General features: G+C 40.6%; 1 long non-coding RNA gene and 2 pseudogenes across 4 annotated transcripts; all 3 read right to left on the reverse strand.

Moving 5' to 3' along the window:
- Positions 1 to 748: 748 nt before the first annotated feature.
- LOC144456322 (uncharacterized) lies at positions 749 to 11,340 on the reverse strand. 4 transcript variants are annotated; one of them, XR_013485380.1, is made up of 4 exons: positions 11,147 to 11,340; positions 7,882 to 8,226; positions 7,218 to 7,616; positions 749 to 3,354 (listed from the first exon to the last, which is right to left on the reverse strand). It is a non-coding gene; the product is annotated as an uncharacterized LOC144456322 (long non-coding RNA). The 4 variants fall into 4 exon arrangements; XR_013485379.1 differs by lacking the exon at positions 7,882 to 8,226 and adding an exon at positions 6,851 to 7,107 and having other exon boundaries at positions 11,147 to 11,339; XR_013485381.1 differs by having other exon boundaries at positions 7,882 to 8,082; positions 11,147 to 11,338.
- Positions 11,341 to 51,063: 39,723 nt separating this feature from the next.
- On the reverse strand, positions 51,064 to 51,414 carry LOC110206796 (T cell receptor alpha variable 41 pseudogene; annotated as a pseudogene).
- A 17,140-nt stretch (positions 51,415 to 68,554) lies between these two features.
- On the reverse strand, positions 68,555 to 68,905 carry LOC110206783 (T cell receptor alpha variable 20 pseudogene; annotated as a pseudogene).
- Positions 68,906 to 72,089: the final 3,184 nt, after the last annotated feature.

The raw sequence follows: 72,089 nt of genomic DNA on the forward strand, positions 1-72,089 counted from the left end.
GTGAGGATCAATTCTGAGTTACTATTTTCTAAAACTGTGCCTGGCATGCAGTAGGTGTTTAATAAATGCTTGTTTCCTTCCCTCCGCAAGGCTCACCCAGAGCTCAAAGTAGGGATATATACCAAAACCACTGAATTGTTTATTTCAACCTTTTGAGGTTGAATAGACCTTTGTTTGGCTCTCTGCAATAAAGACCCAATTCACTGCTCTTTAATTTGTATGTATGTCATATTTTTCTGTTACACTGTGGGACCAGAATGACATTTCCATCTATCAGATCTCTAGGTAACTTTAGAGACTAAGAGGAGAAATTCAAATGTTTCAACAGCAATTTTTAAACGTCTGATGGCTTAAGGACATCAGTGTTAAGAGGCAGAACTAGCTGACTGACATTTGTATAGATTAAAATATTCAATAAGAGAAACTTTAAGCTTTAAGGTGAATTCTATTTAATTCAATTCAGCAGACACTTATTAAGCACCTACTATGTGCAATGCATTGTGCTAGGCTCTGGAGATTGACCAGGCAAATGAATAATTTTTTTTTGGGAAGTACTCTTTAATTTGCATCATTATATCTGATGCCTAATACATAGCGGCCAATTGATAAATACCACAGCCTATCAAAGTCAGCAGAGACCTCAGAAATTGTTTAGTCCAACGATTCTCAAACTTTCTGGTCTCAAGATGCCTTTATACTCTTAAAAATTAGTGAGTACCCCAAAGAACATTTGTTTATGTAGGTTAAGTCTATTGATATTTACTTTATTAGAAATTAAAGCTTCTTAACATTATTATGAAAATAGTTTGGACCTTATGGATCCATGAAAGACTTTGATAACCCCCAGTGGGGTCCTTGAACCCCACTCTAAGACCACTCATCCAGTCTAAAAGGTACCTGACTGTGAATTCTGACTCTGACACCTACTAATTGTGGGCAAATTATTTAACTTTTCTGAGTTTTAGTTTTTTCATTTGTAAAATGGATATAATACCTGTACTATCAACTTCATAGGACTCCTGTGAGGAAAATGTTTTTTAACCCTTAAAAGTGCTATACAAATGTGAGTTGTTGTTATTATTACTGTTGTTGCTGTCATTGTTGTTAGCAAAACCCTCTGCTATAACTTCTCTGACAAGTGATTATCAGGTCTCTTCCTTAAGATCTCCAGGGATTGGCAGTTTTCTACTTTCTAAGGCAGCCCAGTTGTTAGTAAGTTTTTTCTTAAATTAAACCCAAATCTGCCTCTTTGCAATGTTCAGCTATTGCTCCTGCTTATTACTTATTGGATCAAGCAAAATCAATTGAATGCCATTTCACAAATTGAGCAGTCTCCCCTCCCTAACCACCACCCCAATAGAATGTAAGCTCTATAACGTCAGGGACCATTTCATTTTCAGCGCATAGCACTGGGTCTGGCAGATAGTAAGTGCATTAGAAACATTTATTGAATTGAATTGATTGAATTTTATTCTATAAGGTAGCCCTTTAAATACTTGTCATATTCTTTTTAAGTCTTTTCCAGCCTAACTACCTCTTGTTCCTTCAACTTATTAGTGCATAGAGAAGCATGGTGCAGTCTAGAGGGCACTGGACTTGGAGTCAGGATGAGATGGGTTCAAATCCTGTCTCAAATATTTACTGACTCTGGGCAAGTTATGAAACTTCTCTCTGTCTCAGTTTCCTCATCTGAAAAATGAGGGGATTAGACTCCATGGCCTTGAAGTTCCCTCCACTCTCCAAATCTGTGATAGAGTTTTTTAGTTTCCTTTCCCTCTCCATTGTCCACCTCTACCTGCTTCAGCTTGTCAGCATTGTTCTTAAAAAGCAACTCAACAATGAAAACAAAATGACTCCAAATACAATCTGACAGTGACAGAATACAGGTTGGTTTCAATTTATGACAAAACTCTAGAATGTGTTATTAAAAGGATGGATTATGAGCATTTAGAAATAGAAGCAATAATCATTAGAGTTCAGAAAACAACTCATTGTCAATTTCAATGAAAAGTCCTCTTTATCAGATTCTCCACTCTCCAGGTGAACATATTCTTCTCATGTCTCATTAGATGCATTATAGTCTTTGCCAAGAGTTCTCATTTCTAAGTACTGATATAGAAGTCCAGATCTCGTTTTCTGACACCATCTTCATAACCAGCTGTTCATTTCTTCAAATAGTTGTTGAATGAAAGGGAAAGTTTGAAAGAACACAGGCCCCCTGTGGGTCACATTGGTTTATTCTCTTAGTTACTGGGTTCTCTTTGTTTCGCATCACACTTGAAACATGCAGTTTTTGTTTGGTGTCGTGTGTGGCATGAATCACAGTGTCCTTGTAAAGCACAGTAATATACAGCCACGTCACTTAGATGCACATTCCTGATGATTAATTTACTGCAGCACTTTTTCCTATCCACATTTATCTGATAATGCCCAGCTTCCGTGATGTCTTGAAATCCGTGATGGACATAAGTGAGTTTCTGATTGGTCTTCTGGAGGTACCAGTAGACAGAGTCATAATTTCCAGCAGGAATGTTGTGTTGGCATTGTAATTCCAAGTCTGATCCTTCTTTGGCCACCTTGTCAGAGGACTGTGTGAATTTGGCGCTGCAGAGATGACCTGGGAAAGGAAAGCAGGAAAATACTCTCACAGGGAGAGAACACAACATTGGGGCTGGTGGGAAATCTATGTCGGGTGCTTTCCAGCTGAGCAGCCACCCACTCACTAGGGGGACACTTACAGAGGACAGGCAGGAGGAGGTAGATGAGTGGTTTCATGGTACACTTGCCAAAGGCTTCAGCTCCCCTCTCGTTGGACACTCACCCAACCATATCCTGCTCACTCTCTCTGCTGTTGCTAGTAAAGTCTATTCTGCATGCAGAGTGCACACAAAACTGCCTTATCTGTAACAACCGCTCAGCCGCTTTATCACTGAAGCAATAAAGGAAATAGGTCTATGGGGTGGTTGGCATTTTACGCTATCGCAAGACACACTCCTGATTGTTCAGAAGCAGCAATTGAATGGGGTCCTTTATGTGAGTCTCTTGTGCATCTCAACCCTTTGGGTCCCATGCTTTCAGCAGATGGTGAGGTTTCCTTATCAGCCTCAAGAGTTTTCTTCTCTGAGAGGAAATTGGAGTGGGGGATGGGCAGGAGTGGAGGGTGTGGATACTCTTTGCTGAATGATAGCTGGTGGGTCATGTCCGGTTAGGTTCTTATTGCTGGATCTTGGGAACCTCAGTTTTGCAATAGTGTGAGGAAAAACAGAGAATATTTGCCCTACCTTGTCTTACACTTCTGTTTTTTTTCCTGTTGCCTGCCATTTTGTCCACCAAGGGAGGTAAAATTTAATTTTCCTGTATGTAAAGGAAGGAAGTTGCTAATATGAGGATGAGAGGGAAGGTTCTGTAGCCTTATAGTAGCCAGGTTGGCCATCTTCTTTACTAATACAATAACAACAACAGTAACAGCAATAATAGCATTTGTATATTGGTTTAAGGTTTGCGAAGCACTTTCCAAATATTATCTCATTTGATCTTCACAAAACCCTGGGAGGTAAGTGCTATTATTATCTCCAGTTTACAAATGAGGAGACTGAGGCAGACAGAGGGTAAGTTGACTCCCTCAGAAGCTTGGCTCTGTAACATTCACAGGACCATAGATTTAGTGTTGAAAGGGACCTTAGTGGTCATTGAATCCAACCTCTTCCTTTTATAGACGAGGAAACTGAGGCTCAGGTAAGTGAAGTGAACAATCAGTCCATAGGCACACAGCTAGTAAGTATCTCAGGCAGAATTTGAACCTAGACCTTCCTAATTCAAAGTCCAAAATTCTCTTGGTTGAAAAAGCAACATATACCAGAAAGGGGAGAGGGCTTGGATTCAAGAGATCTGAGTTTGAATCTCTGATTCAATAGTTACTTGCTGTGTGACCCAGACTAAGTCACTTTACCTTCTCAATCCTCAGGTTCCTGTGAAAAGAACATATACAACTTGTATTCTCTATTTCACAGGGTGGTGGTGAGGAGAACATTCTGTGAACCTCTGAGTGCTATTTAACTGCAAGTTTATTAGTAGGAGTCAGTTGGAGCCAGCTTGAACCAGCTCACAAGAGAGAATTATTAAATTTTCATTGTGAGCATTTACATCTTAGAAATTGGTAAACACTGAAAACCAGGCTTGATTTATTGTTTCATTGATTGTCTAGACGTAAGAAAGTGATGGAGGGAATGTTAATAATACAGATTAAACCTTAAAGTGTATCACATAGGCATTTCCCCCCCTGAGATCTGAATGTTAAATATTTACTAATATATTCCTGGTTGTTAGTTTTATGTGAGAGAGTCCTCATGGGTGACCCTTAGCAAAAATCAACAGAAGAAAACACAGTACAAAATAGGCTGTCTATGATGATGTTACTGCTAATGAAGTCATAACTTCAGACATTCTATTTCAACCTTTGGTAGCTGAAACTCCAGATGGTTGGGGTTACTGGGATGAACTGTTGTGTTTAAGGAGTAGTCAGTCAACTGGGTCATGTGGTTTGAGTGATACTGGGAAGATCTTTACCAAGCTCTTCTGATGCCTGAAATTCTATCATTAGGAGTTAATTATTCTTGTTCTAGGAGGTCACCTTATTAAAATGCATATATCTCTGGGAAGGAAAATACCTTGTCTTTACCACCTAATATCTGCCTAGTAATCTACTTCTGAAATCTAGATTGTGGCCTAATGAGACACAGGAGGGATACCTCTGATATGGGGAGTAGAAGGGTCAGGGGATGGCAAGAAATCTAAAGGTAGGATGGTGCCAAAGATATCTATCTGTCTATCTATCTATCTTTCTATCTATCTATCTATCTATCTATCTATCTATCTATCTATCTATCTATCTATGTGTATACACACATATGTATACATATATTATATACATACATGTATATATGTATATATACATGCATATACATTTCACAATTATGCCAAGGGCTATAATTCTGTTTAGTGAAGGAATTTGGTGGGATGACACTTTACTGTTTATTGCCTAAGCTAATAGGGGAGAAGCGTGGCAGAGTAGAAAGCGCATTGAACCTTAAGTCAGAGGACCTGGGTTCAAATCACACCCCTGATGCATACAACCTTGCAAAGTGAGGGAGTTGGACTACATGTCCTTGGAGGTCCCTTTAAGCTTCAGATCTGTGATCCTGTTGTACCTTCTCAACTGTTTTCCCAATAGGCTGCATCTCATGGGAGCTAATGCCACCTCAGGGGGAGGAAAACCAATCAATTGGCTGCCACTGCCATGCAGTTTTTTCTTTAGTTGGCTTTGCTCTCATGTACAACTTCAGAGCTGATACATCAGGCTCTGACCTTGTCCTAAGATGTACCAAACTGATGCAACCATGACCCATCATGTCCCTCTAAATCAAGAACAACAAAGTCTAGCTCTCCATGAAGACAAAGAGGAACCATATGGAGCAATAACCACCAAAGAGAAAGTAGAATTAAAATTCTAATGTGTCACCCGGGAGGTACTGCTGGTCAATCTCCCCTTCAGCAAACATTTATTAAGTCCCTGCTATATGCAGGTTGGAAGGCATGGAAAGTTTAAACAAGCTCTCATGGAACTCATAATCTATTAGATCAGATGAGGGGGTCAGTCATTCTGTAATCAGACTGAAGATTATTCTTTGGTCTTTATGTTAGGCAAGATGCACGAGAGCCTCTCCTCTGTAGCCCCCTTACACAAACTCTGTGCATGTCATTTTATATCAGCATAGCTACAGGATTTAGAATTTTGTAATAGAGATTTAGAGCTTGAAGGGACCTTGGAGGTCACTTTATCCAGCTTTCTCCTCACCCTCCTACTGTTTGCAGATGAGGAAACTGAATCACAGAGTAGTCAAGTGACTCAGGATGACAGAACAGATGTCTATGGTGGGATTTAAACCCAAGTCCTTCTGACTCTAGGCCTAGCTCCCCACTCACTATACCATGCTTCCATGGCTCTATTCTTTGTAGGCCAATGTTCTCATCTATAGGTCTCCAAGCTTTTTTGTCTCTAGATTTATGTTTCTGTATCCATCTGTGTTTTTCAGGAGATATGTATAGACCAAGGGTGGGGAACCTGTGGCCTTGAGGCCACATGTGACCCTCTAGGTCCTTGGGTGCAGCCTTTTAACTGAGTCCACATTTTACAGAACAAATTCTTTTATTAAGGGGATGTATCTGTTCTATGAAGTTTAGATTAATCCAAAGGGCCACACTTGAGGACCTAGAGGGTCACAGGTGTAGATTCTTTGAGAAAAGTAATAGTAAGCCTTTAATAGGTCACTTAATCTCTCAGGGTGCTAATTTCCCCACATGTTCAAGAGAGAGAAGAATCCAGTAGACTATAAGCTCTTTGAAGGCAGAAATTGCTTTTTTGTTTGCTTCTATATTCCTACATAGTATGCCCCTAATAATTGCTTGTTGAATGAATCCTGACTCTTATCTCTCCCGCCACCTGAGGCAGCTAGGTGGTGCAGCGGATAGAACACTGGGCCTGGAGTTCAAATCCAGCCTCAGATCCTTGCTAGCTATGTCATCCAGGGCATGTCTCTTAAACTCTGTTTGCCTCAGTTTCCTCAATTATAAAATGGTGATAATAATAATGCCTACCTCCTAGGGTTGTTGGGAGGATCAAATGAGATACTATTTTCAAATCACTTAATACAGTGCCTAAGACACAGTAGCTACTTAATAAATGCTTATTTTCTTCCTTCATAAGGTATGAGGAAATTTAATTTCTGCTTTGAACTTTTTGCTATGGATGCTTTAAGTGTTTAGGGGTTATTTTTATGAGTATGCCACCTACCCCTTCCATTTCAGACCTTGTTTCGAAGTCATCCTAAAGACAGCCAACAACACCCTTCTGGAAACAAGATCAGTGCTGTCTTCTGGCTCACTTCCATTTCCTGCCTTGCTACCTTTTTAGCCTGTGGGCTAGAGGCAATGCATTGCTGTCTATGAGGATAGCTAGCACACCTGTATCTACATATGTATGATTTGTCACTCCTCTGTGTAAGCTTGTGGTATCTTCGGATCAGCACGTATTTACCTATTTCCAACTCCCTGAAGGTGGGAGGAAGAAAAGAGAATAATTAAGACAATTCCCCTACTTTATAATCCATTAATTCCCCTCTCTCTGTCTCTTTCTGTTTCTTTCAGTTATACACACATACCTTCTGTTGCATCATTGGTCATAAGTAGGGCATCCAGGCAAGAAGCAAAGGCAGGTTTCGATGCAGCTAGTTGGGGTGATGCTATCAGTGTCTTCTCTCCAAGAAACAGTCAGTTGTACACTGCAGTCCTGATCCTGGGGCTCTAATGGATAACCTGGCAGAGGCTGAATGGGCCTTGGAAGAGAACTCTTCCGGGAGAGTGGTGACATGTCACTGATTGTGAGCCCATTAGCTTCTACCTAGAAAATGGAAACTGCCTCCTTTGCAGATGACAACTAGGGAGATAGCCTTCTCGATGTCCCTGGGGTTAATATCATAGCAGCTGAGAGTCACTGTCTCTCTGGGGGTGCCCTAATGGAGATGTTCAGAAAAGCTGGACCCAATCTCCCCACATAGCCTCTGCAACACAAAAGAGCAAGTTTGACAGATAATGAATGACTGGGCCTGACTTAAGCTAGTAGCAGAAGGTGTAGGATGGGATTGTGCTTAAGGTAAGAAAAAATTCCGTTTATGAAGTGCCTTACAATCTCCAGAGTGCTTCCTTTAATCAACCCTACAAGTTAGGTGGTGCTAGTATATGGAGCCTCATGTTTTTATAGATGAAGAAAAAGAGACAAGATGATTTGTGTAGGCCCTAGAGAGTGTTGGAATTAATGTCTCTCACCTGGGCTCCAAGTGAATAGCAGGATGCTGGACTCTCTCTTTTTCTGAGAGGCCTGTATGGTCTAAGGTCTGAAGAGTACATTCAGCATCAAGCCTCGACTGAGGAGCTGCTGGTGGGGAGACCTCCAAGGTGATTCATCTCCCTGAGTCCTAGACCTGGAGATTCCTGGGTGGAAGTTGGGTGTGCAGCTGGTCCTTAGCTCTGTGCAGAAAGAAATTCTCCACATTTCCTGTTTCATTGCATTGGATGTCACTCTTGTCTATTGGCTAAATTTAATGACAATGTTATGAGAATGAAGCCTGGTGATTCTCTTTTAGGACCTTCCTAGTCATATCCTTAAGGCATCTGGAGGGAGAACAAGGTTTAAAATCATTCAGCGGATGCTTAACTCTGTCCTAAAGGACAGTGCCTGAGAAATGAAATCTTTGACAGGATAAAATGTTTTCAGTTTCTCATCAGAAAAAGGGTGATTTATGCACCAATGGAGCATCTAATTTGACTTTGAGGGTTTTACGTGAAAGATGGAGACTGGCTGTGTTCCACGTTTTCTGAAGACAGAACAGGACAGGAAGAAATGGGCTTCAGTTGTAGCAGAAGAGTTGAGTATAGTAGCAATGGATAAACTGCTGGATCTGGGGTCAAATGACCTGAGTTCACATCTCTCCTCTGATGTATGCTATCTCTCTGTCCTTGAGTAAGTTTAAGGTCCAAGTATTATTTAGTCAGAGGCAGCTAAGTGACTCAGTGGGGAGAGGGCTGGGCTTGGAGTCAAGAAGACCCAAGTTCAAATCTGGCCTCATACGCTTAATAGCTGTGTGACCCTGGACAAGCCATTTAACCTCTGTTTGCCTTAATCCCCAGAAAAAGGAAATGGCAAACCACTGCAGTATCATTGCCAAGAATACCCCATGGATGGTATTAACATGCTATGATCCACAGGGTCACTGAGTCAGACACAACTGAACAACAATTATTTTGTCAATGCAGGAACTCATTCCACCAACAGAAGTTGAGATTTTAACCCATTATTTGGCACACCATCTAAAAGAATTCGCCAAGTCTCAAAGGGATTTAAAACCTTGCCTATGATTACACAGCTAGTAACTGTGAGAGGTAGAATTTAAACCTACATCTTCCTGACTCTGAGGCCAACACTCTTTTTATTATGGCACTTTGCCTCTGCAGGTGTTCATACAATAGGAAAAAATTAAATGTGAAAAGAATTAATTTTGTGGCATCTCATTGTGTAGCCATGACAATAGCTTCCTCCTGGTGAATGTCATTGAAGCCTTCTTCAGTGTCCCTCCTCCTCTTCCGCAATGTAAGTGGTTACCTACTGAGGTGAGTGTCTGCTTGTTAATGAAACAGCCTTTATTCTTGCAAAGCTCTTTATCACTAGATATTATTAGTACAGAACTAGTGCTGCTGCTGCTGGCTTAGAGGTGATACTCTCCGGTTTCCTTGGTCCTTGGCCCTGGCTCTGAATGAGAGGGGGTTTCACTGACTATGAAAGGTGAATGGAGGAGGGTGCAGAACCTAGGTAAAGATTGGGACTGAGAATGTATTATTAATGCCAGAAAGGTTTGGCTGGCTGAGCATTGCCCTCAAGTGGCCAAAAGTAGGGATGTGGAAGGAACAATATTTTCTGCAGAGAGATTTCTGGAAGGTGGTATTATCCTATTGATGAAGGGGTTTGTGAGGGGGTTCCCTCAAACCCAGAGCTACTTTTTGAGGTTGAGAAGAGAGGTATTGAGGTGGAAGGATGAGAAATTAAGAGGTATTGATGACAGATGAGAGTATGTTGTATGTATAGGGACTGGAGAAGCAAAGTCTATCTAAGCTTCCCCAAAACTCAGAATCTGTTGTTTGGTAAAAGAAAGAACAACCCAGAGTTCAGAGTCTGTTGTTTGGTAAAAGAAATAGTAACCAAGGACCAAGTGACCAGGCTGCCTGGGTGAGGAGGCAATAGGAGGCTGGTTAATGGAAGAATGAGTGGCTGGTTTACTTAGGACCATCGGGCTTGAATAATGGAGGTAGTCTTTCTCTGGATTCCTGACACTGCTATAGTTAGCCCAATTTCCTATGCACATAGCAGACATTTAATGTCTGTTTCTTGAATCAAAAAGGGCAATCTGATCATGAATTTCCTTTGATACCTTATGGCTTTCCCTATGCCAGCCATGTAAATGTCTTTAACCCTTCCATGAACTTGAGATGAGAGGAGATACTTTCAGCAATAGATCCAAAGAAAACAATGACCTTGGAATCCAAAGACCTAGATTCAAGTCTCAGCTTGGCCATTTACTATCTAGATGACCTTGGACAAATCACTTCACCTCATCAGGCCTTAAGTGGAGAAGGATGGGGATTAGATAGAAGATTTCTGAGGACTCTTCCAGTTCTAACATTCTGTGCTTCCACTCATCGGTGTATCACTGGGTGGGCAAATGACATGGTACTAGTGTCTGAACATGATACTTCTACCCTTCTGCCTTCACCACCCAGACCCAAGTCTGAGATGTCTGGGTCCATGGGTGCTGAACAAGACCTGTTTTTGGCAAAACTAAAAAAACTCAACAAATAAGTAAATGCCATTTTTGGGTCTTCTTCCTCTGGAGAATGTACATTGGCACCCCAGTATGATACTCCCCTGGTTGTCTTTCCTGTGGTCACTCCCAGAATGCAGTTGAATCATAATCATTTTCCAATAAAGTATGCCAGGCTTCTGTGGAAACTTCCCTATTTGTTAGCCACATCAGGAGGGTGATTAGGGTTTTTTGAACCCAGGGTCAGGTTAGTTTTCCACACTGCCCATTTTCTAAGCAATTAGGTTGCATAGCGGATAGAGCACTGGATCTGGAGTCAGGAAGACCAGAATTCAAACCTAAATTTGGACATTTACTAGCTGTGTGACTAGTCACTTAGCCCCTGTCTGCCTCATTTTCTTCAACTGTAAAATGAAGATAATAATAACACCCACCTCCCAGGGCTATCATGAGGGTCAAATGATATAACATTTGTAAAATGTTTAGCATGGCACCCAACACATAGTAGGTGCTCTATTCATGCTAACTCTTACTATTATTATCTCCAACATCCCACTCCCACTGCATGCTTTGGCCTCCAGTCAGAAGGAAATACGAGGGTGTAGATTAAGTCTACTTGAGTCTGAAATTGGAAAAGAAAGAAGGGAAGAAAGCAAAAGAAAGGAAGAATGAGAAAGAAAGAAATCAGATGAGAATGTTCAGAGTTGGTATATACTTACCATTTCCTCCACTTTCTTTTTCATGCTTGACAATCTAGTAGAGCACAATAAAGACAGATTTGTTCCCAACAATTGTGCTTTTCAGTTAGGCAGCCTGCTGTTGTATAAAAGAAAACCAGCCTTTGGTGTATGAACAATTGGCCAACAGTAAGTTAAAGAAAGAGAGGAAAGATCAATGAAGAGGGAAGGAAGGGTGGGGTCTGGCCCCTGGAGGAGCTTTGGACCTTGAATCCGGAGACCAATTTTAAACCATGGCTCTGACATTTAGCAGCTGCACAATTCTTAAAGTCACTTGATTTGCTTCAATTTCCTCATCTATTGATTGGGGATAATAATTTCAGCAATACCTACTTCACAGTATTGTTGTGAGCAAACTGTCTTTATATAATTGTGAATTATGAATACAACTCACCTGGTCTAGTTAGACCATCTCTGTTTCTCCTCTGGGGACACACACTTTAATGAACCATGGTGTTAGAAAGCATACAACACAGATACAAGCTATTGCACATATATATGTTTTTTATTTCAACATCCAAAGTCATAGCATCGTAGACAGAAGTTAGAAGGGCTTCCTACTTCATTACCCTGATTTTATAAAGAGAGAATTGTGATTAGATAAGGTAGGTTAAGGGATTCACCCCAGGGAGTCACACAGGAAATGCTCAGAGATAGAATTTGAACCCAGGTCCTCAGATTCTAGAAAGTCATTTTCACTATTTTAATACCTTTGACTTTTAAAAAGATAGAGCTTTAAAACAAATATACATGTAGAGGAAACATACATATGCACATACATACATACATATGTGTGTATATATATGTATGTATATATATGTGTGTGTGTGTGTATATAAATATGTATACATATTCCCAGCCTTTCCTGTGGAGGAAGGAATTTTGCATAATGCATTAGGGACTAGCAGGTTTTTGAAGAGTCTAAAACAAGAGAAAATTCGACATAAAACGAATAAGCATGTAAACAATCTCTAGCTACTCTCCAGGCCTGTGAGGTAGCTTATGGTGTTTATCATGTGTACCCATCCTGGGCAAAAGCTCGTTTCTAGTCTAATGATTCATGACCCATCAATTCTCAGACTGTCAGAAACCGAAGAGCTCGCCTAGTCCAATGCCATTATTTTATAGATGAGGGAACTGAGACCTGCAGGAGTGCACTGACTTTCCCAGGTGAGGTAGTTATGAACTAGGGCTCAAACCAGGGTCTCTTGACAATTGCTCCAATATATTTTCTACCACATCGTGTGATGATGACGTTAGTTCGTATTGACATGATGATTAAGTTTACAAAGAGCTTTCCTCGCTATCTCCTGGTGAAGGAGAAGTCATGAAAGGTGGTATTGTGGCAAGGGTGCTGGATGTAGAGTCAGAGGTCCTGGATTCAAATCTTGACTTTTGTGCTTGCTACCTGTGTGAGCTTGAACAAGTGACAACCTTTCTGAGCCTCCATTTCCCTAGCTATAAAATGAGGAGGGTAGGCTTAATGACCTTGAAGTTCCCTTCTATCTCTCAGTCAAGGATCCTATCATCCTAAATATTTCTATGCCCATTTTATGGGTGAGGAAACTGAACCTATATGAATGACAAAAATAGTGAACATTTCTATAGAGGTCTAAGGTTTGCAAAGCATTTAAAATATATTATATTGTTTGATCCTCACAATAACCCCCTGGAGTAGGCAATAATATTAGCCTCATTGTATTGAAGACTCATCTTCCTGAGTTCAAATCTGGCTTGAGATTCTTTGTAGCAGAGTGATCTTGGGCAAATCACTCTCCCTTGTTTGCCTCAATTTCCTCATCTGTAAAATGAGTTGGAGAAGGAAATGGCAAACTACTCCAGTATTTTTACCAAGAAAACCCCAAGTGGGGTCACAATGAGTCAGATACGACTGAAAAGTGACTGAACAACCACAAAACATTTATAAGTGACAAAAGCGAGGCTAAGAGAGTTTAAGTCACTTGTCCAGAGCCAAACAGCTATTGAGGCATCTGAGGCAAGGTTTGAAATCAGATCTTCCTGACTCTAGCTCTGGCCATCTGTCTACCATGAGTTGCCATTGGTCACACAGCTTGCTAGTCACAGAGCTGGGACTTGAACCCAGCTCCTCAGCGCTCTTTCCCTGGCACTGTGTCTTTAATGGGAATCATCAATAAAGGAGATGCTAGGAGAAATTTCTGTAGTGACCTCCTAATGGCCATCACAAAGAAAAATCCTTAGTGTTATGTGAATAGATCTGGGCTCACCTATCTGTCTAGATTCCTAAGTGAGGATCTTCCTCATTTCTGTGTTCAGTTGAACCATTGATTTCAGGTGAGCTGTTATCCCTTTGGGGAAGTTGAGGGAAGACAGATGGAAATTTCTGGATAAATTCCATTTCCTGGAAATTGGGCTATTACACACATATATAAACACACATACAAACACACACACACACATACACACAAGACAGACATGGGCACAGAGGCGAGCCTCAATCTTCTGCGAAGGCACTGGGCTGAGTGTGGGCCATAGCATCTGCATCTTCCAGAGGCAGCCCCTTGGGCATTGAGATGGGGCCAGATGTTCTGTGTTCCACTCAGCTCCACTCCACAGATAATGGCCAGGTCCTCCCTTTCCTCTCACTAGAGCTGATCCTCTTGCTTAGAATATAACAAAAGATGTTTGATTTTTGTAACTGCTGCAACTGCAGTGTCTCATTTCAATGCCAGGCAGCAGGAAGCTGCCTGTACCACTCACTGCAAGATGTACTCATTCAGTTCTGTTGTAAAGGCAGTTGAGTTGAGCTGATCCTTTCCATGGAGTATAGCAGCTTCCCCAAGGAGACCTGGATCTCTGATCTGATCCCCAGATACCTGGGCAGAATAAATCATCAAACTTAATGGAGAATGGGTCATTAAAAGACCCTTCAGCCTTTGCTGTGAATCCTCGCTGCTCGCAGGGGCAGCTTCATAGGACCCCACATGGACTATGGGAGGCTCAGATATTGCCACTACTCGCTGTTATTGTCAAGATTATTGTCCACACTTCTGAGGACACAGAACAATATCAGACATACCAGCAAATGCCCTCAGTTGCTTCCCAGCTGAATGAAGAAATACTCTGAATTGTTTCACCAAGGTAGAAACAGGGATGGGAATAATAAAAACACAATTGTATTTTGCTCTAAGATTTAGTAAGACCTTTCCTTCCAGCATCCCTATGAGAATAAATGATTCAGTCGTAGCCCATCCCATGGGAGTGAAAACTGGTGAAGACTTTAGACTTCATCTAGCCTCATTTTATAGATTGGGAAACTAAGACCCAAGATTAGGTCTGAGTAGTGTGCAGAGCTAGGATTCAAACCCATGCCCTCTAATTTCTTCCATACTATCTTGCCTTTAAGGAAGTTTGATTATTATAAGAAATGGTGCGATGTGTACCAATACTTACAGTGGCTGGGAGGATGGGGGAATGGGCTGTAGGATAGCAATAGATTCTCATAAAGTAATGTGTGAAGAAGGAGAAGGAAGGAAGGTTGACTTTGACTACTATTCTCAACAAATGAGAGCAACTTAGAGTAGCTGGTAGAAGGACTGTTTTGGAGTCAAAAATTGCAGGTTCAAATCCTGTGTCTGATATATATACTAAGTGACTATGGACAAAATCACCCAATCTCTCGATGTCCCAGAGAGTCTAAGACTATCGGTTATTCTCCAAGACTAAATTATTGACCTGTTGCTGATCTGCACTGGGGCAGTGGATTTCCACGGTTCTCTACAGTGATGAAATCACAGATACAGTCCCAGTTTCCTTTCTCTGTCCCCCCCCCAACAAACAAACAAATAGTACATCCCCCCTCAGGGGTACTCCTGGGAATCAGACCCATAAGAAAACAACAAGAATAGCTTGGGAGAGTTTTGGATGGAGAGATAGAGAGGTGGGCCCTAGCTACGATTCTATCACCAACCTACAAAAGGACCTTCTGTATCTCAGAGTAAATGGGGATTTATGGGGAGTAAAGTAAAGTAAATGGAAAGTAAAATAAACAGGGACAGTGAAGTCAACTTTTTAATTTCCTCCAGGGCTTGTTGTGGTGGTCTATCATGATAACTTCTCTTCCACATACTCTACGAGCCAGTGGTGCTGGCCTACCTTCCACTTACATTGTATGTAACTTGTGTGTATATCCATGTTATGTGTGCTGTCTTTACCATTAGAATATCATGGGGCAAGGGGCAAGGACCATGTTTTTGCCTTGCTGGAGCTTAGCATAGTGCCTGGCACGTAGTAATTTGCTTAATGATGCCTATTGACTGATGAACTGATCTGAAGATCCTTAGTAGTGAGATCTTGCTATATACTCATAAACCCTCGGCAAGTCGTTTGTAAAATTTCCCACTTGTGTTCCGGAAAATGATAGCTAAGCACAGGGTAGGGAGGATGAGTGCTCACTTCTGTTTCCCAGGCCATTACTAAGGCCACCAGGAAACTCGTGGAATTTAGGAGAGTTTGGAAGAGGTAAGTTGGGTGTGGCTGGATCTAGGTGGGTAGGGTGGGAAGGATGTAGGAATGGTGGGTGGTGGTAAAAAAAAAGTCTTGTAAAGGGAATTAAGTGTATCAGTCTACTTTCAGCACTAGTAACTAGGTTGTCCTAGAATTTCAGTACCTTAGAGAACAAATTTCTCTACCTGTCCCTATGAGCGAGTTCCTTAAATTCCCAGTTGGCTGCATTGAGGGACATGGGTTCAGATCTCACTTCTGACTCTGTTTACCTGTTTGACCTTAAGCAAGTCACTTAAGCCCCCTGACCTTCAGTTTTCTCACCTGTAAAATGGGCAATTGGGACTTAAGGTCCCTTCCAGCTCTAGCTCTCAGGGAGGAGTCAGGGTATTATAGAGTTGTCTGATGCTGCAAAGGGCTCAAAGTGATGAAGCCCAAAAGAGCTGTAAGGGGATAGGGGTGCGAGAGTAATGCGTAGCAAAAACCTGAAGCTGTACTAACCCAATTGTCTTCATCTTTGGATCTCTGCAGCAAAGGCAGCTGATAGTCAGTTGGCGTGGCAACATCTGCTTTGCTGCTTATCATTTAATTATCCACCCGACAGAGCCAGCATCACATTGCCACCTGAGTGAGGAAAGCCATGTCCCAACATTAGTCTTTTCCACCACTTTCACAGGCTTGGAGCATGATTACCTTGTCAACAGCAGAATCTCAAGGCACAAAGGACAGCTCCATGCAAAGGCATAGTGAATGACTGGTTTGGTGCCTCCTGTTTAATAACCATTGAAATATCGCGGCGCAGCATCTCTCCATATGCTGCAGCATCTGGGTCTGATGGGTAAGGGACTCATTTCTTCACATATCTCATTAAAGATGGAAAGCAAGAAGGAAATGCTGCTAGCCCAGCTCCCCTGCGCCCAGGTCCCCAGATCGTTTCGCTACTATCTGCTGCCATCTGGTGGCCATTTGTCTCATTTTCAAAGGTGGTTTCCAAAAAATAAGGTCCGCAGTCTTTAGCCCTCATCTATTCAAATAAGGCTGCACGGCTATGTGGTGCAGTGGATAGAAATGGGGCCTGGAGTCAGGAAGATCTGAGTTTAAACCTGGCCTCAGACACTTACTAGCTGTGTGAGCAAGTCACTTAACCTTGCTTGCCTAGATTTCCTCACCTGTAAAATGAGCGGGGGAAAGAAATGATAAACCACTCCCATATCTTTGCCAAGAAAACCCCCCAAGGGTCACGACTGAACAACAATGAAACACCATGCAATAAAGACTGGAGACATTCACACAAAGTCTATGTCTTAAATAATAGAATCAACTATTAACGTAAATCACGTCTCCCAAGCTTGCTACTTGCTACAGCTGCCTCCTTTGGGGCAACGGAAGACACTGCATTCCTCAGTTGGCCGGGCTGCACAGGAGGGCAAAAAGGCTCCTAGATCTAGAACAGTGAAGGACCTCAGAGGCCATCTAATCCGAACCCCCTTTTTATGTATGAGAAAACTGAGGCCCAGGTCACAGGCTTAATAAGTAGGGTCAAAATCCAGATTCTCTCTTCTCATTGCATGAATCATGAAAAACTGTAACCCATTCCCTGTCTTCCCTGAAAGCATGTGTCATCTGGGCAGACCAGAATAGAAGGCCCAAGGATTCTTATTTAGGATTCCAGACTTAAAGTAGGAGCCTTTGTTTCTATGCTCCTGCTGCAATTTACTTTCATGTCATCCCTGGAGTTTGGGATTAGGAAGAGAGGGTGACAGACTGAGCAACCACAGACACATTATAGAGTCATAGGAAGCAAGAGGAAGACACTTTAGAGCTTATTCAACTCAACACAAATTCGTTAAATGCCTACTGTGTGCAGAGCACTGTGCTGGAGGAGATGCAAAGTTTGGATAAGACATGGTCCCTATCCTCATAGTGTTTACAATCTAGCAGAGTTGTCATCTAATTCAATCCATTCATTTTACTGATGAGGAAAGTGAGTCATAGAATGATTGAAGTTGCATATGTCAACTTAGTAGCAGAATTCTCATTTCCTGATTTTTTGCTATCTATTGCTTTTTTTATGGTACCCTGACATCTCTGGTAATTCCTCTTTAGCACTTTTCCCGTGACATCTTTAAGGCACTGTGAGTTTACAATCTGACATTCAGTTTAACTGTGGCTAACAAAGCATGTGTGTGTGTGTGTGTGTGTGTGTGTGTGTGTGTGTGTGTGTGTATGAGAGAGAGAGAGACAGAGAGAGAGAGAGAGAGAGAGAGAGAGAGAGAGAGAGAGAGAGAGAGAGAGACAGGCAGACAGGCAGACAGACAGACAGAGAGACATTTTCTTGGTTTAAATCCCACCTCAAACACTTACAGCTATCCATGTGATGCTAGGTAAGTCACTTAATATCTTCCAAGTTCAGTTTCATTACCTGAAAAATGAGGAAAATAGTTGAGCCTATCTCACAAGGTTGTTTTAAGGATCAAATGAGATCATGTGAAGTGCTTTATAAACCTTGAAAAACTATAGACATGTCAGCCATCATCATCATCATCATCCTCATCCTTCTCCTTCCTTATACTTCCAACTTCTCCCATTCCCAACTCATCTCTGTTCATCAGTTGAGAGATTCCTCCTTATTACTGAGGGAAAAATCATTCTTTATTCACAAGGAGGCAGAGGACACCATTACCCTTCATGCTGAGAGCAGGAGCAGGAAGGTAAAGAGATGAGAAGCAGGAAGATATAGTCAGTGTGCCTGGAGCCTCAGCTGCAGAGTTTTTGTACAGGGTGCAGGTGACTGAGAAACACTGTGTTTCTCTGGTACTGAAGTAGGTGGTTGAGGTTCTGGGCTGGAGGTTGTTGTATACGTAAGGTGCAGAGCTACCTCTTTATTATCAAACTGGGTAGTTAATTTCTCCTGGATTGTGAAGATCCATGTCCATTCATTCCTTCATATGTAAACAAGAATTTATAAGGGGCCTACTACTTATCATTTACCCTGTTTTATATGACAAGAGGAGGGAGAAAGCAGTTGAAACCCAGGCCATGATCCTTGCCTATTAGATACTTGCAGTCTTCCCTTCATATTTTCCTAGAGGCCAATGGACCACCCATAGTTTATAGTTATTCAAACTCTTCCTTACTCTCTGAGGCTGATTCGGTTTGATGGGGGAATTTCCCTACAGTCACTAAAGGTTAGAATTCCTAGCTCCTGGCTCTGAAGTCAAAAGATCTGAGTTTGAATCTCACCTCTAATGCTTATAGTACCATCTGTGTGACTTGGGCAAGGCTCTTAACTGTCCTCACTTATAAAATGAAAAGGTTGGACTAGATGACCTTTAGCCCTTCCAGCTTTAGGTAGGTGGCTCAGTTAATAGAGCACTGAACCTGGAGTCAAGGAGACCTGAATTCAAATCCAGTCTCAGCCTCTTTCTGTGTGACCACTGGGCAAATCATTAAACCTTCATCTGCCTCAGTTCTCAACTGTAGAATGGGGATAATAGCACCTACCTTCCAGGATTGTTGTATTTATAAAGTGTTTTACAAATCCTAAAATTTTATGTAAATGCTAGTTATTATAATTATTATTGTAATTTGTTGTTGCTGTCAAAGTCATCCTATGATTCTTCTAAGGAGGAGGCAGTAAGGCTGAGAGGGTGGAACGTAGCCAACGTGGATCTGTAGTTCACCTGATTCTTATTCTTCTGACTTCCATATCCTCTTTGGTGGTTAACAGGTCATGTGTCAAAAATGTTCCATCAGGGACCTTGCTTAGGCCAGAAACAAAGCTCTTGAAACATTATTATAAATGGTTTTTTTAGTATCATTTCGAAATGGAGTCCATAGAATCAAAGTGACAGCCAAGAGAGTCAACTCCAAAGCTGGACCTTGGTGGGAGGGTGGGGAGAGGCACCTTGTTCTTGGATCCAGAAAGATGGCAGATGACTTAGGAGGTGAGGCATCAAGAAGAGATGATTTCATCAGCCAGTGTTTAAAAAGCACAGAATAAAATGAAGCCCAACTGAGGCCAATATTATGCAATTAGCTTATGTGCTTCACCTGTGTTTTCCACTTTGGTGCCTTCTTCCTCTTTTTAAGGATGTCTTTGATGCTCATTTTAAGTGAATTTTACCAGTATGAAATGATAGGAGTGAGTGTGCTACAAGAAATACCACATGATTTGCTCTGCTCTGAACTTTTCTGAGGATGGACCTGATTGCAGAAGTATCTCAGAGGGGTATGGGCACTGGCAATTCAACAAGATATCTTCTGCCCAAGTAATCTCAGGAAACCCTTTTCCACCTCAAAACCCTGGCTTCAACATTATGACATGGATTTATTCTATACACACACAAGGATGCTGCTGTGCTGGGACCATGCAGAGCACATAAGAAAGATAAAAACCTTGCTTTCTAGGGAGTTTCAATCAAAGGCAAAAGAAATTCCCAGTAAAGATGAGGATGTCATATTTTAAGGAATATAGACACGCAGACTCATAAAGACATCAGGCAGGACTTCCCATTGAAGAAAGTAATGAAATCGGTGACCTTAAGTGATAGCATCAGAGACATCATTTGAGAAACAGGCAGAGACTTATGAATCACATGGTCAACTTATAGGCAGAGCTGAATGTGACTTATTGACATATCTACTAAAGGTATATCTTTAAGCCCCTCAGTGTATAATTGGAAAAAAAGGAGGAATGGATGATCAAAAAGACAGTCCCAGTGCCTGGACCCCTTGAGCCCATATAGCCAAAGTCCTATGACTGGTACGGGCACACTTGAAAAGATATAAGATGGTTTATGACACAGATTCATCACTGCCATAACCTTTTGGTTATCTTTGTTTCTAAGATCTCTGAGAGTTCATGATATCTCAGATGTCTGAGAGCTCAGAGAGCCAACACAGAAGATTTCCCCATGGGCACACACATTCACACGTGTATATACACACACACATGTGTACACACACACACACGCACACACACATACCCCATAGGAAAAGACAGAGATATACAAAGCTTCCACTTTGACCTCCCCTCTTCTTATTTAGTGTCTACCCTTGACCTCAGGCTATGCTAACTATGTACGTAGCAAAGTGTAATGAAATGAGAAATCGACAAATAAGATCTGAGCTTGAAACTTGGCTCTGTTACTTAATAGTGATGGGACTTAAGGCATATCATGGTCTGCTTCTCTGAATCTTGGGTTCTTCAGTGGTAAAAATAAAGGAGAACAGAACAGGACAGAATAGAATAGAATAGAATAGAATAGAATAGAATAGAATAGAATAGAATAGAATAGAACAGAATAGAACAGAGTAGGATGGGATAGAATAGAATAGGATAGGATAGGATTAGATAATTTGGAATGGAATATAAAATACAACGGAATGGAATGGAAAGGAATGGAGTAGAACATAATAAGAACAGAATAGTTTCTACTGACTTCATAGGATCAAAATTATGTATAGCAAATGAGATAGCGAGAGGTAAAATAGTATAATGGAAAGTGTGCTCAGTTTAGAAACTAAAAACTTGGGTTCAAAGTCTGACATGGCTACTTACTACTTGTGTGACCTTGAACTATTCACTTTTCCTATTTGGACCTCCTTTTCCTCATCTGTAAAGTGTGGCTAATCAAATTAGATGATCTCTAAGGTCTTTTTCAGTGTATATGTGTATGTGTATGTGAAATAGTGTATGTGAAGGAAGGTAAAGTGCCACGTAAACATAAACCATTATCATGCTCTCGACCTTTCTGACTTTGTGCCTCATCAAATCTTACCCATTCCGTGGGGTTAATTGGATAAGTCAGTGAGTTCCAGGGCAAATAAGCAGGTTAATGACTTTACTTGTTTCTCTACCAATTTGACACATTTGTTTTTTAACAGGGATCTTTGATAACTTAACCCAAAGAAGTTAAATAGGTAAATCTGGTACCACAGTGGGCCAATGTGAAATTATTTTAGGTAGGGGCTCCATACCATATAGGTTACTTCTCTACCTGTGAATAAATCAAATCTTATCTTATGGAGAACATGAAGTAAGAGGTCCTGGAAATGAAGGACTATTTATTGTTTTAGTTAATTGGGTAGGAGACAATGTTTACTGGCCTACGGTATCCCTCTATGGTCACATATGGAAACTACTATTTCCTATAATATCTCATAAGATCATTGGATCATATATTTAGAGATGGAAGCAGTCTTAGAGAAAATCTAGTCCAACCCCATTTTATAGATAAAGAAACTGAGGCTCAGAGGTTAAGTGACTTGCCATGTTCACACAGATAGTCAATGGTCGAGCTGGGTCTTGAGCTTGGGTCCTAAGATAGCAAATCCAGCACTATTTCCACTGTATTGCACTGCCTCCTGGGGGGGTATTTTTAGACCTCAAATGGTCCCAAACACTCTATTACTGCAAGCACACAAGCACACAGCCAAATCACTCCTTTGGACAGAGGGCTTTCTTAAGTGGGAGGAGATTTTACTCTTGCTGAATTCAGTTTCAAATCTTTGCTGCTGAAGAGAATCAGGCTATTCTCTGTTAAGTATTCCAGCAGAAGATGGAGCCCTTTATTGAGGGGTACTTTATGTACCAGAGGAGAGGAAGATTCCCAGAACATGAATAGGTGCATTTCAACCCTAGTGGGTCTACTTCAGAGACAGCAGCCCAGTCTCCAGGCTGAGTCACTGATTACACTTTGTAAAAGCTATAAGCCAAGGCACTCGCAGATATGTTGGTGCAGACTCGTCTGGGAAGAGAACACATTTTTATAAAACATATTCCAAATAGAATTATGGGGATAGAATGAAATGTTATTCAATAGGAGTAGTGTCACAAAGATTGAAACGAACCAAGAGATTGTGGCTGATGGGGAAGAAGTTGGCTTTCTTTCCTCTCTTCATAGTATCTGTTGAAAGAATTGAGTATATTTATCCTTAAAAAGAGAAGACTCAGGTTGTACGTAATAGATTTGTTTAGGTGTTAGAGGGCTGTCTCGTGGAGGAAAGATTTGTTTTGTTTGGCCCAGTACCAGCAGCAATGGTTGGAAGCCATAAAGAAGTCAATTTAGACTAGATGTCAGGAAAAGCTTCCTAACAATTAGCACTGTCCGAAAGTGGAGTGGGCTTTGTCCTCGTTGGAAGTCTTCAGGCCAAGGTTGGATGATTACTTTTTGGGTATATTAGGGTGGAGATTCCTGTCATGCATGAGTTGGGGTAGATGAATGCTGAGGTCCCTTGCAACTCTTAAATTCTGTAGTTCAGGGGGTTTTGCCTGGAGTCAGAGGGAAGCTCAGCCCTGTAGTTCCTTGGGTTATCATAATGAAACAGTCATTTGGAAGAGTTCATTCTTATTAAATTGTTCTTGTTTCTGATTGTCCTGAGTACTACTGACTGTATCAAGAGAGCTTTCTGTCTAGGCATCTGAGTGAGCTGTAGGGAGCAGGTCATGTATCCAAAATAGGTACAGGGAATGGCAGTTCTGGACATTAGCTATGGGCTATTGCCCCAACCAGAGGCCAAAACGAGTAGCACCTTTTGCCAGAGTTACTTTTTAGAAACATATTAATCCCACTTACCACTTAAAAAAAGCAATACCCACTTTTACTTAGCAAAATTCCCCCCCATGGACCCATATATCTTCTGCATCTACAAGCTACTGCAAAATAACCTCTGATGGAAATGGTGCTGTTTTGCTGGTTTACCAATGTTATTGCAAACAAAGTTTTAATTCATGTCAGTTACCCAAAATACAGACACCATCAAATTATCAACCAATTAATACTCATTAATTAAATGCCTGCCATGGCACCAAGCCTCGTGCTAGATGCAGAGGATACAGATCCAAAAAGTAAAATAATTCCAACTCTCAAGGAACTTAACCTGTAAGAAAGACCTTGAATGGCCCACAAGTACTCCAAGCATCTTCTCTGAAATGTCATCAAAGGGAAAGACTTTCTTAGGAGGGTCAAAAAGTGAAATTAACTTCCTTGCTGAAATGAGTATGGCAGGCCAAGGAAAGAATAATATGACATCAAATGACATAATGTGTAAAGTACTATTCAAAGGTCAGTAATATTAGGCACACGACCCTGTATTTTTTTAAGGCACTTTACATATATTATCTCATTTAAGCCTTACAATGACCTTTGAGGTAGGTATTATAGATATCATTGTCCCCATTTTATGGACAAAGAAAATGAAGGTCAGTAAGTTTAAATGGTTCAGCCAGCTAAGACTCAAACCCAAGTCTCTCTTGACTCTTAAATCCAGTGCACTTCCTACCACACCACACTCTCACTATAGCTCAGGTCCACAGACATGAAATTGCATAATATAGATAATTTTTAAAAAGAAGCAGTGAGAATGTTTTTCCTCCTAGTTGAAACAGGGAACTATGGATTCAGATATGTTTTATATATAAATAAACATCTACATTATCTATCTGTCTGTCTGTCTGTCTATCTATCTACCATCTATGTATCTATCTATTAGACTTCTTTGCTCAACTGTTTTTCTTTGTTATAGGGGAGGTTTAGTGAAGGGTTTTATGGCAAGAAATAAGGTCCATAAAACAACTCCAAAATATCAATTTACAAAGTAACAAAAGAAGCTGTGAGAGTTGTTGTCCCATCACTTCCCAGCCTGTGCTTGGTAGAGAATGTAGCAACATTTTGTGGATTGAATACTGGTTATATGTGACTAGAGTATACTATTGGTGTGGTGAAGGGAAAAGCCAGAAATTTTGGTCCAAGAGGATCATGAAAGATTATACCTACTGGTAAGATATAAAGAGAAGAAAAATCCCTCTTAAGGCTCCTACAGTATCTGCTCCCATAAGCAAAATGAACTCACTAGTAGAAATGATGATGTTTTATTGATCCACTGATGACAGCTATCACAAGTTATCCAGAGGGAGGAAGGGCTAACTGCAAAATGGATTATAGTAGCCTTAAGGGTTGATGCATGCATGTAGAAAAGGGGCATCCTTGTGTGATGGCAAGTGTCAGGGAGATTTTTTTGGGGATGGGATAGAAAGATGGTGGGGAGAAGGACAAGATGAGATGATGCCTGTATGCATTGTAGAAAAAGAAGGGTTAGAGAAGATTTTATTTTTGGCTGGGCAATGGGGTTAAGTGACTTGCCCAGGGTCACACAGCTAGTAAGTGTTATGTGTCTGAGGCCGGATTTGAACTCAGGTCCTCCTGAATCCAGGGCCGGTGCTCTATCCACTGTGCCACTTAGCCGTTCCGAGATTTTGAAACCTTCTCTCTGCTTTTGCAAGATTTTTTTTTTTTGTGGGAGGGGTATGCTTCTGATGGGGCTTCTGTTTTGACTTCTGCCTCTGCCTCAGCTGCTGCTATTTGTATGGCATAGCTAACATAGTGGGGCCTCCTAGTCGTGATTATAACTGGAATAGGGATGACCAGTAAAGTGTTGGGATCATTACCTGAGTGCAGTAGTCTATCTTTGCCTCAGTAGCTGGGATGGTCTTGGCCATGTTGGTGGTCAGTTTCAGTTCATGTACTTTAAAAAGACTTCCTAAGACTAAGGGCTCCAGGTATCTCAGGGGGCAATTGGAACCTGAGACCCTTATCATCAAGAACCTCAAAGCAAAAACCATTTGCACAATTTTCATTTTGGCCTTATCCTGAGAGAGATAATCTTGCCACATCTTCCAAAGTGTCTTTTCCGGGTCCAAGGAGTGAAGAGAAGACAAGACCTTTGCCAGAAGATATTGGAGTAGTTTGACATTACCTTCTCCAACTCATTTTGCAGATGAGGAAACTGAGGCAAACAGGGTTAAGTGATGTGCCTAGAGTCACACAGCTAATAAATGTCTGAGGCTGGATTTGAACTTGGGAGTCTTCCCGACTCCAGGTCTGGCACTCTATTCATTGTGCCACCTAGCTGCCCAAGGTTACTGGTAAAACACACACACACACACACACACACACACACACACAGAGTCTAAGAAGCCTACATGTACTAGCTGGTTGGGCTGGTCTTGTCTTCTCTTCATTCATTGAACACCAAATGGGGTCATGAAGAGTTGGACGTGCCTGAACAACAGCTGAGGCTGCTTATAGGCTCCTGATTATGAGGATTCCAGGGCTATCATTTCCCTGTTTGTCCCAAACCATTCTTTCAAGCTAATTTTCTCCTCTAAATGATTACTGTTTCACCAGGAAAGACCTAGGGATTCACTGTATACCAACAGTTCCCTAAAGTCTTTAGCCCAACATGTTGGTGTGATCCATAAAGCCTACTTCCCTCCTCCACAAATGTCAGACATAACCAGCAGCAGATGGAAGGAATCAAAAGCCACATAGGCAGGATTATCCCGTCCTTTAAAAAAAAAACAAAACATTGTTCAGCAGACCTAAAGTACACCACAGCATTCAGGTTGTATGCTGCAAAAAAATAAGAAGGGGGTTGAAGAAGATCCAGGAAAGGGCAACAGAGGGCAGAGGAATGGACAACGATCAGTGAGTTGAAGTAATAGGAGGCGAGTGTTGGTTCTATATAACCATAGTGCTCTAGGCTAGAAGAGCAGGCAGGCATATTATTGAGCTTAATAGAGTTTTACTGAGAATTAAAAGATCAGTCGTAGCAATATATTGAGTCCTGGCACTGGCATCAGAGGACTTGGGTTCAAATCTAGCCCATTATTCCTACTATCTCTGTGACCTCTCTAAAATATAAGGGATTGGACTGGATGACCCCCAAGTCCTTTGTAAATATAGAGCTACGCTTCCATCTTACTTATAGGAAATTACACAAACAAGATGGGGTGAGGGAGTGGGTCCCTCTCTTCATTACATTTAATTCTGTTCCTTAAATAGATGCATTGTTTCTCTGTAATAACCTTTTGTGTTTATAGCGGACATGGGGAGAAACAGAACAGAGATTGTCTATAGACCAACAGTCAAACAAATGAGTACTTAAGGCAAATGTGAATTAGAGTCTTGTAAGAGGGAGAGATATTGCGATTTTTTTTTTAACAAAAGTAGGCAGGAACTGAAAGAGAAAGAAATACGTACAGGGTCAGGAGAATTGGAAAAACAGAGAGAAGCAAAAACGGAGACTAGATATATCCTTGCCTTGAAAATGTCAGAGGGCGAACTTGTGATGTATGTTGCAGTTTAGAGAAGGCATTTAAGTTGCTTGTAGCAACTTGGATGTGACCAAAGCTGAGTTAATGCAGAAAGAGAATTAATAATAAAGAAGTCTGCTGCACACTATCCATGACTCAGGACTTAATCTGTGCAATTCTTTAACTGAGAGAGGAAGTTTGCTGTGCAAACTTAAATAGGGTAGGGTGATCAGAGCTTTGACCAAGGGCACAGGACAGAAATAGATAGTACTTGGGTCAAGGATAATTGGCTAAAATTAAAAAAAATACAAGATGACATTTTATCCCCCTTAGTTATGGTCCTTTAGCTCCTCCCCAGCTTGGTCCCACCCTCTCCCTTTTCCTATTCCCATGTTCTAGTCCCCAGAGCATTAGCTTCCCCAGCAGTGGCCTTGTGAAGTCATGGTGTCTCTTCCTGTCCTGTGGTTTCTCCCCCCTCTTCTCCAACTTAATTTGTCTTAAGTTGATTTGAGAGCACCTATATTTCATACTTCTTGCTCTGGGCAAGCAAATATAGCTAGTTATGGCTCTTTTTTTTCTTTTTTCTTTTCTTTTTAAAAATTTATTTATTTTTAGTTTTCAACATTTACTTCCACAAGATTTTGAGTTCCAAATTTTCTCCCCACCTCATCCCTCTCCCCGCCCCAAGACAGCATGCATTCTGAATACTCCTTCCTCTAGTCCGCCCTCCCTTCTATCTCTCCCCACCCCATGGCTCTTTTTTTTTTATCAGTTGAGATGAAGGCGTGTCTCTTTTAAAGCAAATTGAAACAGGCTGAGTTATTAGGAGCAGGAGCCATGTCTATAAAGAGGTAAGGATAAATACTAGATGATAATAACTTATGCAAGGGCTGGCAGAAAGCATCTATCTCTTTCTCTCAGTGAATAGACTCCTCAGGGTTAATCCTAGAGGGAGAATAACTACTAACTCCCGAGCTATGATTTATCAAAAGGACATGTATGTTATTTGTCTGATATAAACTGTGGATCTGTTACTAGACTGTATCTCTGTGATTTTAGCCATACTATCCTTCTTTACCAGAAGAAACTCATAGTGTTTTAGGCCTAGTACCTTCCTTGCTCTGGAGAAAGGGAGATGTGGTTGAAGACACTATGACAGACCCAATGAAGAGGACCTTCTTAGTAATTAGAGCTGTTGACATGTGCCAAAATATTTATAGCAGCTCTTTTTTTTTTGTGATGGCAAAGAATTTGAAATCAAGTGAACTCTCATGAATTGGGGAATGGCTGACCAAGTTGTGGTATATGATTGTGTTGGAATACTATTGTGCTATAAGAAATGATGAGCAAGATGCTTTCAGAAAAACCTGGGAAAATTTACTTGAACTGATGCAAAGTGCAATGAGCAGAACTAGAACATCATACACAGTAACAGAAATATCATACAATGATCAACTGTGAATGACTAAGCAATTCTCATAAATACAATGATCCAAGACAATTCTGAAGGACTTATGATGAAAAATGCTATCTACCTCCAAAGAAAGAATTGATAGATTCTGAATGCAGATTGAAGCATCTTTTTTTGCTTTCTTTATTACTCTTCTTGTTTTTGCTTGCATTTTCTTTTGTAACATGGCTAACATGGAAATATTTATTTATTTATTTTTTATTTTTGGCAAGGTCACACAGCTAGTAAGTGTTAAGTGTATGAGGGCAGATTTGAACTCAGGTCCTCCTGACTGCAGGGCCGGTGCTCTATCCACTGTGCCACCTATCTGCCCCTAACACGGAAATATTTTGCATGACTGCACATGTATAATCTGTATCAAATTGCTTGCCTTCTCAAGAAGGGGTAAGGAGAAAAAGGGAGAGAATTGGAACTTAAAATTTCAAAAAATGTTAAAAATGGTTGTTTACATGTAATGGAGAAAAAAGCAAAATAAAAATTAAATGTAAAAAATAACTAGAGTAATTAAAAGACTGATTTTTGAGTTAGTGACTTCCTCATTCTTTGAGGTCTTCACAAAAAGTCTCAACAACCCTTTTCTAAGGATATTGCAGAAAGGATTTGTACTAGCTCAGGGCCTTGCATATAATAGGCAATAAATGTTTAATAAATGTTTGTTGAACTCAGTTGATTTTGGGTTAGAGTTAGACTAGAAAACAGCTAAGATCTCTTCCAACTCCATGATTCTATAAGATTAGGGCTCTTAAGAGGATTGGGTATGGGGTTGGAGACTGATAAGCTGATAGCAAACTAAAGTATTAGGGCTTTTTTATTAAAATAGAAATTTAAAAGTCAGTCAGACAAAAAGGATTTATTAAATACTTAGTATGTATGCCAGGCACTGTGCTGTAGAATCACAGATTGTTGGGTGGGAAATGGATAAGTAAATACAGATTTGTTCAATAAATCTCCAAATACTAGCACTAGAGGGCATCCTTTGAGATTTGATAGAGTTAAATTTGTAATAAATAAAAAAAAATCTTGCATTATGAGAAAAATAGACTGAAATGCATGTTCAAGTAGGTTTCAGATAAATTTATTGAGGTTAAACTTATGATAGTTTTTACCAATGGAATATGGATCCAGCAGGATCCTAAGATCCTAAGGATTAAAGCTGAAAAGGACATCAATAGACACTAAGTCCAATGCTCTCATTTTTATAGATGAAGAAACTGAGGCCCAGAGAAGTTAAACATATTGTTCCAGGTCATGCGGGGACAGAGTGATGGAGCCAGGATTTGAACCTAGGTCCTCTGTCTTCTAATCCAGTCACTTTCCCATTGAATTTGATGAGAATAGACAGGGTGCTTTAAAATTACTTTTGGTCCTATTGTCAGAAAAAGAAACCTGGTTTGGATATGACTCAGGATGCCAGGAATTATGTTCAAACGTTTGGTCTCTAATTAAAATGGAAGTTGTGTGCATGTTCTAAAACATTACATAAAAAAGCTTCTTTCTGTTTTTGTTCAAATCATCAGCAATTTCTAGTGTCTCGAGCCAAAGGGGGGAAAAAAATTTGGCAGATGTTTAGGACAGGGAAATAAGTCCAAGTGAGTCTCTCCATTCCTGGGGCCCTCGACAGGAAATGTGCCTGGAGCTGTGGGTGCCTAGGGAACACTGCATCCCTGCAGTACAGAGATAGGTGCCCCAGCCTCCAGACTGGGAGGTCCTCATGGGAGGGAAGCTGTATGGTGGCACTATGGATTAGAGCCCTGAAGATTTCTCTCATTATGTCTCTGAATTTAGAAAACACAGAAAAATGGGATTCTTTCCTTTTCACATTCTCAGGAAAGGAGGTCTCTGCTCTACCATATCTTGGACCACTTGCCCATCTTGGTTTATAACCACTTAGAGGTATCATCCCATTTTGAGATAACTCAATCCCCACTGGAAGGCCCTTTTTTCCTAAGTTTAAAAACATTATATATCTTGTATAACTACTTCTGATCTACCTATACTTTAGTGCAAAATTCCTGCGTATGACCTTTCTATATATAGACTTTAGGTAGTAGAAAGGACTTCAGTGGCATTGTACCTTAAAAAGAATCACCTCTAGAATAAACCCCATGTAAGTGGTCATCCAACTTTCACTTGAAGATTTCTAGTAAGGGCAACCAAGTGTCCCATGAAGCAGCCTATACCTCCTATGGCTAGTTCTAATTTTTAAAAAAATTTGTCCTTCCATTAAGTCTCAGTCACTTCCACCCTTTGCTTCTTACTCTATCCTAAGGGGAGAAGTGGAGCAAGCTGAGTTCTTGCTTCTCATGATATCTCTTTGAACACTTAAAGAAAGTGATTATCTGCTATTTATGTCATTACTTCTCCTGGCTAAAAATCCCTAAGTTTTTCAAATGACCATTGCATGGTATAATCATCATCTGAGAACTCTTCACCATCCAGGTCACCCTCCTCTAGACAGGTGATAGGCCTCCAGTGTCCTTCCTAAAATGTGGCACCCAGAACTGAACACAACACTCCAGATATCATTTGATCAGGGTAGATTACAGAAGAATGAGCATCTCTGTCACCATAAACACTATCCTTTCTCAATGTAGCCAGAGATCACATGAGCTTTTTTATTGGCTCCCATATTGTGCTATTGGCTCATGAGAGCTTGCACTCCACTAAAACCCTTATGTCTTTTTCAGAGAAACACCTAGGCCATAGGCTAGCCATCTTATGCTTATATGGAATTTATTTTTTTGATAGAAGACTTTATGTTTAGGCCTTTTAAATTTGATCTTCTAAGATTCAGCCCATCATTCTAACTGTTGACATCCTTTTGGATCCTAACTCTTTCATCCAACACATTAGCTACTCCTTTCAGGACTGTGCTATCTGAAGGTAAACTTGTCAGCTATTTCTTCATCTAACTCATTGTTATAAATGATAAACAGGATAAGACCAAGCATAGACTCAGGTGTATTCCACTACCAATCTTCCACTAGGAAGCAAATTATGAATGACGGCTCTTTGGGTCTAGACTTTAGAAGGATTCTGAATTCACCCAACAATGGTGTTATTGGCTACCCTATACTTCTTTACCTTTTCCACAAGCATAGCATGAGAGAATTTATTAAACATCCTGCTAAAATCTAGGTTAACCGTATCATCAGTAATCTTCTGGTATATCAGTCTAGTAACTATCAAAAAATGAAATAATAATAATAATAATAGTATGTATATGATGTTTTAAGGATTTTAAAGCACTGTCTATCATCTATTTTTCTATCTTTCTATCTATCTATCTATCTATCTATCTGTCTATCTATCTATTTATCTGTCTATCTAATTTTAGCCCACAAAACTATAGAGTGATTGCTATTTTTAACTCCATTTTATAGATGAGGAAACTGAGGCTGTAAGACATTAAGTGACTTACACAGAGTTACATATCTAGTCAGCATCTGAGGCATTTGAGTTCAATTCTTCCTGACTCCAAGTCTAGTGCTCCAATTCTTGCTTAAGTCTTTCAGGCTCTTCATTATCACATCTTCCTTTTCTAGTTGTTCACTAACTATTGTTTTATGAATATAGTCTAGAATTTATCTAGGAATTGATGCTGAACTCCCTGGACTATAATTTAGAATCTCTCTCTCTCTCTCTCTCTCTCTCTCTCTCTCTCTCTCTCTCTCTCCATTTGCCCTTCTTCTGTCCTCTCCCCTTCTCCACAGTCTGTCAAATATCACTGACAGTGATCAGCCATCACAAGAGATAAATGCAAAAAGGAAATATTCTTTCACTATCTTGGATTTTAGTTCATTTTGACCTGGTGACCTGAACTCAAGGACAGCTGAGTGTTCTCTTACTTAGCTTTGATTTCAATTCTTTATTAGCCATTTCCCCCCATTTTTTCCAAGCTAGTGATCATTCTCCTTGGAAGACAAAGCAGAAATGAAATTAGGAATTGAATAGATCTGCTTTTCCCCATTGTCTGTAATCATTGTCACATCCACTCTGAGCAATGGTCCTAGCCTCTTTTTGTTCTTCCCCTTTTCCTTAATATAGCTATCCCCTGTTTCTTTTTGTTATCTTAAGTTTTCCTCTCCAACCTCAGCTAATTTTGAGCTTTAGCACATCTGACACCATTCTTACAGCACCATGCCATGTTTTTTCTTCCACCCTCCATTACCTTCCATTGTTTTGATTTTCTATACATATCTTAAAAACTTATGTTGCTTAATGAGTTCTGTGTGCATCCACATCAGTCTCCTTAGACAATTCTCTTTTTACTGTTCATTGGAATTGTTTCTCTTTGTTTCTTCCAAATTTCATTCTTGAGAGTTTTCCATCCTTCCCTCTCTTTTTTCCTCTGTAGAATTTTACTCCAAGGAATCTGATCTAGCCTTTCTCAGAACCTTTTGAAATTTACTCTCCCCAAATCAAAGCAATATCAGACCATGTAGAAGATTGATTATTGAGTCACCTCTTTAGAATTATTTTTTCCACTTATAGTCTCCATAGAAAACTCCAAATGAGCCATACTGAGTGCTTTCATTAAGCCATATGAAACACATCTATTGGGTCTCTCTGTTCTTATCTGCAGACAATCCCAACACCCATGACAGCTGTGAACACAGGCTCACTAACAAAGATTTTGAGGACTTCTCAATTATTTCTCTTGTCCAGTCTTGCTGAGGACATAAAGCAGACTTTTTTCGTTGCTTTATTAAAAAAATGGGATTCTAACTGCGGTTGCCCAGTAAATTAGAAGCAAACTGTATTCCTCATGCACATACACATGCAAATTCAACCATAAAGAACCATCTATGATTTAAGAAAAAGTGGAAACAGTAACATCTTGGGATCAGATTCCTAAACTAATGTTCCCAATATGCCTATCTCTTTTCCAATGTTTACAGGGGAGATAACATTATTGCTTGTCCTTTCCAAATGTAGGAATCAGTTACATAAACTCCATTTTTCATCCAGGAAGCTCTGAAGTGTTTTGGGGCTTTATACAACCAGGACAATGTCATCCACTCATAAGAATACCTTGCCAATCATAGGACATCCTTTTTCAACTTAAACTTTACACTGGATCTCTGCCATTACAGAGGCAAATGACTTTGGTGAACATACACCTCTCCTTGCTTTATACTTTGTCTATTATTAATGATCAGAGGGCTGTTGAACAAGTTTGTCTCTGTTGTTTTATCTTTCAAATAATTTTGCATAATTTTGATTTAGGTGTTGGAGACATCTTATTGTAAGAGAATCTTTAAGATGACATTTTTTTCTATCAAAATGGAGTCATGTTGTAGGATCATAGGGTCATAGATTTGAAAGGGACCTTGAGCCCAACTTCCCTCATTCAACAAGTAAAGGTATTACATTGTAGAAAGGTTCAGTGACTTGTCTAAAATTAAACAGTTAAGTATCTGAGGTAGGATTTGAATCCAGATCCAATGGATAGAAAGCAAGATTTTTAGTCCTAGTATACTCAGACTTGAATCTCATCAGACTGAGGTTCAAATACTGCTTCTGACATTGTTTTAAAAAAAAGAAAGAGAAAGTTATTTTAAACCATTTCTTATTTCTTTAACAAAGATTTTTTTTCAGACATAGGTTGGATTATATTATTGTTGAGATCTTTTTTAAAGATAAATTCTAAAAAATTAAAAGCTTTTTGTCAACAAACAATAAGCACGGCAGAGTCTTTTATTCCTTACAATTTTCTCTACAATTATAGGATAATAAAGATGTGATCTATTGTGGAATATCAATGGAAAAAATGTACCTGTTCCCTACTAATACCATTAACAAGGATGCCTTTGATGCATGTATACATTATTTTAATTAAAATTTTATAAAATGTGGAGCAAACATATAGTTGGTACCTGCAACTGTTTTCTCACTCACCTTTTTGGTATGAATGATATTTGAAATTTTCCCACACTTTTAGTATTTATTCCCCTTTAGATACCTTGTGAATTGATGCCTCAATACCCTCATAACTGTGTCACTTTCAGCACAGATCTCTTTCATGTGAACTTTGAAAAAAAATTGACTGCATCTCCCTTTTGTGTTCGTTTGCGTGCCTTTTCTACTTTCTTTTTAAGCATATGTACAACTGTGATATTAAAGTTCAAGTGAGGTAGTTCCATTTTCCTTGATAGTGAAAAGAGTTTATAATAATAATCTTTGTGTATCTTTTCCATCTTTTGCTTGTTTGTTGTCCTCTTAGAGCTCATCCATCAAAATAAGTACCTTGGACAGATACTACAAATGTACAGTGAATTTGGTTCTGAATTAAACAGGAGGAGGAGATAGATTGGATCGCCGATGGGAAATCGTTGAGCTCCTTCAATGATCTTGAACTTCTAATTTTTTTTTTAACTTCTTGCTTAAACAATAGCTCATCTTTTAAATTCTATGCTCAACCAGTGTCATTGTGTGTGGGCCACAGGACACTACAATCTCTGAAAAATAAAATTGAGTATCACTAAGAGGGCAATAGAGGGACATATGACAGGTGTGAACAGACTGTAAAACACAAACAAGGAACTGCAGAGAACTGAGAAAAGGTGATCTTAAAAGAAAGGTGTGATTGAAAAAAGATCATCTAGCCCTATGGTGAGAGTGACTGGAAACCTATAGCTGACTCATGTGTCCCTCTGGCATCCTCACAATTTTAGGAGAAAGTGAGGAAGAACTCTAGTTCGAGTGGATCTCCTATGATGAACTCATGAGAGGACAAGGACAATGGAGGCCCAAGATGGCTAGGTATGGATGAGCTGTGATCTGTGTCTTAGTTGGGAACATCTACACTGATGGAATCCTAGATCCATTAGAGTATCTGGGGATGCTATTAAATTATAGCTTCTCAATGATCACTGTTGATGTTGTTAACAGTTTAGGCTGCAGTCCTGAGAGAAGTTTGGAAATTGTTATATTTTTTAGCTAGCATGGTGTTAATTTTAATACATTGATGGATCTGTAATCTCATCAGTGTGGATACTCCCTACCTTCAATGGTGGAGATTGCAATCTATCTATGTAGTGGATAGAATGCTGGACCTGGAGTCAGGAAGGTCTGAGTTCAAATGTGTTCTCAGATACTTCCTAGCTATGTGACCCTGAGCAACTATTAAATGAAGATAATAATAACAGCATCTACCTCCCAGAATTGTTGTGAAAATCAAGTGAAATAATATTTACAAAACACTTGGTACAATGCTATATAAATACTTCTTCCCTTCTCTTTCCTTCCATTGCTTTACTTTGTCTTCCCTTCTCCTCCTTTGCCTTCCTTTGCCTTCCCTTCCTTTCCTTTCCCTTCATTTTTCTATACGTCTTCCTTTGCCTTGCCTTCCTTTCCTTTCCCTTCCCTTGCTTTCCCTTGCCTCTCCTTGTCTTTTCTTGCCTCCCCTTCCCTCCTTTTCTCTTCATTTGTGACTCTTACCCATATCTTCCTATTAATCCTCCATAAGGATCTACCTATCAATCAGGAAAACCTCCTTTATATCTCTTACTACTGTGTGGATAGCAATGGACCATGTAGGCTGTCTGCAGGCTAAAGCAGTCATCTCCAAGGTGAGGGACACACAATATGATCCACTGAGGTGTGGGAAGAAACTGTTAAAACTTCTATGTTTATTTATTTCTACCCCAAAATAAGAAACTAAGTTGCACTTATATTTCATTTATGGATTGGTCCATTTGTCAGATGATCACATACCACCTACACAGTACTGTCGTCCCTCCTCACAAACATGATTCCATCACCAGAGACTCTAAAAGGGAAGAAAGCACACTCCTTTTGCTCACTGAAGTAAGGATGGATGCTGAGGGCTTAACAGTGATACCCTCACTCATTTTCTTTTAGCATTTTGTGACATGTTATAGTCACATATTATACATATGTGCCCAGTTAAATGGATTTAAGCATTATAGAATCTAGTTTTAACTAAAATAACTCTCATGGTTTAAACTTAAATAGTTTAAAAGGTTTCCTGAAAAGAAACTGCAGACTGAAGATAACACTAAAAATGTGAATAAAAACTAATTAGAAAGGGCAGTGGAGAGATGTATGGAAAGGCTATAGTATATTGTCAGAGATGACTGAATATGCAAAATTATATTACAATATCCTGAAAACATGTGGTTAGAAAGGGTATAGTCTAGTTACATAGACATAAAGAAAGATATAGCAAAGAGCTATGTTGGCATCCATGAAATACTTTTTAAAGGTAATTTTTATTAATCAGTTTTTTTTTACATTCCCAACATTTTCTAATATATCCTATTGTCCTCTTTCTTCCAGAGAGCCACTCCTTACAACAAAGAATGAAAAGAGGGAACAGTTCAGCAAAAGTAATCATCAAAGAGTCTGATTTTATATGTGGTGCTCATAGTCCCCTATTCTTCAAAGAAAGGGGGGGGTGAGGGGAAATATTTTCTTATATTTCCTCCTTAGAACCAAGGTTGGCCAAAATTATAACTCCATAGCATTAAGACAAGATGTCTTTGTTCTTTCTACTTACCTTGTTGTAGCTATTGGGCATGCTGTTTTCCAGGTTTTGCTTAATTTACTTGGTGTCAGTTCACTTAAGTCTTCCTATGCTTCTCTGTATTCATCTTGTTCATCATCACGTGAAGTATTTAAAGACCCAGAAGGATGCCTTCCCATGTCAGGCGGATCCTTTATAAAGAATTTATGGGAAGAAATTCACAAAACTTGTGCGGGATGAAGAATGGATGGGTTTCTATTTAACATCATTTTTAAGCAGGAAGGGTAATCACTATTTCCCTTTTTAAATGTTCCCCAACACTTAGAATATCCAGATGCAGTGGAAAGAGTGGTGAATTTGGAACCAAAGGACCTGGGTTTAAATCCTTCCTCTGCTATTCCAATTTACCAAATTTTTATTAAGTGACTACTGCATGCCAGGTGATGTACATGGGGGATACAAAGACAAACATGAAATGGAGAATAAGCCAGAGAAGTTTACTCAGATGCTAGACCCAAAGAGTGAGGAAGGGGGCATAAATCTAGTTTGGAGCAGTTTCTGTTGTATGTGAAGTCAGCATGGACTCAAGGAGAATGCTCTACACAGGCAAGCAATAGTTGTTCATAAGTTGATGGTTTGTCACATGCAATTTTCTCACCCAAGGTGGAATTCCTTTATGTGAGTGGTGAGCTAGCCGTGCTCCCACCCTTATTTGTTGCATTGTCATAGACTGGCATATTAGCTACAGACTTTCCACATTTTACTATATTGGTATTTCTATGGGTCATCTTCCTTTGTTAGCTTGGATATAATCTTCTCTGGAACTATGCATTCTCTTACTAATTTTTTGCCTAGCTTAGACTTTTCCTCTTAGCCATGCCTTTCTTTGTTCTTTTGTTTTCCAGACTAAAGATGGTTCTCTTTGAGAGAAGTTAGAAGCAACATAGGAATTGAGTAGTTTCTACTCCCTTTCTCTCTTGTACTCAAATTACATGGTCACTCCTAAGCAGTGAGCTTATCTCTGCTGCCTTATTTTTTTTAACTTTAATTTTAAAAATTAACATCTTTTTCTCATTAACAAAAATGTTTTCTCTCTCTCCCATCCTTCCCCACTGGAAAAATAAAACAAAATGAAATCCTTGTAACAAATAAGTATAGTCAAGTAAAATAAATTCCTGTTGGTTATGTCAAAAAGCATAATTCTCATTCTCTGTCTGAGTCTTCTTGCTTTGACTATATCCTTCAAAATCCTTTGTAGGCTCCTCAGAATGTTTCAGCAAGTCTCAGTTCATTATGGTCTTTAGCCTCTCTATTATATTTTCATTGGTTGTATATCTCTCCTTCCTCTTTTTATATATATTTTTTTCAAGTTTCAGCTCTTTGGAGTAATGTACTACCACATTACTGGTAGCTTTTTTTTTTTAATGCCGCCTTCTTTTCTTGCTCATTGGTATCATTCTCAATTGCACAGACAGAATTTCATTTTTGGAGAGCCTCTTATCCCTCTTCTGATGCCTTCCCTTTAGAGTCTCTGGTGATGCTTTTTATGATGAGGGACACCATTATATAGGAAGAGGACAGGTACGTGGTGTGCCCAGAAGCCTGCAGCCTGTACACAAACCTCTTCAGCTAAAACTGAGGCAGTGTGCTATGGTGGCAAGAGCACTGGACTAGGAGATTTGAGCTCAAAACTCTGGCAGGTACTAGCTGTGTAAACATGTTACTTTTTTCCCTTTGAATCTCATTATCCTCACGTCAAAATTGAGGAAATCTGCACTACTTAGTCACAGGATCATCCTATAATATTTACTTCTTATCCTCCCTGCATCTACCATACTCTGTTTAGAAAGCAGTGTTGTGCAATGGAGAGAACACTTGGAGGCCAAATACCTGGGTATGATTCTGACTCTGTTCTTCTCTAATTATATAGAACCAGGCAAGCCAGTAATTCTCTGGGTCACAGTTTCTTCTGTAAAATGAGTTAATAAGACAACAGTCCTTCTAGCTTAAAATCTTATGACCCTAAAGCATATGGAACTGTCAACTATTTTCGTTCTTTCTGAACTTCTTGAAATTATGTTTCCTAAAGCAGAAGACCTTTCCAAGTTCTACTTTGATTGCAAAATGATGGTAGGAACAAGGATGTTCTTAAAATCAGATTTTTCTGTTCCTCTTCCATGGCTGTGTGAATTTCTCCTTGCAGATGGATAAGCCATATGCTCTGTGTCTCTGCACCCTGATGGATTCCCCTGGCTGGGAGGGTGGCTGGAGCCTTGGCTGCAGGGTTTGTGCACAGGCTGCAGGTGCCTGGGGCACACTGTGTTCTTGCTGCACAGAAGCCTGTAGCTAAGTCCCAGGGCTCCAAAGTCGTGATATGCCAGGAGAAATATCCTCGGCTTTTTAAATAAACCTATGAATCATCCATGAAGTTTCTCTCCTTCATTTGAATGAATATGAATGAATAAGGAAGACAAGACCTTTCTCAGGTTCCTGCCTGAACCATTGGAGCAATTAGAAAGAAATGGATTTATAACTTAAGTTCAGAGTGGAGACCACTCTTGGCTAATTAAGGCCTGAGAACCCTGTTCCACTTTATTTTGTTCATAAGCTTAATGGCAAACAGAAAGGATTGACCAGCAAGTAACCATAATTTTCTTTGACTTCTATAATATCAGGTATGAGAGACAGAAGAGGTACCCTTTATCAAAGGAAGAATCAGTTTTGAGCCAAGAGAGTCCTGCCCTATTCACAACAGAAAGTCACCTTCAGTTTATTTTCTCCCTTCCCTAGACCACAGATATGTATTCTTTTGCCTGCTCCTGTCCAGAACTATCTAAACTTTGAATACCCCAACAGTTACCTTTGTCTCCACAGTGCTCACTTGCTGCTATCATCCATTCCTCATTTCTGTACCTTAAAGATATCTGCCTCCAGTCTAGCCAAGTGGCTAAAATGCCATCCAGGCATTGTATTTGAGCTGGAATTGAGCTTAATTTGGTCTTTGCTTTTACCTTTGAATGCTCCCAGTGAGATAGACTCTCTTTCTTAAATGTTAACCTAATCACCAAGTGTATATATCCATTCAGATTTACAGAAAAGAAATACAGCTCATATTTACAAAGTACTTAATTTTAACTTATCTCCTGGCATCATCTAGGTTCCTTTTGTCCTGATTTAGATCATAGATGTAGAGCTAGAAGAGAACTCAGAGTCCTTTACTCCTTCATTTAACAGATGAGAAAATTGAGACCTAGAGAATTGAAGTGATTTATTCAGGTTACATAGTAGTAAGGACTGAATCCAGGATTTGAACCTTGACCCTCTGATTCTAAATCCAGCCAATTTTCCCACTGTACTATATGTAATATACATAACAAGTCCAGCTAGGTTGTCTCTGCCAGGGTTTTAGACTGAGTGGTCTCCAAATCTTGGAGATTATACTGATTTATTGTTGTTGTTGTTCAGTCCTGTCTGACTCTTCGTGACCCCATTTAGGGTTTTCTTAGCAAAGATAATGGAGTGGTTTGACATTTCCTTCTCCAGATTATTTTAACAGATGAGAAAATCCAGGCAAACAGAGTTAAGTGACTTGCCTAGGGCCTCAGCTAGTAAGTATCTGAGGCCACCTTTGAATTCAGGAAGATAAGTCTTCTTGACTCTAGGCCTGACACTCTATCTACTGGACCACTTAACTGCCCATACTGGTTTATATTCAAAATCAAAGAAAGAGAGCTTCACAAATGCTCCAAAGTAGGGTAAGCAGATCCCAGGAAACTTTTAATTCAACAATCAGAAGTGATCTTGGTAAGATGTTCATTAAAGTTGCTAACTTTTTTTGGGGTATTCAGTAGTTATGCCTATAGACTCATCAGTCACCCCATCCTTTTCTCTACATAGATTTCGCTTCTCTTTAGAGGTGAGGGGACTCTGACCAGCCTCACAGCTGCCAAAGTGATTTTTCTAGAACAAAAGCCTGACCATGTCACCCCTGATCCCACATAATAAATGTTAGTGGTTCCATATTAACTCCAGGATCAAATATAAAACCCTCTGTTTAGCATTTAAAGCTATTTTAGAACTATTCTTTCCTCCTTTTCCAGTTTTCTCACACTTTATTTCCCTCCACTCACTTTTTTGATCTGGTTACATTACTTTACCTGCTGTTCCTCCAACTTCATCTCCCAGTTCTTCAGCTCCCTCTGCCTTTGCACTGGTCATCTGCTGTGCTTGGAGTGCCCTTCCTTCTCACTTCCACTTCCTGTCTTCCCTGGATTCCTTTAAGAATAAGCTCATTACCATTTCAGCAGAAGGCCTTTCTTGAACTCACACCTCTCTTTTTGCTCCCCCCTTACCTCTGATATTATCTTCCATTTATACTACATATATATGCACATACTATATATATGCATATATATATATATATACAGATTATATGTACATGATTATTTGCATGTCATCTCCCCCATTAATATCTGACCTCCTTGATGGCAGAGACCATGTTTTTTTCTTTCTCTGTATCTAGTGCTTGATTAAGTGCCTGGCACATTTTAAGTGTTAATAAATGCTTGTTGACTGACAGGGGGCTTGAGGAATGGTTAAAAGCAGGAATCAAATAGCTAAACCTAAAATTCTATAGCCAGGCCAATAGTGCTCCCCGTGTAAGTCCGTGTAAATTCTTTTAGTGTGCATCATGAGCCCCCTGCCAATGGGTACAGGTAGGAATCCAATCACTGGGTTTTTGTACAGGCTGCAGGTGCCTGGGGATCACTGTGGGTCCACAGCACACAGGTAGGTGGCTGAATCTCCAAGCTGGGAGCCCGTGATGTGTAGGGAGCTGTGACTTTCCTTCATGTTGGATGTAGATCCGAATCTTCCTCTCTGCTTATTCCCTGAAGTCATGTAAAATAGTAAGGTAAGGCCTTGCCCAGGATCTTGCCTGTACCACTGAAAGTTTTTGGCGTTACTGTCTGAATAAGTGCAGTTGATGGTGATGCTCTTTTCTTCCTGGACACTCAGAGACGGAGGAGTTTGTGTCACCTTCTGCTGGCAGCTCACCCCTACGTAGAAAGACAATGTCAAGCATAGGAGTTCCATCATGAAACCCTCCTCTCCTTCAATATTATCTTTACTTCTACAATAGAGCCAAGAAAACCCATGCCGATTTCCCTCCTCCCAGCTTCAGAAACCCTCAACTCACAACCCAAGTGAAGACAGAGCATTAGGAATGAGGCCAGACAGCACTTTTCCATTCTTCCTTCTGCCAGAGACCTGTGGCCTGAGATATGAACCAGATTCTCCAAGTCAAAGAGCCTTTCTTAAATCTAAATGCTTGTAGTTCTTTTTTAGGTTGCAGCAAAAACAGAGTATGCTTAGTACACAGTTCTATTTAGAGATAATTAACGGGGCTTTCGGTTGGAGGCATCTCTATTTAAGGTAGCACTGCCCCCTTCAGGCCATAGATAAAATTGCTGGGGCAATGGAGTGCATGTTCCTCAATTATTTGGAAGAAAACGGATTCCTTTGTCACCATATTTTCTTTCTTCTTCTTCTTTTTTTAAAATAAAGATTCTTGAAAAGAAAAAAAAGACTATTTCTCCCAGGCTGGAAATCCAGAGACTACTCATGAGCATCATTCCACTCTAATGCTGGAGTTTTGACCCACTCTGTTTCTGATATCGGCTGGTTCCCCCCTTCATAGGCCGCCTGGTGTCCCTCTTCTCCTCAGGGCTTACCATATTGGTGATGAATTTTTTGTGAACTCCTGATTGGCATAGCCCACTGCAGCTCAGATCTCTGGAGTTCAAGAGATCTGCTGGCCTCAGCCTCTCTGCTAGCTGGGATTACAAGTGTGCACCATTGTGCCTGGCCATCACTATTCTTTCTGTCACTGAATATTTAGATTCCATAGTTTGTGTGAAGAACTTAGACATTTATGGAAAACATTCCATTCTAGCACGTCACTTCAGATCTCAGTAATTTCCTTATCTGTAAAATGTGAGACTTATCACTAGGTGGTCTCTGAAATTTCCTTTTGCCTTAAATCTAATCCTATGATCCTATAAGATAGTTTGGCTTCATAAGTGAAGGTCAGACTTAAAGGTATAGCATGGGAGACCTTATGTTCCCTGGCCACGGTGGATTTGGGGTGAGTTTTAGTTTCCTGTGCATAAGAAACAGTCATCTATGGTTCTGGAAAGGTCTTGCCTCACTACTGGAGGCAAGACTGTAGAAAAATCCCCCTACCTATATTTGCCCCATAAATGTAATTGAATTTTTTTTTGTGAGGAAGAATGTTTTCTGTAGTTGCTAAATGGTCAGAGGGTAGAACATCTAGATGTCCAGAAGGGACATGGGAACAAGTAGGAAGCGCATTTATAGCTCAAAGAACTATAAACCTTTTGTAAATCTTTAATTAGAGTTTATTTTGCTTAAGATTGATCCCTTTCTTAATCTACCCTAACTCTCATTTCAGACACTTGCTAGCTATGTGAAGCCGGTCAGGTCAACCTCTGTTTGCCGCAGTTTCCTAAACTGTAAAACAAAAATTGTAGTAGCACCTACCTCCCAGGTTTGTTATGAGGATCAAGTGAGAGTATACTTGTTAAGATCTTAGCATTGTTTTTGGTACATAATAGGTGCTATTCAATGCTTCTTTTCTCCTTCTCTGCCTCTATAACTCTCTTCCTTCCTCTAATTCCCTCACTTCCTTCTCCACTTTCTCTTCTATTTCTCTGTTGAATGAAATGTTTTTCTGTACCCAACTCTATGTGAGCCTGTAGAGAGGTTCTAGTGTTAGTTGCTCCACCCCTTTCTCCTTGTATGTTTAGACTTTTATTTGAACACCCTGATTATGTAGGATGATTTCCCCTAACCTTCCCTTCCCTTCTCTTCCCCACCTGGTGTATTCCTCTTTCCCTCTCTTTCCATTCTTTTAAGATCACCAAAGCATAGTAGAACTACTTCTAGACCTTCTGTCTAAGTAGGGTCCTTTTATGACCTCTGATCAGAATAGGTTCAGACAGCACACATGTATGTATCATCTCCTCAAATATGAACATAAGCTGCTTATGTTTGTTTAGTCCCTTATGATTGTTCATTCATGTTTACCTTTTTATTCCTCTTTTCACTCCTGTTGTTGAACTTCAAAACTTCTATGTAGCTCTGGTCTTTTTATCAAGAATACTTGGAAGTCCTCTGTTTCCTTAAAGATCTATTCCACCCCCCCGGAAGATCATACTTAGTTTTGTTGGTTAAGCTATTCTTGGGTGCTTAAATCTATATCTTTTGCCTTCTGGAATATTGCATTCTAAGCTCTCTGTTCCTTCATAGTGTTGGCTGCCAAATTATGTATGATCTTGACTCTTGTTCCTTGCTATTTGAATTCTTTCTACTACTTTCAGTACTTCTTTCTTTGATTTGGAAGCTCTGGATTTTGGCTACGATGTTTTTGGGAGTTTTCATTTTGGCTTTTTTTCAGGAGGTGACAAATGGTTCTTTCTATTTCTACTTTGCCCTCTGGTTCTACGAGAGCTGGGTAGTTTTCTTTTATGAGTTAATGAAATAGGATGTCTATACTCTTTTGGTCATGACTTTCAGATAATCCCAAAGATCCATAAAATTTTTTTCCTTGATCTGTTTTCTAGGTCAGTTGTTTTTTTGTTATGAGATGCCTTAAAGTTGCTGCTCTTTTTCCCTAGTCTTTTTATTTTATTTTATTTTGATTTATTGTTATGTCATAGAGTCATTGGCTTCAGGAAATTTGTTGCTTACACAAAGTTTTATACTCCTGATTGGCATAGCCCACTGCAGATCAGATTTCTGGAGTTCAAGAGATCCGCTGGCCTCAGCCTCTCTGCTAGCTGGGATTACAAGCGTGCACCATTGTGCCTGGCCATCACTATTCTTTCTGTCATTGAATATTTAGATTCCATAGTTTGTGTGAAGAACTTAGACCTTTATGGAAAACACTCCATTCTAGCATGTCACTTCAGATCTTAGTAATTTCCTTATCTGTAAAATGTGAGACTTATCACTAGATGGTCTCTGAAATTTGCTTTAGCCTTAAATCTGATCCTATGATCCTATAAGATAGTTTGGCTTCATAAGTGAAGGTCAGACTTAAAGGTATAGGATGGGAGACCTTATGTTCCCTGGCCACGGTTAATTCCTTTTTCATGGCTCTTTCATAGCTCTCATTTCTTCTCTCTTTTTTCCTCTAGAACTCTCATTTTGTTTATAAAAATTTTTAAGCTCTTTTAAAAGATTCTTGTTTCATCTCTTTTAGGAATTCTAGTTTAACTTGTGCCCAAGTTGTGTTTTACTTTGATATTTTGCTTGTAAATGTTTTAGAGTCAGTCTTTTCTTCTAGGTTTGTGTCTTGAGTATTCCTGTCATCATAATAGATGGGATTCCTTTTTGTTTGATTATATTTACAGACTACTTCCTCACTTCGGACTTGATATTAGGGCCAGGCTCTGCATACTCCTGGAGGGAAAGTCTGGGCTGATCCTATTGCTGCTTTCTTGAGAGTATGAAATGTTGTGTTATTGTGGGATAGTAGGGACAGCTCAGACTGGGACCTTAAGCTTTCAGTGCTTCCAAAGTGGCATAATCTAGGGCAAAGTCTGAGTGGCTCATCTCTGGTCTGAACTCTGCAAGTTCCTTTCCTAAGTCTGGGTCTGAGCAATAGTCAACAGCTACTGGACTCAGCCCCTTTCAGCTAGCTGGGAGGCTCCACTGGTTCAGTGATAGAACTGGTCTCCCTTTTGGTGTGGGATTCTTGCCCTGGTTATTCCTCTTCAGGATTAAGACTGGGCTGTGGGCTTGAACTTAGACCTCCACACTTCTAGGGTCCAAGCCATACCACTCCTCATTGCTTCTGAATTTGCTGCTTGTTCAATATACAGCCTACGGTCTGCAACTACTCCTTATTCTGGAATAGCAACCCTGGACTCAGGTCCTTTCCTTAGTCCATCCTGGATCTGTGACCCAGGATTGGTTAGTGGATGACACAGCTGCCAGTTGGCACCTATTCTCTCACTCTGCATGGGGTTGTGGTGCCCCAGTATAAGTATAGGACCTCATCTTGCTCTGTGCACAGCCTTTCCCAGCCCTGGCATACTCTGCAATGTACTCCTGGCCAGACAATCATTTCCAGTATCCACAGTCTACTCTGTCTGCTTCCCTACTCCTACGTGTGCTGATAAATGACTCACTGTGGATTTCCCTATCAGGATTGTGTCAGATGCCTTTTCTATATATGTGTATTTTTTTTTTTATTTTTTGGAGAGAGGGGAAGGGGAGCTCACCATACTTCCTCCTGCCACCCTACCATTTTAGCTCTGCTCTCCTTATACATTTTTGAGATTTCTTGAATCACTTTAATATTTTTTCCTTTTGCTGGGCATTTTAAAGCCCTTTATATTTATTTACAGTTACTTAAATGTAGCCCTAGAAGAACTAAGGGAAGGGTTGTTTCAAGCGAAGGACAAAGCTAGAAACTTTTCTGTGAGGTGATTGGATAGCAGGAATTTAGGATGAAAGCAGGAGATCTTCTGAGTCTGAATAAAGTTGTTAAGGGGCACCATCAGGGTTCTCTGATTTTGTGCTATAATTTTAGTAGGTTTTGGTGTCTCAGGGAGAGATAAAAGTACCAAAAAGAACCAAAAATCTAGTGTCACAGTCCTAACCTGAAACTAGATTGAGAATGTGCACCCACAAATATGAGTCTGGGGAAATGCTCTTGAGATGTCATTACTGTTATTTAGTCATTTTTCAGTTGTGCCCAAATCTTCATGACTGCATTTGGGGTTTTCTTGGCAAAGATACTTGGAGTGGTTTGCCATTTCCTTCTCCATCCTACGGATGAGGAAGCTGAGGCAAACAGGGTTAAGTGACTTGCCCAGGGTCACACAGTAGTAAATGTCTGAGGTTGGATTTGAACTCAGGAGGAGGAGTCTTCTTGACCTGGTGCTCTACGCACTGTGGTGCCACCTAACTGCCCTTGAGATGTCATTAGGTGCCCCTTAGACCTCTCCAGCTGAGCTGGTCTATGTGTTACTCCTCAAGCACAAAGTTCTATCTCTTTCCTTCATGGCTTTGTGTAGTCTATCCTCAATACCTCAAATGCTAATACTTTCATCTCTGTTTCTTGGAACTCTTACCTCCCTTCAAAACTTAGCTGAAATGCCACCACCTACAAGAGGCATTTTCCCTTTTATTTCCTCATTAATCAGTATTCTTCTTTCCAAATAATTTTGTACGTATTTTGTATGGAGAGCTAGGGACTGGACCCAATATTTCAGCATTATAGGGGACTTCAGGTGAAGAAATTTCCTTTACTGAGGCAGGTCAATACTTTCTCTTCAACTTGTTGTCTTAAAGAGCTGCTGAGAGCACAGAGAGTGACTTACCTAGGGTCACACAGACAGTAGGTATCAGAGACAGGACATGAATTTAAGTCTTTCTGGCTTCCAGGCCAGCTTTTTAGTGTTGTTCACTTGTTTCAGTTGTGTCTGATTCTTTGTGACCCCATTTGGGATTTTCTTGGCAAAGATACTGGAGGGGTTTGATGTTTCCTTTTCCAGCTCATTTTACAGATGAGGAAACTGAGGCAAACAGGATTAAGTGACTTGCTCAGGGTCACACAGCTAGTAAGTGTCTGAGGCCATATTTGAACTCAGGTCTTCCTGACTCCAAACCTGGCATTCTATTCACTGTGCCACCTAGCTTCTCAGCTGCCTATGGACTACATCAAACTCCAAGGTGGTGTAGTGTATGAAGTGCTAAAAATTGAGTAAGGAAAACAACTTACATTAGAATTCTGTTGCAGATGTTTACTAGCTGTGTGATGCTGCACAAGTCATTAAACTTGTGTAGCCTCAATTTACTCATCTGCATCACGGTTATATCAATAGCACCTACTTTACAAGGTTGTTATGAGGATCAAATGAGAATATACATATATATGTATCTCTCTCTATATATGTATGTATATATGTATATATCACTTTGAAAATCTTTAAAACATTATACAAATTGTGCCTATCCTCTGCATTTCTTTATCTGTGGAAATGTAGTGTTCCCATAAAAGGATATAAATGCCTTAAGGTCGGGGACAGTCTTAGGTTTAAATTTATACCCCCAGAGCTCAGCACAATGACTTGCACATAGTAGGCATTTAATAAAAGTCTATTGATTGACTGGCAGGGACTTTGCCTGAAATATCAACCACACCACTTGACTAGAAGCTGCAGAACTGTGGGAACACTGCGTTGTCATGGCATCAAGGTAGTGATTTGAATGTCCCCACTAGGAGCCAGTAATATGCAAGGAAAAGGAGATCATGGATTTGAGTCCCCTCTGAAAACCATGTAAAACAAGGGGATGAATTAATGAATTAATAAAGCATTTATTAAGCACCCACTGCATGCAAAGCACTGCACATACAAGTAGAAAAGTAAGCTCCTTGGGGATCTGAGGAGGATAAAGCCTTTCCAGGGATCCTGCCTGAAGTCCTTGGAAATTGCTTTCTGAGTCAAGCACAGTTGACAGTGATGCATCTTCCTTCTGGACCCTCAGAGACTGAGGACCTTGTTCCACCTTCTATTGGCTGCTCATTCCTGTGCAGAAAGGCAATGCCAGACATGGGAGCTTGGTCATCAATTCTACATTTTCTTTAAGCTTTTTTTAACTTCCACAACATTGTCAAAAAAATCCCATGTGAGCTATACCCAACATCTGTCTCTCCCCCTTAGCATTCTGGGGAATGTAGCCCTCTTTACACTCCCCCAACCCCATTCCTTACCCTCTTACAACTCACAACCTAGCTGAAGAGAGGTTTCCCATCAGTACTGTCTAATAAAAGGGCTGTTTCTCATATCTAAATGTTTTTAGTTCCCCTCCTGCTCCAGCAAATATCAGAGATTCTTAGCATGGCTGGTCAGCTAATCAGAACTGACTCTATCACTTTACATACTGCCCACAGGTCCATAAGCCGATCCCCAGAGTCCACTGTGGCTAGGGACTTTCCAGACCTCCTCTCACTTAATGAAGCCAAAATGACTTTGTCATGGTAGAAAGGAATCTCTTTAAAGTTAGGGGCATGTGTTCTTCTCATATCCAAAACATAATGTGGGGTCTTGATGAATATTTAGTAATATGAGTATTTTTATAGTGGCAAGGATCCTGGATTGGAACTCACAAGATCTTAGCTTCGTAAGTGAGAGGAGGTCTGGAAAGTCCCTGGCCACAATGGATTAGATCCCTTACAGTTCTAAGAGGAAGATATTAGTCCAAGGTCAGGAGAAGTCCTCTTTTCCACCAGGGGCAAATTTCTAGGAATACTTTTTTAAAAATTGAAATTGGATGTTTTTATGGCATTTAAAAAATGTAGACCTTCTTCTCCCTTCTCTCACCACCTCTCCACCTCTTTCTCCCAACTCTGCCCAAGCTATTGAATTTCTGGAGCAATGAGAATGTATTCAGAGTGAGATTCTTTCATCACTGTTCTTAAGATTTAGAAACTGAAGGAACCTTGGAGGACATATTATCCAATCTTCTTATTTTGCAAATGAGGAATGAGTCCTAGATCAGGTGTTTGATATGACCCAGTTACTTAGTCATGACATCCCATGGCTAGCAAGGGGACCAAGATTTGATACAATGTTATCTGATTTGAATTCAGGGCTGCCAGGTACTTTTATTATGGAGTATTTATTTTGAGGTATGATAGCATACATTGGGAACTAGACCTTATTAGGGAAGATAGAGAAGTAATATTCATCTAATGAACATGTTTTCTTTTTAGCATGAAGATGTCAGCTTGGTTTCATACATAGATGAAGCCTGGGAGCAAGAATTTTTGTTCTTGGGCTTGAGTTGATTTTAGTCCTGTTAGACCAGAGATCCTTGACCTTCGTGAGTGTGTGTGTGTGTGTGTGTGTGTGTGTGTGTGTGTGTGTGTGTCTGATGGATGGACCCCTGTGGCAGTCTGGTGAAGCCTACAGACTCCTTAGAATAATGTATTTAAATTCATAAGATAAAATACAGTGTATTACAAAGGAAACCAAAGGTTAATGGAAATAAAGATATAATTTTTTTCCTGTCCAAATTCACAGACTCCCTGGAATCTAATGAGAGAAATGATTATTTCTCTTTCATATTAATAATCAATTATTGAATTAGGACCAGGATTTTTCCCCTTCTTATTCCCTCATTCAGAAACCAGAAGCCTGTAGGTTGTTCATCTGAAGGATATTGGTGATGGATGATATTGCCCAAATCCCTGGGGTACATGATTTTTGATCCTGGGTAAGGGATCCCACCCAACCAGAACACTTTACAAAGAATTTAATCTAAAAGTGAATTCTAGCCCAGTGTGTTCCACTCAGGCAGCTTGGGTGGGTGGGTAGATCTTTTGTCTAGATTGCCTGAGGCTGACAGTAATCTGGGAGTAAAAGTGATCAAAGTCAGGTCCCCCAGCCCCTCATTAGAATAGGTCCACTTTTCATTAATCATTAACCAATCAGAGTTGACTGCTACCTATTGGGAACACCCACTCTTCCAAGGGCATGCAAGCATCAAGAATTTGCCATGATCTGTCTTTGGAATTCGAGAATGCCACTGTCCCCTTTTATTAATTATCCACTAGCAATAATTAATAAAAACACTTGTATGGTTTTCTCTAGTTACAATAAAACCCTTAGAGGCAGTAAACAAGGTTTAGGATTTAAGACAACAGGCTGTGTGTGGGTTGTGGAGGTGATAGTAGGGAGGGCCGTGTATCCAATGAATATGAAAGGGACCAAGCAGACCAAGCTGAGGGAGCCCACATGAAGCTGGGAGCAGGGCACAGGGAACTATCCCAGAACATGGAAATGTCTCCCCAGATTTAGCAATGAGAGGAGAACCCCAATGGTACACCACCCTCATCAACAATGAGTGCCACCTTATGAGGCTGAATTGAGGACCTGGGACCTCTCCCAGACCTCTGGGCATGGATCAATCTGACCTGCTTTGGTTCTAATGCTTCTGAGTACGGAAGGGTACAGAGAATCAGGTAGGTAACATTAGCCAGACCTCTGATGCTTTAGAATACAGGCTTCTTGAGGGCAGGGCCTATTTTTCTTTGTTTTCCCCTCATGTAGAAGAGTGCTTGGAACAGAGTAAGTGCTTAATTAAATACTTGATTGATGTCAAAATCTCAAGTTGGAGCTAGAATAAGAAGGCTTGTAATGTGAACCAGGAAAGATGAGTACATAAAGAGGCATTCAGGGTATGATCAAGTGCTCCCTGCCAGGGACAGTGGCTTTTGTCTCAGCTCTAGGGTTTGTGTACAGCCTGCAGGTGCCAAGGGATCACTGTGCCTCCACAGCACAGAGGTAGGTGGCTGAGTCTTCCGGCTGGGCATCAGTGATGTGCAGGGAGCTATGACGGTCCTTCCTGCTGATTGTGGATCTTAACCTTCCATTCTGCTTCTCCTCTGAATTTACGAAAAATAGGGAGGTGAGGCCTTTCCCTGGATCCTGCCTGAGCCACTCCAGCCCATTGTTGGTAGCATCTGTCCAGCTGCAGTTGATTGAGGCATTCTCTCCCTCCTGGATCTTCAGGGACTGAGGGCTCTGCTCTGTCTTCAGTAGGCAGCTCACCCCTGGGCAGAAAGACAAGGTCAGATGTAGGTCATTGGTCATCTGGTCAGCATCTACCATCATTTTAGATCTTTGCCACAACACAGCCAGGAAGCCCCATTTGATCAGTCCCTGACTGCCTCTAAATCCTTTGAGAAATGGCTTCTGACCTTTCCTGTCCCCATCTACCAAAACCCCTCAACTCACAGGCCAGGTGAAGACACAGGACCAGCAGTGAGGCTCTATGGAGTATTTCCATTCTTCTCCTGCTAAGATCAATGAACAGCCAGTTTTGGGTTCTGGAAAGCAGTCTCTCAAGTTGATTTTAATGTTAAATGTTTTGACTCTTTTTTGCTCTATGAAACAGGGGGAGTGATTTTCAACCTGACTGCTCAGCCAATCATAGCCTGGTCTGCCTTCTCACACACAGTAAGCAGTGGTATTTTATGGATGCTCAGTCAGGGCACTCAGCTGAAGGTATGTAAGACAAGGTACCATTGCCCCCCTCAGGCCATGAATAGAATATTTGTGGAGTGATGAGAAAAATGAGCCTATTCAGAATTCATGAACACTACAAGGAGAGAGATCATCATATTTCTTTCTTGCAGTAAACAAATCTTTTATAAGTACCTACTATGTGCACAACATTGTTCCAGGTCGAAATGCACAATAAGCCATGTGTCTACTGGAAATGTGGTGAATATGAGGTGTAAAAAAATGAATACGATGTAAGGTGGAATGTAATAGGGGAAGAAATATGGCACCCACTGTGTGCCAGGAACTCTGCTAAGTGCTTTTTGCAAATATCTCATTTGATCCTTATGGTAACCGTGTGAGGTAGGTGCTATTATTATTCTCATTTTACAGTTGTGGAAACTGAGGCAAACAGAGATGAAATGACTTGTCTAGAGTCATACAACTAGCAAGTGTCTGAGATGAGACTGGAGCTTACTTCTTCCTGATTCCAGGCTCAGCACCATATCCACTGTGCCACAAGCTGCCAAAGGGGCAAATGAAAGAACAAATTGAAAGATTAGGAGAGTCAGGGCAGGTATCATAAAAGATATGACCCTTGAAGCTAGGGAGGGACATCATCATATGGAGATGGACAGAAAATGGAAAGGAGTTTTTATATGCACACGGGCACGATATGAGCAAAGGACTTGAAATGGAAGCCTACAGGATGAGAATGGATGGAAAGGCATAGAGTAGCCTGATTTATTAGCTCATGGACACATGAAGGGGAGTAAAGTGACTATAGTAAAAACCAATAGACTAGGGCTTGTTTGTGGAGGACCTTGAATGCCAGGATCAGGAGTTTAAGTTTTACTCAATAGACGATGAGGAGTCACTGAAAGTTTTTGAGAAGAGTTGTGACATCATCATGGTGGTGCATTATAAAGCTCTCACAGATAGTGGTATTGAAAGCATATGGCAGAAGAGATAGACTGGGAGCAGGACAATATTTAGAAGGCTATTATAATATATTAGATAAAAAAAGATAAAGATCTAACTGAGTGAAGTAGACCTTGCAAGTGATTAATTGTATGTGAGGGCCCAAGGGACAGGGAAGAGTCAGAAATGACTTTATGACTCAACACTTAGCATGCACAGGGTGCTAGACCTACATGGCAAAGCTAGAGGGCACTCCCTTGACCTCATGATGCTTCAGGTCTAGCATGAAGAAGTCAGCTTTGCTTAAATGTGAAATGAGTCCTATGGGCAATTAGGGGTGAAGCGTTTATGTTGGTGTAAGAAAGGAGTTCTGGGTACATATTATATTCTTGTTTCAAATGGATATTTTCATGTTGTGGAAAAAGGCTCCTCCTTCTACTGAGTGAGAGAAGTGTTGTGGAAACCTTTGCCATTGTAATGTCCACTATATTCAAAAAGTTTCTAGAAATAGTTTCTGGAATAGAACATTTCTGTTCCTGAACTGTGTAAAGTAGAATTTCTAAGAATTTGAAGTCCTATAATCATTCAAGTCAAGGTACTATGAGATTTCTGAGACCATAATGGAAATGTCTTCCTAAATTGGAAGCTCTATATCCAGAGATAAGATCAGGATGCTGATTCTGGAAGGAAACTAAGAAAGCTAGGAGCCTTGCCCACCTGCATCTGCTTTGGGCAGCAACCTGGCATTTGGTCTAACATCCCTCCCAGACAGATATGGAGACAGGGTGACTCTGGGGGCAAGAACAAATAGGATGTCTAAAAATAGAGAAAGCTAAGGAAGTTCAAGGCTTAGTTTCAATCATGATTTCACCGAAGTCTAGGGATTTCTTTTTTTCGGAAGTTAAAAAGAACCATAATAACTTTAGCTTTTAGTATTTTAAATGACTCCTTGTTTTCCTCTAGTATATTGTTTTGTTGTCCAGATCTTTGATTTCATTGGTATAGAAAACATCTGATATGGAAAAGCCCTGTACCAGTGCAGATTGGCAATTTTCTATGCCATAATCTTAGGGAATTGTTTGGGTGAAATGCTGCTTTTCACATAGATTGCATACATCAGAGGAAGGACTTTCACCCAAGCCTTTCTGCCTTCAAGAACAGCTTTGTTATCTGGAAATCCTGAGTTCAAATACTTCAGATGCTTGCTAACTGTATGAATAACTTACTTTTGGCTCAGTTTCCCCAGCTGTAAAATAAGGATAACAATAGGGTTTCAGATTTATTGTGAGCATCAAATGAAATAACATAAGCAAAGCACTTTGAAAATCTTAAGGCATTATATGAACATTATTGTTATTGTTAATATTATTATTACTACTATCCACTATATCATACTCTTCTTCCTCTATTTGTTAAACAAAATGAAACCCTAATTAGAATTAAGGAAGAATGACTAATTTCAGTGGTAGAAAGATAAGTGGACAAATGGAAATCTGCAATACTCGATAGAAGAGAATTGAGTCAGAGAAATACAAGAGAATTGTTGATGGCAGTGAATATCATGGGAGTGGGGGGGGCAAGTGGAAATAGGAAAGCCTGTTAAACTTTATGCAACTACCTAGGGAAAAAGTGGAAGGGTAGAGCTGTCCCAGTTTTAGGAAAAGACTCCACAGACTTGGTCTTAATGGGAGAATCCCCTTGGTATGGGAATTTGGGAAGCCTCAGAAGACACATGAAGGCCAGCACTGTTATTTTATGATACCTTCCTTTCCTAATACAGTTATCCCTTCTACATCACAGCTTTTCCCACTGTGGATGTTGATGATTCCAGAGGAGAGAGTGAGGCTGATGACTTGAGCAGCTCCACCTCACTTGAATCCACTTCACACACAAGTCAGAACATCACCCTTGTGATGTCATTGGTCCTCTTCAAGAATGAAGGATGAACAACAACAAGAAGGCAGTCAATAACATTTATTGAGGGTCTACTCTGTGCCAAGCTCTTGGCTAAACAGTGGGGTTATAAACAAAGGCAAAAAACCAGTTCTTGTTTTCAAGGAGCTCACAGTGTAAGAAGGGAAACACAAACGAATATGTAAGATCAAGGAGTGTGCAGGATGAAGTAGTGATGATGAACAGAGTTAAGGCATCAGCATTAAGGGCAATCAGGAAAGGTTTTTCATAGAAAACAGGATTTTTCTGGGATATGAAGGCAGAGAGGGAGGCCAGGAGGTAGAGATGAGGAGTGAGAGACTTCCAGGAATGGGGATAGCCAGAGAAAGTGCCCAGAGACGTGAGATGGAGAATCTTGTTCAAGGAACAGGAAAGAGACTAGTATCATTGGGCTGAATAGTATATGGGGAAGGAGCCATAATATGTAAAGATCATAGCAGAAAGATTGATCAGAGTGGAGCATTTGATGAAGAGCTTTGAACATCAGAGGAATTGGTGGTGTGGATTAAGACCAGAGTGGAGAGCCTTTGAGCCTGGCAAGATGAGCATGTTCTGAAAAATAGCCACAGTGAGACCTAGTGGGGCCAGGGGCTCCCCCTCCCTCTGTTCCCTCGAAGCAGTTGGTGAGGAAATGTTAGCCACTCCTACAACTCAAATCTATTTATTTCCACCCTTCTACAAAGTAGGAAGGGATATGAGGGAATGGGGAGTCCATTCAAGTTGCATCAGATTCTGCAGGTTGCTGTTTGATAGCCTTTTACATAGTTGTCTAAGCACCGCTGTGCTATTTTATTTACCTAATTGTTTGAATAAATCAAAAGACCATTAACAAAATCAATTAATTATTAAATTCTGTGATTAAAGGATCATGAATGGGGAGGGAAGGAGGAGCTCAGAGAACGCACATGAGAGGCATTTGCTGTTTTTAGTAATTTGGGATGTATTTGAGGTCAGATATAGACCAATATAGAGCCTAGGGGCCAGATGCCACTTACGGAATCAGGAGAGAAAGTTCACATGGGACAGAAAGTAGGGAATGTGTACCAGATATCTGTGCCAGAACAAAGAAATGTCTCCATTAAATTAGCATTAGCAGGCCAATCACACGTTATGACATTGTCCTTAAGTGCTGACCCCTAACATATTCTGTGAGGCTAGACCGAGTAATTAAGAGGTGTGATTTCTAACAGGTCACTAGGTACATCAGTGCTTGACCTGGTTATGTTCTATAATGTTGTATTACCAATAGCTGCAGAGGCCAGGGCAGGAAGCAGTAGATAAATGTTTGATCCAAGAATTATAAAAGGGAGCTAAAATGAGAATGCTTCTCGGCACTGAGAAAATAAGCAATGGATATGCTTTTAGGTTGTCACAATGTGCTCTCTGGAAGGGTCTGTGTCTCAGCTCTGGGGTTTGCGCACAGCCTGCAGGTGCCTGGGGATCACTGTGCCCCACAGCACAGAGGTAGGTGGCTGAGTCTTCAGCCTGGGCACCAGTGATGTGCAGGGTACTATGACGCTCCTTCCTGCTGATCGTGGATCTTAACCTTCCATTCTGCTTCTCCTCCGAAGTTATGTACAATAGGAGGATGAGGCCTTTCCCAGGATCCTGCCTGAACCACTGCAGCTCATTGTTGGTAATGTCTGTCCAGCTGCAGTTGATTGTGGCGCTCCCTCCCTCCTGGATCTTCAGGGACTGAGGGCTCTGCTCCACCTTCTCTAGGCAGCTCACCCCTGGGCACAAAGACAATGCCAGACATAGGTCAGCATCTCCCATTATTTTATATCTACCACTTTCACAACACAGTCAGGAAGCCCCCCTTTGATCAGACCCTCACTGCCTCTAAATCCTTTAAGGAACGGCCTCTGGCCTTTCTTGTTCCCATCTAAAGAAACTCCTCAACTCACAGTCCAGGTGAAGATACAGGATCACTAGTGAGGCTCCATGGCATGTCACCATCTTCCAATATGAGGGTCAGTGAACAGCTAGTTCTGTATTGTGGGAAATGGGTTCTTTAGTCAAAGAAGACTTTGTCAATTCTAAATGTGTCTTGTTTTCTTTTACCCTGTTGAAAAAGGTAAGGGTTATCGCCTGAGTGCTTAGCCAATCAGCTTGTTCTTTCATTTCACACACTGTAAGCAGTCACTCAGCTCAGCCTGAGCACTCAGCTGAAAGTATGTCAGACAATGGCAATATTGCCTCCCTCAGGCCACGGATATTACATTTCTGGAGTATTCTAGGGCAATGCATTTCTCAAGCAATGCCTTGAGTAGACAGCATGATCCCTATTCAGAATTCATGAAAGGTTTGGGCAGAGAGGTCATCATATCCCAGCCCCCCCCCCCCCACCGGAACAGTCAAATCTTTTGTAAGTACGTGCTAAGTGCAAATCATTGTTCTGGACTGAAGCGCAAAACAAGCTATGTGTCTGTCAGAAGTGTGATGATTATGAAACGCACAGAAACGAACAGTGCACAGGGTGGAATATGACAGGCACAAAGGAAAAACATAAAAATTGTTAAAAAGAAATGGGGGAACAGAAAAGATACTGCCTGGGTTGAGAGAGTCATGACAAGTGTCATGGAAGAGATGAGCCTTCAAATTCAGAAAGGACATCATAAGGTGGAGATGTGTGGAAACTGAAGGGGGCCTATTGAATGCATGGGGGATGATATGAGCAGAGCAATTGACATGGAAAACTGCAGGATGCGGATGGGAGGGAGGGCATATAGTAATCTCATTTATCTAGACCATGAATCCATGGACAGAGGTAAAGTGACATAAGGTCAGATCAATAGGTTGTGGAAGCCCTTGAAGGCCAGGATCAGGAGTTTGAGCTTTACTCAGCAGGCAATGGTGAGCCACTGAAGGTTTCTGAGAAGAGTTGTGACATCATTATGGTGGGGCATCATGAAGACTGCACAGATAGTGGCATTGAGGGCAGATTGCAGAAAGGCTAGACTGGAGAAAGGACAAATATTTAGAAGGCTATTATAATAGTTTAGATAAGAGGCAATTGAATGAAATAGGACTTGCAAGTACTTGTATGTGTTCGACAAGGTTCTTTTCCAACAGAGAAGAGTCAGAAGTGACTCCTCCTATCGCTGAATATTTAGCTTACATGGGGTGCTAGATTATATGGAAGAATTAGAATCCTTCTCCTCAGAATGCTTCAGGGCTACCTTGAGGAAATCAGTTTGACTTAAATATGAAATGAGCCCTGAGAGCAATCTGTCATAAAGAGGTTCTACTGGGCAGCTAGGTGGTGCAGTAAAATGAGTGCAGGGCCTAGTGTCATGAAGATTTGAGTTCAGATTCCACCTCAGGCACTTACTAGCTGTCTGACTCTTGGCAAATCACATCATTTCTCTTCCTCAATTTCCTCATCTGTAGAATGGGGATAATAATATCATTTACCTCCTAGGGTTGTTGGGAAGGATCAAATAAGATAAATATTGGAAAATGCTTAGCACAGTGTCAAGCAAATAGGAAGCACCCTATAAATGTAGGCTGTTTGTTGTTGTTGCTGCAAGAAAGGGATTCTAGGGACATGTTAGGTTCCCGTTCCAAATGCATATCCTCGTGGTCTAGTAAAAGGATCCTCTTTCTCCTGAGTGGGGGAAGTGCTCTGGAAACTATCATCAAAATGTCTATTACATTTATAAAAGAAATTGAAATCATTTCTGAAAAGAAATTCAGTTGGTTGTTGGCTCTCAGCTGGGCTAGTTGGAACTTTCAAGAATTTGGAGTCCTGGAGGTCTCCTGCAGGTCAAGGTGATTGGCTATATCAAGGGCCATGAGGAAAATGTCTTCCTTAGTTGGGTGTTTCATACTCAGAGATAAAACCAGGACGCTGATTCTGGAAGGAGAGTAAGAAAACCAGTAGCTTTGCCAACTGGAATCTCTCTTGGACAAGGAAGCTGACATTTTGGTCTAGCATCCATTCCAGATGGGTTTGGAATTGGGTAGGGAATAGTTGGAAATGACTCTGGGGGCAACAACAAATTGAATTTCTAGGAATAGTGGAAGCTAAGAAAGTTCAAAGTCTAGTTCTACTCATGTTTCCAGTGAAGTGTAGGGGTTTCTATTCTCAGAAGTAAAAAAAAAATTTTGATACCTTTAGCTTTTGTTATTTGAATGACATTGTTTTCCTCTAGGTTTTTTTTATTTAGTTGTTATTCAGTCCTTTAATTTCAATGATATGAGTAATATGGACATACTAATGAAGATGGGCAAACATCCATCATTTTTAATTTTAGAGAATTGTTTGGGGGATCTCAAAGGTTAAGAGAACTGCTGATGTTTACATAGGTGATATTTGTCAGAGGAAAGACTTTCACCCAATCCTCCCTGACTTTGAGAATAGCCTTAGAATCAGGAAGACATGGGTTCAAATGCTATCTGAGATGCTAATTATGTGTATTACTTAATATCTCTCAGCCTCAGCTGAACCATATGTAAATTGGCAATAATAATAGCTTCTTAGAATTATTGTGAGGATCAAATGAGATAACATGTGAAAAATACTTTGAAAACTTAAAACACTACAGAAATTCTAGCTATGGTGATAATAATGTTTAGATCATACTCCCTCTTTCTTCTATTATTCTCATTAGAATTCTTATTAGAATTGAGGAAGGAATAATCATTTCAGAGATGGAAAAGATAGGTGGGCAACTGGAAATCTGTATTGACAGAAAAATACAAGACAGAGAAGTGTTAATGCAGGGAGAGGGAAGGATGGGGAAGTCGGTCAAACCCTAGGGGCCCACCTGAGGAAGAAGGGGAACGTGGAGCATTATCTCAATCTTAAGAAAAGACTCCAGAAACATGGTCATAAGAGGAGATCCTCTCTTCAGTGCTGATGGTCCTCTATGAAGCTGGGTTGAGACTTGTGATCTCTGGGGAATGACTAAACCTATGATGGCATAATAATGTCACTTAATATTTCTGTGTCAATGATGATGAGGAATTCAGAGAATTCTGAAGGATATTCTAAGCCCTTCATAACCTGGCTCTTCCTACCTTTCCAGGTTTTCTTATACCGTACTTCCATCTAAGTATCCTGAGATGCAGTGACACTCGCTTCCTTGAAAGAACTAAGTAAGTAGCACAGTGAATAAGGTGCTGAGTTTGGAGGCAGGAAGGCCTGAGTTCCAGTCTGATCTCAGACATTTACCTGCTGTGTGACCCTGGCCAAGTCACTTCACCTCTGTCTGTCTTGGTTTCCTGAACTGTACAGTGAATATCATAATAACACCTACCCCCCAGGGGTTTTATTAGGATTAAATGAGATAACATTTGTAAAGCCAAGCTAGCAGAGTCTCAAGTACATAGTAGGGAAGGGAAAGAGCAAACATTTGTTAAGCACCTACTATATGCCAGGCTCTATGTTAACCTCCTTCCAAATATCACATCATTTAATATCCAAAACAATGCTGAGAGGTGATTAGTGCTTAACTATTGCTTTTTGACCGACCGACAGAGAAGTGTGGTAAGTCCTACATGAAACACTGCTGAGTGATGTAGGATGAAAAATGATTACAGCCATGTATATTGTAAGATCCAAAATTGAAAGGAGACATTGCCTAATTAAAAAGATCCATCCGACTCTGGAGAAGATGAGAAAATGTTGCGTCTCCTGCCCCTTTCCTCTTCCTTACAGAGGTGGATGGGTGAGGCTGGAGGTGGAGGTGAGGGTACAATATATTTGGAATATTACCTATCCTGTCAGACATGATTACTCTTATTTATAGTGTTTCCCCCCAACTAAATTCTTTGTCACAGGTGATGTCCCTCTGCAAAGAGATGGGTATAAAGAGATAGTAAGACATTAATATGAGAAAATGATTCAATAAAAAAAAAAGAATGTGAGCTTGACCAGGCTTCCACCTGCATCCTCAGACTGCTCTGGCTTTCTGTTATTGCTCTGCAGTAGGGATAGTCACCTGGGCACACAGTCAGAAAGCAAAGGATAAGCTCTTGATCTTGGAATCATAAGGTAGAGCTGCAATTGAAAGGTGCTCAGTGTAGATTTAGAATGATGGGAGAAAGTCTGGGAGAAAAAATAAAAAGCTCTGAGGTTGTCACCCTATTGCACTCTTCCAGGGAGTATGACTGGGGCTGCAGCCAGAGGGTTTGTGCACAGGCTGCAGGTGCCGGGGGATCACTGTGCCTGCACAGCACACAGGTAGGTGGCTGAGTCTCCAGGCTGGGAGGCGGTGATGTGCAGAGAGCTGTGGCGATCCTTGCTACTGATCACAGATTTGAACCTTCCTCCTTCCTTTGTCCCAGAAGCCAGGTAAAATAGTAAGGTAAGGCCTTTCCCAGGATCCTGCCTGAACCACTGTAGGCCTTGAGAACCTTGTTCTGAGTAAGTGCAGTTCATAGTGATGTTCTCTCCTTCCTGGACACTCAAAAATGGAGGATTCTGTTCCACCCTCTGTTGGCAGCTCACCCCTGTGCAAAAAGACAATTTCAGACACTGGAAACTGGTCATCAGGTCACTAGACCTTTAATGTTGTTTTCCTCAAGCTCTGTCCTTCCCAATTCATCCATGCAAACTCCAGGTAATGAAGTCTTGCCTCTCCCACTTAGCATTTTGAATAGCGTTCCCATTTGAAGGTGCCATATAATATTTTGGTCCCAATATTAAGGTCCCATATCATATTCCCATCTCCAGAAAACCCAACTCACATTTTAGAAGAAGCCACATAATCACTAATGAAGTCCTTAAGGGCCCCTCCATTTTCTCCTTTGCCTTGATCAATAAGCATTCAGTTCTGAAGCATGGATTACACACCAGTATTCTCTATTCGAGGTATCTTTTTCAAATCTAAATGTCTGTAGTTCTCTCACTGTACCAGGAAACACACCAGTGATGCTTCAGCCTGGCTACCCAGCCAATCACAGCTGCATCTTTTACACATTACATAATATCCCATTCACAGACACATAGATCCACCACTGTAGACATTTTTGTACATTGCAGTCCTGTCCCACTTAAGTCAACCATTTAATTTTTAGGGCAATGAAAAAAAGTTCATGAGGAAAGATTCCAGGCTCCTTTAGGTTCAGTACGATGCTTTCAATGCTATTCTTAGGATATAAAATCTGTTGGAACTTTTGAGGACATGTTAGTATGATAAGGTTATAGCTTTAGAGCTGAAAAGGACCTTAAAAACATCTATTCTAATCTTCTTTTTCAGATAAGGAAACTGAATCTTGGATTGGTTGTGTGACCAACACTGGAAGTCCATAGTAACATTTCAGAGATGGGTTTTCATAAAATGTCATGTCACTCCAAATCCAAGGCTTTCTCTATTAGTTAATAAACATTTATTATGTACCTGTTATGTGCCAGGCACCATAGTAAAATCTAGGGAAGCAAAGAAAGTAATAGAAAGTCTCTGCTTTTAGGGGGAGTCATAGTCTAATGGAGGAGATGATATGCTAACAGCTTTATATGAAGCATATATGTGACATGATCAGCAGACAGAAATCAGTAGACTTAAGAGAGAGCAAGAAAAGCTTCTCATAGAAAGTGGGATTTCAGCTGAGACTTAAAGAAATCTAGGCAAGCCAAGAGGCAGAGATAAACAGGGAGGACATTCAAGAGGAAGTTAGAAATGCCAGGAAAATTTCTTAGATTCAGGAGATGCAGTCTTTTGTAATAGGTGCAGCAAGGCAGCCAGTGTCACTGGAATACAGAGGGGATGGTTGGGAGTGGGGTGGTAAGGTGTATGAAGATTGGATAATTTAGGAAAATTAACAAGGTCTTTGAAGGCCGGACAGCAGATTCAATCCTGGGGGTGATCGGGAGCCAGAGAGTTGATGTAGTAAGGGGGAGATGACATGGTCAGGCCTGTATTTTAGGAAGATGACTTTGATAGCTGAATAGTGGAGGGAATTGGAATGGGGAGTGACTTGAATCCTATTAAGGAAGCTGATAGTTTGTGAATCAGAAAGGGAAAATATTTCTCCAAATCCAGAGTATGGCTTTTATAATAGGGATACTGAGCCTTTCCTATAATTTAATTTCAGCATGAAGTTCAGATCATAACTCTAAATTTACACAAGACTAGGTAGGTCTAGAGATCTGTAGTCAGTATAGGGGTACATTGTCCCCAGATAGTTTATTTATATGTAGTCACAGCACCCTCCAGTGGCCAGAGTATATACCTCAACCACTGACTGGTTAATATTTAATTATTTAATCAATTAATTAACAAGGTGTTTCTTTGGTGATTGCAAAATGCGTGGGAGTGAGCCAGATGTGGGTGAATGTGGCTTCAGTAGCGCCAGGAAGTGTATACCAGCACCCATGCCACTTGTCATAGATGTTATTTTGTGTTCCCTCATAGAGTGTCTGTATTTGTTTCACTGTTCAAACTCCATTTTGGATTTTCCTTCTCAATGGTTTGAGTGGAGATGGCTCTTAGTGGGGTGGAATGTAGTGGGAGCAAAGTTCCATGGAGTGCTATGGGCCACTGGAGGATCCCAGAAATGCTGTGGATTTTGAGGAGATAGGAAGTGGCAGGGTGCATGAAGACCAGAATGGAGAGGGTTTGAGCCTATCAGGATGAACAAATCCTGAAAATAGCCATAGTGACACCAAGTGAAGGCAATTCTAGGGCTTCCCTCTCCCTCTTTTCCCTCAAAGCACTTGATGACGACATTCCAGTTACTCCTACAACCTGCCAAATCTATTCCTTTCCCTTCTTCTACAAGGTAGGAAGGAATTCAAGGGAAAGGGGAGTCCATTCAAGGTGCAACAAATCCTGTAACTTGCTATTTGAAAGCCTTTTACATTGTTGTCTAAGTATTGCTGTACTATTTTGCTTACTTAATTGTTTTAATAAAGTAAAAGATCATTAACAATCAATTAACTGTCAAATCCTCTTCCTGAAGGATCATGAATGAGGAGGGAAGAGCTTTAAGTATGTGGTAGGAGCTAAGAGAAAAGACATTAGAGGCATTTCCTGTTTTTAGTAATTTGGGACACAGATAGATTGATATAGAACTTGGGGGCCAGCTGCAGTCCGTGGAATTAGGAAAGAAATTTCACATTGGAAAGACAGTGGGGCATGTGGCTGTATCCCAGAACATAGAAACATCTACATGAGGTTAACATTGACAGGCTGATGCCATGTTATAACCCTATCCTTAGTGCTGACCTTTAATTTATTTTCTGAGGCTAAACTGAATAATTTAGAGGTGTGACCTTTACTCGGTCACCCGATACCGCCCAATTTGATATAATTCTGTTCCACAACATTGTATTACCAATAGGTACACAGGCCAGGGCAGGAGGCCTTAGGTAAGTGACTGATCCCAGAATCAAATGAAGGAATTTAAATTAGAACCAGGAAAATAAGCAGTGGGTATGCTTTTAGGGTGTCATAGAGATCTGTGTCTCAGCTGTAGGGTATGTGTATAGCCTGCAGGTGCCTGGGGATCACTGTGGCCCCACAGCACAGAGGTAGGTGGCTGAGTCTTCAGCCTGGGCACCAGTGATGTGCAGGGAGCTCTGACGGTCCTTCCTGCTGATCGTGGATCTTAACCTTCCATTCTGCTTCTCCTCTGTAGTTACGTAAAATAGTGAAGTGAGGCTTTTCCCAGGATCCTGCTTGAACCAGTGTAGGTTTTGAGAACCTTCTTCTGAATAAGTGCAGTGAATAGTGATATTCTGTCCCTCCCGGGCAGTAAAAAACAGAGGATTCTGATCCACTCTCTGTTGGCAGCTCACCCCTGTGCAAAAAGAAAATCAGACACTGGAAACTGGTCATCGGGTCACCATCCCCAGGAGCATTGTTCCCCTTACCCTCTGCCCCACACATTGCATTCATGGAAACCACATCTGATTATGACTTGCCTCTCCCACTTAGCATTTTGGGGACTGTCCTTTTTTTTAGGTCCCATATACTATTTTGGGGGAATGGTGAGTCTCCCTTTTCCCATCTCCAGAAACCCCAACTCACATTTTAGCAGAAACCACATGATCACTAATGAAGTCCTTAGGGGCTTCTCCATTATCTCTCCTTCATCCATAAATGCTCAGATCTGAAAGTTGGATTACACACCAATACTCTCTAATTGAGCTGTCTTTCTCAAATCTAAATGTTTGTAGTTCTCTCATTGTACCAGGAAACACACAAGTGATACTTCAGCCTAGCTACCCAGCCAATCAGGGCGGCATTTATTATATATTACATAAGATCCCATTCACAAGACACATAAATCCCTGACTGAAATTTTTGCCCATGGTAGTGCTGCCCCCCTTAGGTCAACCACGGAATTTTTTGGGCAATGAGAAAATGTTCACTAAGAAAGGCTCCTTTGGGTACAGTATGATGCTTTTAATACTATTCTTAGAATATAAAATCTGTTGGAACTTTCAAGAACATCTTAGGATGCTAATATCATAGCTTTAGAGCGGAAAAGGACCTTAAAAACCATCTATTCTAATCTTTTTCAGATGAGGAAACTGATCCTGGATTGTATGACAAACTGGAAGTCAGTAGTAACATCTCAGAAATGGTATTTCATGCAATACCCTATGACTCCAAATCCAATGCTCTTTTTATTGGTTAATAAACATTAAGTAACTACTGTGTGCCCGATACTATACTAGGAGCTGGTGAAGCAAAGAAAGGCAAAAGAAAGTCCCTCCTCATGAAGGGAGTCACAGCTTAATGAAGAAGACCACATGCAAACAACCATATATAATCAAATAAATGTGCATGTGTATGTATATGCATATACAATCAATTTGAAATAATCAGCAGACTGAAGTCAGCAGAATTAAGGGAGAACAAGAAAGGCTTCTCAAAGAAGGTTGGATTTAACTGGGACTTACAGAAAGCTACGCAAGTCAGGAGACAGGGATGAAGAGGGAGAGCATTCTGGAGGAAGTGGAAATGCCAGGAAAAATCCCCAGATTCATGAGTCTTCTGTAAAAGGTGCAGCAAGGTGGCCTGTGTCACTGAAATACCCAAAGATAATTGGGAGTGGGGTGGTTAGGTGTATGAAGACTGGGAAATTTTGGGGGGAACACATTATGAAGTTCTTTGAAAGCCAGAGAGCAGATTCAATCCTGGTGGTGATGTAGTAAAGGGAATGACGTGGTCAGACCTGTGTTTTAGGAAGATGACTTTCACAGCTGAGTAGAAGGACATGGAGTGGGGAGAGACCTGTGGCAGGCTGAACCTCCAGCAGGCCATTGAAATAGTCCAGGGGCTGTACCAGAGTTGTGACAGTGTCGAAGGAATGATGGGGGCATATGTGAGAGATATTGCAGAAGTTGAGAGCCATTGATTTCTTTATTTGTATTGAGGTCTCACAACAAGTTCCTCATCTGTAAAAACAACAATCTGGAGAAGGAAATGGCAAAGCACTCCAGTATCTTTGCCAAGAAAATCCCTGAAACAGGGTTATGAAAAGCCAGATACGACTGAAATGACTGAACAACAACTCAATCTGGGCCCTAGATGTGAGTGGGAGACATAGAGGAAATAAATTCATGACTTTGAGATGCTTTTCTATCTTGAAGAAGTCATTGTGGCTTGTTGCGTGAAAAGGAAACCTGGGGAACCCAGGAATAAAGTTTCTATCCCTAGGCACACTGGACTCTGGCTGAATTTAATTGGCTGTAAAGGAGGAAGTAGCCTCAAGTGCAAGAAAGGGTTAACTTTGCTATTTCCTCTCTTCTTCCTTCCTTCCTTCCTTCCTTCCTTCCTTCCTTCCTTCCTTCCTTCCTTCCTTCCTTCTTTCTTTCTGCTAGGCAATGGGGTGAAGTGACTTGCCCAGGGTCACACAGCTAGTAAATGTTATGTGTCTGAGGTTGGATTTGAACTCAGGTTCTCCTGAATCCAGGGCTGGTGCTCTATCCACTGCGCCACCCAGCTGCCCTATTTTTCTTTTCTTTCTTTTTTTTTAATCTTTGTTATTTCCACTGGGAGAATAATTCACTTTAGGAGTACTACGGCATTGTCCCTAAAGAGGACAAGACCAGATAAGCCGTTGTCATTAAATCCCAGAGACAGAGAGAACCGATGAAAGATGGCACCAAATCCTCAGGCTTCCTGTTTCCTCTGACTGTTTGCTCAACTCATCTCAGTAGGATCTAAAAAAAGTCTAATCAGACCTATGGTCCTTAACTTATTCTTTCTCCTCCACCTCTACCCACCAACTGTTGGAGAAGAGACTTCATTAGGTGAAACACTTTCATTTCAACTTACTTTTGGAAAGCCTTTTCTATTTAGTTGACAATTTTTTTTTGTTGCTGTGCTAACATTTTGTAGTTACTGTACTGTTTAAAATAAATCATGCTCGTTTAAAAAAAAACAAATTGAACTCTCTTAATGAAACAAGTGTTTTGGGAATCAGAGAGCTCCCTTCTCTAAATTCAGAATATGGCTGTTATAACAAGGATGAGAGTCTTTCCTATAATTTAATTTCTACACAAAGTTCAGATCATAACTCTAAATTTATGCAGGACTAGGTCTAGAGATCTCTAGTCAGTATAGGTGCACCCTGTCTCCCAAATAGTTTATTTATGTGTAGTCAGTGCACCCACCAATGGCCAAAAATATGTACTTCCACCATTGATTGGTTAATAATTAATTGATCAATTAATTGACAAGCTCTTTCCTTGATGATTGCAGAATTCATGGGAATGAGCCAGATGTGGTTGGTCATGGCTTCAGCAGCACTATGAAGTGTATACCAGCACTCATGCTACTTGTCATAGATGTTATTTTGTGCTCCCTGATAGAGTGACTGTGTTTGTTTCACTGTCCAATCTTCATTAAGAGTTTCCTTCTCAATGGTTTGGGTGGGGAGGGCTCTAAGTGGGCTGGAATGTAGTGGGAGCAGAGATCTATGGAGCATTGTTGACCACTAGACGATCCCAGAAATGTTGTGGTGTTGTGGACCTCTAGGAGGTGGGAATTGGGAAGTGGATAAAGACCAGAATGGAGAACGTTTCAGCCTGCCAAGACAAATAAGCTTTGAAAAAAAAAAGCCATAGGGAGAGGAAGTGGAGGCAACTCTAGGGCTTCCCCCTCCCTCCATTCTCTCAAGGCACTTGATAAGGATAGACTAGTGATGCCTACAACCTGCCAAATCTATTCTTTTCCCTCCTTCTACAAGATAGGAAGGAATTGAAGGGAAAGAGGAGTCCATTCAAGGTGCAACAAATCCTGTAACTTGCTATTTGAAAGTCTTTTACATTGCTGTCTAAGTATTGCTGTACTATTTCACTTACCTAATTCTTTTAATAAATCAAAATATCATTAACAATCAATTAACTGTCAAATTCTCTGACTGAAGGACCATGAATGAGGAGGGAGGAATTTTAAGTATGGGATAGGGCCTCAGAGAACAGACATGAGAGATATATTCTGTTTTAGTAATTTGGGACACATAGATTGACAGAGAACCTTGTGGGCCAGCTGCAGCCCATGGAATTAGGAGAGGAATTTCACATTGGAATAAGTGGGGCATGGTGCTATATCCCAGAACAAAAAAAAATATCTCCACGAAGTTAGCATTAGCAGGCTAATGCCATGTTATAACATTCACCACATATTCTGTGAGGCTAGACTGAATAATTAAGATATATGACCTCTACCAGGTCACTGGATACCACCCAATTTGATCTAATTCTATTCTATAAACTTTGTATTATCAGTGGGTAAACAGGCCAGGGCAGAAGACATTCAAAAAGTGACTTATCCCAGAATCAAATAGTGGAGTTTAAATAAGAATCAAGAAAATGCACTGTGGATATGCTTTCAGGGTGTCATAATGTGCTCTCTGGAAGGGTCTGTGTCTCACTAGGGTTTGTGCATAGCCTGCAGGTGCCTGGGGATCACTGTGCCTCCACAGCACAGAGGTAGGTGGCTGAGTCTTCAGGCTGGGCATCGGTGATGTGCAGAGAGCTATGACGCTCCTTCCTGCTGATTGTGGATTTTAACCTTCCTTTCTGCTCCTCCTCTGAATTCATGTAAAACAGGGAGGTGAGGCCTTTCTCAGGATCCTGCCTGAGCCACCACAGTGCTTGGTTAGTAGTTTCTGTGTAGCTGCAGTTGATGGTGGCACTCCCTCCCACCTGGATCTTCAGGGACTGAGGGCTCTGCTCCACCTTCTGTAGGCAGTTCACCCCTGGGCAGAAAGACAATGTCAGACACAGGTCATTGGTCACCAGGTCAGGATCTCTCATTATTTTATATCTATCACTTTTTACAACACTGCCAGGAAACTGCATTTGATCAGTCCCCGACTGCCTCTAAATCATTTGAGAAGTGGCTTCTGGCTTTTTCTGTCCCCATCTAAAAAAACCCCTCAACTCACAGGCCAGATGAAGACACAGGATCACCAGTGAGACTCTATGGCATGTCTTCATCTTTCAGGTCCAGGGGCAGAGGACAGCTAGTTCTGGGTTCTAGGAAACGGATTGTTTAGTGAAAGGAGACTTTCTCAGTTCTAAATGTTTCTAGTTTTCTTTCACCCTATGAAATAGTGTAGGGATGATCAACCTGACTGCTTAGCCAATCAGCCTGGTCTATTGCTTCACACACTGTAAGCAATCACATTCATAGATGCTCAGCCTAAGCACTCAGCTGAAGACACGTCAGCCAATGGCAATATTGCCCCCCTCAGGCCATAGATATTACATTTCTGGGGCAATGAGAAAGTGGTCTTTACTCAGAATTCATGAATGCTTTGGACAGAGGAATCATCATATTTCTCTTCTTTTTCCTGAATAGACAGATCTTTTATAAGTGCCTACTATGTTCAAATCACTATTCTAGATAGAAATTCACAACAAGCTGTGTGTCTATTGTGAGTGTGATGAATATGAGATGCACAGAAATGAGCAGCGTACAGGATAGTATGTGACCAGGCAGAGGAAAGACATTAAAATTGCTAAAAACATATTTGGGAATAGAAAAGATACTAACCGGTATGAGGGGGTCATGGCAAGTGTCAAGGAAGAGATAAGTCTTCAAATTCAGAAGTGATATGATCAGCTGGAGATGTGTGGAAACCAAAGGGGGCTATTGAATGCATGGGGGATGATATGAACAGAAGAACTGAAATGGTGACAGGCAGGATTAGAATGGGAGGGAGGGCACAGAGTAGTTTAGTTTATCTAGCTCATGAACCCTTGAATGGAGGTAAAGCGACATATGGTTAGAATAGATTAATAGGCTAGGAATTATTTGTTCAAGGACCTTGAATATCAGGATCAGGAGCTTAAGCTTTACTCAGCAGGCAATGGGGAGCCACTGAAGGTTTTTGAGAAGCATTGTGACATCATCATGAGGCAGAATTAAAAAGACCCCACAGATAGTGACATTGAAGGTAGATTGCAGAAAGGATAGACAGGAGGCAGGACAGGTATTTAGAAGTATATTTAATAGAAGTTTAGATAAGAAGAGATAAAGACTTGATTGAATGAAGTAGGGCTTGCAAGTAATTGTATATGTTGGACAAGGGACAGAGAAAAATCAGAAGTGACTCTTCCTATCACTGAATATTTAGCCTGCATGGGGTGCTAGACCTACATGGCAGAGCTAGAGCATACCCCTCCATTCTCAGGATGCTTTAGGTCCAGCATCAGGAAGTCATTTTGACTGTGTGCAATCTGTCATGAAGAAGTTATGTTGGCCTGCTAGGTGGTATAGTGGATAGAGTATGGGACCTAGATTTGAGTTCAAATACCACTTCAGACACGTAGTAGCTATCTGACCCTTGCTAAGTAATTTAATCTCTCTTCTCAATTTCCTTACTGGTAGAATGAGAATAATAATAGTACCTGCCTCCCAGCGTTGTTGTGAAGATCACAACAAGATACAAATTGAAGAATGCTTAGCACAGTGCCGGGTACATAGGAAGCACTCAAGAAATGTTAACTCTGTTTTTTGTTTCAAGAAAGGGCTTCTAGGGACATGTTGGGTTCCTGTTCCAAATGCTTATCCTCATGGTCTAGTAAAAGGATCCTCCTTCTCCTGAGTGGGAGAAGTGCTGCAGAAACCTTCATCATCAAAATGTCTATTAAATTTATGAAAGTAATTGATATCATTTCTGGAAAGAAACGGTTGTTGGTTCTCAGCTGGGCTAGTTGGAACATTCAAGAGTTTGGAGTCCTGGAACCATGCAGGTCAAAGTGATTATCACTATCAAGAATCGTGGGGAAATATCTTCCTTAGTTGGCTGTTTCATACCCAGAGATAAAATCAGAATGCTGGTTCTGGGAGGAGACTAAGAATACCAGTAGGTTTTGCAACTGAAATCTCTCTTGGGCAAGGAAGCTGGCACTTTGGGTTAGCATTCATCCCAGGATAGGTTTGGAATTGGGTAGAGAATAATTGGAAATGACTTTGGGGCCACAATAAATAGAATTTCTAAGAATAGTGGGAGCTAAGAAAGTTCAAAGTCTAGTTCTAATCATATTTTCACTGAAGTGTAGGTGTTTCTATTCTCAGAAGCACAAAAAAGTTTCTGATAATTTTAGCTTTTTAAATTTATGTTTTCCTCTAGGTATTTTTTGTTTATTTGTTGTTATTAATTCTTTTAATTTCATTGGTAGGAGGAACATGGACAAAGCCTTGTACTAATAAAAATTGGCAAATATCCATCATTTTTAATCTTAGAGAATTGTTTGGGGGATCTGAAAGGTTAAGAGAACTATTGATGCTTACACAGGTGATATTTGTCAGAGGAAAGACTTTCACCCAACCCTTCATGACTCTGAGAATAGCCTTGGAATCAGGAAGACCTAAGTTCAAGAGCTGAGATGCTTACTATGTGAATTACTTAACATCTCTCAGCCTCAGCTTCTCCATATGTAAAATAGCTGCAATAATACTTTCTTTGAGTTTAAATGTATGAGGATCAGATGAGATCAAATGAGAAAACATGCAAAAAGCACCTTGAAAACTTAAAACACTACAGAAATGTCAAGTATGATTATGATGATGCTTAGATCACACTCCCTCTTTCTTCTATTATTCTTATTGGAATTCTTATTAGAATCAAGGAAAGAAAAATCATTTCAGAGATAGAAGAGACAGGTGGGCAATCGAAATCTGCAGTATTTGATATACAATAATTGAGACAGAAGAACAGGAGAGAGAAGTGTTGGTGGAGGAAGAGGTGAGGATGGGGAAGTCTGTCAAACCCTAGAGACCCATCTGAGGAAAATTGGAGCATGGAATAAGGAACTGTCCCAATTTTAGGAAAAGATTCCAGAGATATGGTCTTACCAGGAGAATCCTGCTGTTATGACCTTCTCTTCAGTGCTGATGCTTTTCTATAAAGCTGGGTTGAGACTTGCACTCTCTGGGGAATGACTAATATGATGGCATGTTAATGTCACTCAATATTTCAATGGCAATGAT

Source organism: Phascolarctos cinereus, unplaced genomic scaffold (assembly GCF_003287225.1).
Source record: "Phascolarctos cinereus isolate Bilbo 61053 unplaced genomic scaffold, phaCin_HiC Scaffold_3;HRSCAF=262, whole genome shotgun sequence".
In the NCBI taxonomy this organism is placed as follows: domain Eukaryota; kingdom Metazoa; phylum Chordata; class Mammalia; order Diprotodontia; family Phascolarctidae; genus Phascolarctos; species Phascolarctos cinereus.